We start from the raw sequence: 72089 nt of genomic DNA, 5'->3' as shown, positions 1-72089 counted from the left end.
AATGTCCATCTTCTAAGGGCATGCAATAGGTCATCCAAAAGAACATGTTTCACAAGTTTGCTCCTAAATGCAGCTGTTTTGTACAGGACAAACAATAGCAAATGACTGGATGTTTTGCCATTTTTGTCCAAAGCATTTGAAATTTTGTTCCATTTAAGGATTAATGTAGAAAATAAAGTATGAAATTGGATGCTCAAACCTGTATTAGAGCTATTTTGGAAGCTGAGGGAAACCACAAGAGGAAATTCTCGAGTTTCTTTCCCCACTGATACTAATTGGTTTTCATTTTCCATGGTTCCTGGAGGAAGCAATTTAACATGCTAAGGAGTAACTTTCATGTCCCATAAACTCCCGTGTTTGATTTGAAACCGGGAGCTAAGACTCTAGCTCTCCTGAACATTGTCCAGGTCACTGGGAAGATTTTTTTTTTTTTTTTACCTTTTTCAGATGTCTTTTATAATGAGAAACACTCCAGTTACAACCCTTCCATTCATAGACTGAGGACTTTACTAAGCCATAGCAGCCTGTAAAAGTCACTAATGTGAAGCATAAAAAATATTATATCTGCCCATTGATGTTTCTCTATATCAGCCTTGAGGCTGGCATTTGGCCTAGTGGTTAAGACATCACTTGGGATGCCCATATTGCATTATCAGAGAGCCTGGGTTTGAGTCCTGACTCAAACTTGGTGTGCACATTTCCCATAATTGAGTGCCTTGGTTCAAGTCCAGGCTCTGCTCTCTGTTCTATCTTCCTATATCCTGGAAAAGCAACAGTGATGGATCAAGTGGTTGGGTCCCTGCCAACCATGTTTTAGACCTGGATTGAGATTCAAGCCCCTGGAATGCAGCATGGCTCAGCCCTGGCTATTGTACTGTTGTTGTAGGCATTTAAAGAGAGAACTAGTGAATGTGACACTCCAACCAGACGACTGAATCACCTTCCTAAGGCTGCCATAACAAATTATCACAAACTTAAACCAACAGAAATCTATTCTGTAAGTATTCTGGAGGCTTGAAGCCCAAAGCCATGGTACAAGCAGGCCTATCCTCCCTCTGCAGGCTCTAGGAGCAAAGAATCCTTCCTGCCTCTTCCCAGCTTTAGTGGCTCCCAACAATCCTTCATGTTATTACAGCTGTGTCACCCTGGTTTCTGCCTCTGTCTTCACATGACCCTCTTCTTGTGTGTCTCTGTGTCTTTTATTCTCTTGACATCAGTCGCTGATTGGACCCAGGGTCCATCTTAATTCCAGTGTGATCTCATCTCCATCCTTAATTAATTATGTATTCAAAGACCCTATTTCCAAAGAAGGTCAAGGTCACATTCTGAGTTTCCAGGAAGGCACGACTTTGGTGGGGAGGGGCACACTATCCAGCACACTGCACTGGGCACAGATTGTATCTAGTAACCTTCACACACACATACCTTTTGTCTCCACAGAAACCTTGGAGTTGCTTAGCTATATCAAAGAGAAGATAGATTTATTGCGAGAGAGAGAGACCAGAGCAAGAAGGGAGGAGGAAGAAGAAGGAAAGGAAAGGAGGAAGGGAAGAGGAGGGGGAGGCAGAGAAGTATGTTCTAGAAGGAAAGAGGAGGCAGAGCTAAAGTTTATCTTTTACCAGTTTTCTGCTCTCAGTCAGGCACATCATGATGCTCCCTGATTCTGTGTGCTACGGGACATGTCCTGTACAACTGTCCTAGCATGCTGCTAAGACCCCCCACAGTGTGGAGTTAGCCTAAGAATGTAAATCAGCAAGACAGGAGCGTCAAGAGTGTGTGGTTGTTGGGTTGGAGCCCTAGTGCTCATACTCTCAAGTGACTTGTTCTGAGATTTGGCATCCAGCGTGTCCTTTTAAAGTTAGTCACTTTGTGGTTTGCTTTCCAACTGTTGAAGTTATTTATCTCTCATTGATCAAGCCAAAAGAAGTTATTTTCCAGTAGTATCCAAGTAATGTGAATATTTAACTGTTTTTATATCATCAAAGACAAACTTGTCTCTGAACTAGTACTTCGAAAAGAAAATCCCACTGCAAAAACGTAACTGAAGATTCAAACACAAGTAAAAATGTGGACTTTGAAGCTTGCTGTATTCTTTGGCTAAGTATAAGGAGTTGGGTTATAACACATACTAGAGGAAAAGAGAATGAAGGCACTGAACAGTTATATTTTAGTGGAGAGAGAAAATGGACAGATTTTTCTTTAAGTAAACTTAAACACTGAGAGAATCTTTGCCAGATTATTTGCCATTACTTAATAAAAATATGACATCAGATCAAATAGGTAGGACTAATCCTCAACAATTTTGGGGATCAAGCCACACTTTCCCTACAACCAATATTCAGTAATTAGGTTAAGGGCAGTGACGGATGTGAGCAAACATGAATTTCATGATTATTGCTCATGTCTGAGCTGAACTGCGATGGTGGCTTTGACTTGGTGGCACTTCTACAAACTTTTTCATGATGTTGAGTTGGAGGTGGAATATCCATCCAAATGGACTCCATTTGGCAGAGAATTGTCATCAATGCTGATCAATATTGTTACCTATCCTTGCCATCCCACCCTCTCCTTCAAAGAAAACCACATCAATGCTGTTTACTATAAACAGACTTGAAAAGCACATCATGCACTAAACATAAAGAAATGTAACTACTACATTCCCAGAGGAACTCATTGCATGATCATCTCAATGGCAACAATGCCACATGGTTTTGGCAAATTTAGATTTTACTGTTTGAACAAAATGATCATGCAGGGGTGGGCATTTGGTTAGCGGTGAAGACTCTGCTTAAGATGCCTGCATCCCACTTCCTTGTGCCTGGACTTTTTACTCCTAGCTCCAGCTCCCAATTCAAGCTTCCTCCTAATGTGGACCCTTGAAGGCACTGGTAATGACTCAAGTAATACAGAACAGAAACACCAGGCACTGGAGGTTACGAAAATTTCTACATGATGCTGATAAAATGGCAACACATGTCATGGAGTAGAAATCATTTGGTAAAAATATCATTTGCTATCATGAAGTTGAGTGAGAAGGTTTCAAGGCAGAATATTGCTGTTGTAAACTGCCTGCAGCTAGCTGCCTCTAATGAGATATTACAAAAGATTTGAAAATAATGGACTGATGCATAGAGTTATTGAGGATTTAGAGATCAAAAAATACTTAAAAGATTGGAACTGGGAACAATTGCCAAGCCAATGGTGCAGCCATCAGAACACAAACCCATAGAAAAGACCAAATCTGGAACACTATGAGTAAGGCACTCCCACCCAGCTAACGTAAGAGGAGAGATTTACAGGATCTTGGGGCCAGCACCATGGCACACTGGGTTAATCCTCTGCCTGCGGCGCCGGCATCCCATATGGGCACTGGTTCTAGTCCCAGTTGCTCCTCTTCCGGTCCAGCTCTCTGTTATGGCCTGGGATAGCAGTGGAGGACGGCCCAAGCCCTTCAGCCCCTGCACCCACATGGGAGACTAGGAAGAGCACCTGGCTCCTGGCTTCGAATCGGCGCAGCTTTGGCCATTGCAGCCATTTGGGGAGTGAACCAGCAGATGGAAGACCTTTCTCTCTATCTGTCTCTCTCACTGTCTGTAACTTTGTCAAATAAATAAATAAAATATTTTTTAAAAAAGAGGAGAGATATGCAGGATCTATTTTAGATTATGGTTAACTATTTGCATCAAATTAAGATATACAGATGACCATGGATGTTACCTTAGCCTTTAAAATTACTAATGGTTTCAAACCACCTCAACTCCACTTAATGAGGGATCGGTCTGATTTAACTTTGTAAAGGCAATTCCTTTGAGAGCAGCTCCCAGGAAACATCAAAGGCAGCTAGTCCTGTCCCTGAAGGGACAGATGGGGCACCTGAGGCTCGCAGGCTGGCCGGAACACTGGACCAGCATGGAGGGAAGTCACGGGTGTGCAGGCGGCACTTGCTGCTGCCCAGTCTTGCCAGAGGGAGGGCTGGGTGTGAGTTAGAAGGGGAGCTCTGAGTGGCGCTCCATGCTCTTCATTCAGAAAGGAAAGGGATGACTCCACGTTGCTTGTTAGAGTTCAGATTAACATCTTTCCGGATAAATATATTTCCGGATAAATGTATTTTTAACAGAATATTTTTATTATTTTTAAAAGTTATAGAAATCACTATTCCCATCAGTAGCAATACAAGGTTATACATGTTAACCAGATTTTCTAAGGCCTTTTTTGAATACGTTTAGTAATTCACTATTTTGTGCAAACCTCCTGTAAATAACTACCGCACAGAGCTCTGGGGAATGCGCTGGGGCCCCTCCCTCTGCGCTGAAGTCATGTCGTTTCAAGTATTTTCTCCCAATGCATGCTTTGAAATTTATCTTAATATTTGATGAGTTTTGTTGAACATTAGAACTTTAAGATTAATGTAGGAAAATTAATCTATAACTTGTATGTTTTGTGCTATTGGTTATTCTTTAAGAAAATTTTAAAATATTTCCCCAATTTTTATTTAATGTTTTAAATATTTTTATCTATTCACTTTTTTAACTGCCTAGAATTTATTTTTCTGCATAATAAGAAAAAGTGTTTTAGTCAAATATTGCCATAGTAATAATTTCTTTTAAAAAACCCACAAAACTAATGAACTTCAGCAAAATAATAATTTACAGTTTGTGCATCTAGTGTTTGTGTAGAGTTTGACCAATCTTAGCTGTGTTCTGCTGGGTTCAGACCCAGTCTGTGAGTTTGGGTCAAGTTTGTTTCATATATCTGTCATCCTTTTGGGACCAGCAGGAAGATGGCAAGAGTGAAAGAGAGCAAGCCCAGCCTCAATAGGATATTACAAGTTTCTCACCATGTGACATCTGCTAACATTCAAAGGGCCAAAGCAAGATACAGGGCCAAGTTCATTATCAGTAGAACAGGGAAATACACTGTGCCTCTACAGGGAAAAGCCACAAAGCCCCACAATGGAAGTGGATGCAGTGAGAGGTGAAAAATTGGAGCAGTCATGGAAGTTACCACAGGCTATCCTCTTGGTTTCAGGTACATTTCACATGAAGTTGACTCAGCTTCTTCCTGATACACCCCAAAAGACTCATCCATTCAAGGTACCAGTCTCTCAATCCAGAGCCTTATCATTTATGCCCATCTAGATACAACTCCAAATTAAAAAGACAAGAAATCTGCCTCCTGTACACCCAACACACTTCCATACACTGTCCCATTGTTGTGGTGTGGCTGGGTCCATGTTCTTATCTCCAATGCAAAAAAGCAATTCCAGGATGAGGTGTAGGTAAAGGCCAGCAGAGAAGCAAGATTTATTTCCATGCAAAATGAAGCTACAGACTCAGCAAGGATCTGGGACATGTTCAAGAGAGCTGTACTCCTGAGGTTTTGGTCCATCCCTTTATAAAAACTGGAAGCACAGGGGTGGTGTCTTGAGCAGGGTGTGATTGAATATTCATAAGCGGTAGGGTTTGCATTGAGGCTTGGGTACTACACATTTTCTTGCCCTCTTGAAATTTCAGAATTGTTGTGATGGAAGTAGGTGTGTCAGCAATTGTTATTTTATTATGATGACATTATAATAGCTAAAGGTCATTGCAGGGATACACCAAACAGCCATGTTGGCTGTTTACACCCAGCACTGGTTGTTAGCCAGATAACTACAGAAACTGAGGTTTTTCCCTCCAGAGAAGTTGGTTGGGGGAAGGAGGGGTGGCAGCAGGCAGTGTAGATGGGGCTGCCGCACTGCAGAGGCTGCTGGGAAGGGCTCGTGACCTCAGCTCCTCCTTGTAGCTATGTCCCTACCGACATGCAATTTACAAAGTGGAAAGGACAAACGCCACAGTGATAGCAGTTCTGAATCCCACTGAGCAGTGCTGCCAGGTTCCTTGTCATTGGGACCAAGGAATATCCTTGGTTAGATTACTGTGTGAATCCTTGGGGATGACTCTCCAGTCCATTTTTGTTTTCCTGTGGTCCTTGACTCTGCCATTTCCTGTGTCCTTTTCCCTGGTATTTTCTTTGATAATTTCTGAAAGGGGCATTGGGATTATTTCATTCTCACCAACTCAAGCAGCTTTGTCAGCCAACTTCCTAACTTTGGAATGTTGTGATCTTTGTGTGTTTTGTATATTTCACGTACACTCAGTCTCTTTATATCCAAGTTGATGACATTTTTGCAAAAGAAACTCTCATGAATTTTTGTTTTGGTCTAGTGAATCTTTGTGTTCAAAGCTATACCCACAATTCTTTTCGAGACTTGCTCCTCTTTCTAGACAGAATTATGAAGAATTTGTGCATCTAAAGCTTCTATGAAACATACCCTTAATCTTGCTAGGAAGTCTTTTGGCAGAAAAGAATTTTGTTCAGAAGTCTTAGTGGAGGGTCTAACAGTCAGAATCTAAACATGGCTTTTATCTTCAATGCTACATTTGAAAAATAGACAGTAATAAATCCTGTTAAAGATGTGGATAATTATGGTGGCTTGTAATTGGCACAACCACTTGGAGGATACTTAGCATTGTCCAGTGAGAATGAAATCCAACAGGCTTCCCTCTATGTTGGGTTAAAAACACCCATACCAAGCAAACTTTTCTGTCCTGTGTTAGACAAACCTAAAACCAGGCAGACTTTTTAAAATCTCTGTGAGTAATACTTGTCTACTAGCTTCTGGAAATATTTGCACCTGAAAGATTGATTGTGAAGCTACAAAGATAACAACATTTCAAGACTAACAGCTTGCACATCAAGGTTTGCTTCAAAAGTTTTGCCTGACTGTGGCCACCAATACAAAGCTGTTATGTCATAAACTCTGCTCAGTACAAACCAGTGCCCTGGGAGCTGGTGTTGTGGCATGGTGGGGTAAGTCAGGGTGTACAATGCTCGCATCCCATGTGGGAGTGCCAGTTGGAGTCCCGGCTGCTGCACCTGGGAGAGCAGAGGAAAATGACCCAGGTACTTTGGCTCCTGACACCCATGTGGGAGACCCAAATGGAGTTCCAGGGTCCTGACTTTGGCCTGGACTAGCCTGGCCATCCTGGCCATTTGGGGAGCAAACCAATGGGATGGAAAATTGTCTCTCCCCCTCTCTCTGTCACTCTGCCTTTAAAATAAATAAATATTTAAAAAAACACACACAGAGACACACACACACAAATCAGTGCCCTGCCATGCAGCATCTCCTTAAAATCATTTAGCCCAGCTCCTAAAGCTATATATAGTGCAATCTTCTAAATTCTCTGTTTAAGGTCCTGTTAAGACCTACCATGTAAATATTTTTCCTTACTGCAGTGCACATAATAAACTTAGCTGTATCTTTACTTTTCTGGGGGCTTGGGAGAAGAATTGATGCTATAAAGTTAAGGACTTACATCTTATATGATCTAAGAATTCTGTCTTGATATTTTGATTCATTAAAAATATGAGACAATTATGGAAAAGTGTTAAAACCTAACAAAACAAGGGGTAGGTAATAGCAATAAAACTGGTCACTAAGTTATGATTTCTATGAGTTATACACTGTTCCCAGAACTTTACATATTTTATTTGCAAAACTGTTTGTTAAATCTTTTCCCTTTACTTTTCCTCATAGTTAGAAACTTCACAATTTTAAAAATTAAAAGCAAGGGAATATGTTAATATATTAACTCTAAATGATGAAGTTATGAATGTTTATTATATTTATTTGTAATTATATGGCTAAAAGCTCTCATTTTTTTGTTCTACTTAATACTATTGGTTGAACTCTGTAATTAACACACAATTATTCTTAGGTGTTTAAATGTAACCGAAAAGTGAACTCTGTTAAATATCAGAGTAGGAATTAGAGAGGGAGGAGAAGTACAGTTTGGGACATGCTCAAGCTGACTTGCCCCAAATGGTAGAGTTGGAAATGTGCCAGAGGATTCCAATTCAATCCCACCAAGGTGGCATGTACCAATGCCATCTCACTAGTCAAAGTGATCAATTTCAGTTCTCAATTGATCATAATGATAGGTCTAACAGTCAAAGGGATCACATAAACAAGATTAGTGATGCTAATACTATCTGATAGAATTAAGAAGGAGAGAACGATCCAACATGGGAAGTGGGATACACAGCAGACTCATAGAATGGCAGATGTCCTAAACAGCAGTCTGGCCTCAGAATCAGCCCTTAAGGCATTAGGATCTGGCTGAAGAGCCCATGAGAGTATTTTAGGCATGGAAAGCCAAGACACTGTGGCAAAAAAAAAAAAAAAAAACAAAAAAAAAAAAAACAAAAAAAAACAAACCTAAATGAAAGATCTCTGCGAGTGAGATCCCAGTAGAAAGAATGGGGCCATCAAAGAAGGAGGTACCTTTCTCTGAAGGGAGGAGAGAACTTCCACTTTCACTATGACCTTGTCTAAATAAGATCAATGTCCGTGAACTCAAAAGGCTTCCATAGCCTTGGCAACTCATGACAAGAGCCTAGGGAGATCCCTGATGCCATAAACAAGAGTGTCAAATTGTTTAAGTCAACAACAGGAGTCACTGTGCACTGACTCCTCATGTAGGATCTCTGTCCTTAATGTGTTGTTCAATGTGAATTAATGCTATAACTAGTACTCAAACAGTATTTTACACTGTATGTTCTGTGTGGGTGCAAACTGATGAAATCTTTACTTAATATATACTAAACTGATCTTCTGTATATAAAGAGAATTGAAAGTGAATCGATGTGAATGGAATGGGAGAGGGAGCGGGATTTGGGAGGGTTGTGGGTGGAAGGGAAGTTACAGTGGGGAAAAAGCCATTGTAATCCATAAGCTGTACTTTGGAAATTTATATTTATTAAATAAAAGTTTAAAAAAGGTGAAAAAACTTTCATTAGAAACATGTTTTAAAAATTAATTGTTTTGATTAATAGTAATTATTAATATCTTAAATAAATAATTATAATAAATAACAAATATTAATAAATGGATAAATATTATTAATAATTCTAATAATTATTAATCTAAGGCTTTAAAATACAATCATTGCATTAAAAGTGGTTGTTGGCCGGCGCCGCAGCTCACTAGGCTAATCCTCCGCCTGGCGGTGCCGGCACACCGGGTTCTAGTCCCGGTCTGGGTGCCGGATTCTGTCCCGGTTGCCCCTCTTTCAGGGCAGCTCTCTGCTGTGGCCAGGGAGTACAGTGGAGGATGGCCCAAGTACTTGGGCCCTGCACCTCATGGGAGACCAGAATAAGTACCTGGCTCCTGCCTTTGGATCAGCACAATGCGCCGGCCATGGCGGCCATTGGAGGGTGAACCAATGGCAAAGGAAGACCTTTCTCTCTGTCTCTCTCTCTCACTGTCCACTCTGCCTGTCAAAAAAAATACATATAAAAAAAAGTGGTTGTTGATCTTCACACAAATATGTAAATATTGTTCTTTTTCTTACCAGCATTCCATTAAAATGTTCAGTGTCATTTTGTAAAGAAGCAGAACGGGAGGCAAGCATTTAGCACAGTGTTAAGTCACTGCTTGGGAGGCCCATACCCTATAACCAGAGTTCCTGGTTAAGACTCTGCTTCTGATTCAGCAGCAGGTGATGGCTCAAGTTCTTGAGCCACCCTGTGGAATACCTGGGTCGAGTTCTCCTGGCTTCAGACTTGCCCAGACCTGGTGGTTGCCAGATTTTGGGAAGTGAACTCAAATGAGAGCTCTGCCATCCTGTGTGTGTGTATGTGTGTGTGTATGTGTGTGTGTGTGTGTTTGCTTTTCAAATAAAATGAAAATAAAGGAGCTGGGATTGAGGTGCAGTGGGCTAAGCTGCTGCTTGTAATACTGTTCTTTTGTAACAGCACTGGTTAGAGTCCTGACTGCTCTCCTTCCCATCCAGCTCCCTGATAATGAACCTAAGAAAGCAGCTGGGTCCTTGGGTCCCTGGAATGCATGTGGGAGACCTAAATTAAGTTCCAGGCTCCTGGCTTCAGCTTGGCCCAGCACGAGCCTTTTTGGCCATTTGGGGCGTGAACCAGCAGATGGAAGATCTTTCTCTCTCTGTTTCTCCCTCTCTTTCTCTAACTCCCTTTCAAATAAATACAGTAGACCTTTAACAAAATAAAATGAAAAAAATAAATGTTCTAAAAAAGAATCAGACTGGTAGGGCTGGTATTGTGGCTTAATGCATGTGATGCCAACATCCCATGTGGGCACTGATTCACTCCCTGGCTGCTCCACTTTTGATTCAGCTCCCTGCTAATGCACCTGGGAAAGCAGAAGATGGCTCAGGTCCCTGGAATCCTACACTCACATGGGATGAAGCTGCTGGCTCTTGGATTCCATCTTTCCCAGCCCCAGCCATTGTGGCCATCTGAGGAGTGAATCAGCGGATGAAGACTTCTCTATCTCTCTGGGTCACTTTCTGTAACTCTGCCATTCAAATAAATGAGATAAATCTTTAAAGAGAGAGAGAGAGAGGGGAAGAGAGAGAGAGAGAGAGAGAGAGAGAGAGAGAATCAGATTGGTTATCCAAAGAAATTATGGAGTATAGTGCCCCTCAGAAGAAACACAAGAAATTGCATCAAAGCTACACCAGCCCCTGCCCTGGGCCATCCAGGATTATTTAAGCATCTCCATTTCTATCTTCCTCTTGTCCAGTTAACCTCTAGGTACGTTTACAAGTGGAAGTAGAGAGGGCCTAAACTTCCCGTGCCACCTTTGAGGGAAGGATGGATCCGAAGAGAACAGAAATCACTGGGGTCACGCTGGGTGGGCTGTGGCAAAGAAAGGAATGCGTCCGGGTGGACCTTCCTTTGAACAGAGCTTTCTGTGGCCTTTCCATCTGGAACGGCTTCACCAATCTCAGGCTCAGATCTCAACTGTGTTTATTATGAGATGGAAACGGCCAACATCAAATCGTTCGTAAACTTCAGATGAGTTATAACGCAACAACCAGGTCTCTGAGTAGAGCGTGAAGCACCTCAGAGCAATTGTTTGCGTTGGCTTTGGAGGTAGCTTGGATCCGCTAAAGGAGGATCCTCCAAGTGGACTGTTATGACACAAAATTGACCAGTTGTTCGATGGAGTGGCTGAACTAAGCCTTCTGTTTTGATATCATTTAAATAGATCTCAACCCACTTCCCAGCTTTGTACCATCCCTCCTGGAAGAACTTAGCTAAGAGGCCAAACGTACACATGGATTTAGGCATGGATGCAACGCCTGAAAACTTAAAGCAATACCATGATCCTAAATAAGTAAGGATCTTTCTCTCTCTCTCTCTCTCTCCCTCTCTCTCTCTCTCCATTTGAGAAGCAGAGAGACACACAGAGAGCTCCCATCTGCTGGCTTAGTCCTCAAGTGTTTGCAACTGACAAGGCTGGACCAGATCAAAGACAGTAGCCAGGAACTCAATCCAGGACTCGCACATGGGTGGCAAGGATCCAGCTACTTATAACCTGCTGCCTCCTAGGGTTTGTATTGGCAGGAAAGCTGTAGCCAGGAACTCCAATATGGGATGCAGGTGTCCTAACTAGTATCTTAATTGCTAGGCCAAACACCCACCTCAAGGATTTTCTTTTAAAAAATGAAAATGAAAAATAGGTGTTTGACAAGGGGTTTGAAGTCCATATTTGCAAAGACAATATCAGGTTTGATTAAACCTAAGTCTGAAGTATTTAATAGCAATGAAAATAAAAATGCTAGTGGTAATACAAGAGAGCATTTATTCAATGGTACTGTGCCCTATATTCTTCCAAACATTTTACAAACACAAACTCATCCTTACAATAGCAATCCTATGAAATAGGTAATCACTGCTGTCGCTTCATAGCTGGGGATACTGAATAGTTTAGAGAAATTAAGTAGCTTTCCCAGCATCACAGTTTCTGCAGGGGAGCTTCTTGGAGTCTGTAGTTCAACTCTCATCTTCACAGGAGGGGACCGGCGGTCCTAGCAGGTGGCATGGCTAACATGAGGAAGCCCACCTCGTATCAGGGGAATCATACCTTTCTTTCTGTTTGGTGAGAGACACTTATACAGATAGGCTTCCATGCCACTGAAGTCCACACTGGGTCCATACCTTTGCCTCCCAGTGAGATAATTTAGGATCAGAGAAGCCAAATAACTTGCTCATGGTCAGGCTTTCAGAAATAGCAGGGCTGAGATTCAAGAGCTCAAGTCTCGAGATTCTTAACCTGACCTTCGTGGCTATGAATTCGACTTTCTCCACGCATTTTTTCCCTCTGAATGATTTTAATTTGCTTTATTTTCCATATTTTAAAATTTCCAATAGAAATAGGTTCATCTTCTCATTCAGCCTCTAGAATGAGTCCTTTCTGGACAAATTGCCATTCCAATTCAATTTCATTGATTATTTTACCATGAGAAATTCATTAAAACAAACCTCAACTTTAATGAGGGTTGGAGATTTCTAATCCATTTGCGGGCTGTCTTGCTTTCCTGTGTGGCTCTTCAAAACATTCATTAGTTGCCTTTCCACAGTTCATGGCATGAATGGCATACAGAGCCCTGTGATGCAAATCCTTTGACCTTTCCTCTGGGTGTGTGAGAACATAGGCAGTGACTCCTTTTAGTCCTTCTTTCTTGCAGAACAGAACTTGGCTTGAAAAGGTAGCTGGAACAAGTGCGGTGGTTGTTTTTTTTAACTAAGGAATTTATACGGTCCTAATTAATATTAAACAGCAGGAAATAGACACCAGAACTACTTAAAACTCTCTTCATCTTATCCCCTCTCCTCTACAATTTATTCTAAAATTGCCACAGAAAAGAGCTAACTTTTCTGCAATCAATATTTGGGCACATAGTGGGCATGTCTTATCCAAATTGTGTATTTGGGAACACTGATCAACTAAACTAGACAGGAAATTAAATAGTGAGGATGTTTGATAAGGAGAATGGGCTTCCTCAAGGCCAATCAAATATCAAAAGAATCTACCCCTGCATTGCTTCAATTACACAGAAGCTGAGGAATTGTGTATAAGGTGGTCATACAAGTATCTCTGGAATATTCAAATCCAAATCTGTACTGTTTCCAATAGTGTCTTTATCATTCTACATTCCCATCAACAGTGTGCCAGGTTTCTAATTACTCCATATCTTCACCAGCACTTGTGTAATTTTTTTTGATAATCTCATTCAACAGTGTGAACTGGTATCTCACTGTGATTTTGTTTTGCATTTCCTGGATGACTAGACAATGAGCATATTGTTATATGTATTTGTCAGCTGTCCTTACTTCTTCCTCAGAGAAATGTGTGCCCTAGTCCTTAGCCCCTTTTATACTCAGGTTGTTATTATTATTATTATTATTATTACTATTATTATTATTGCTGTTATTATTACTGAGTTGAAGAAGTTGCTTATGTTTTTGGAGATTAACTCTTTAATAGATACATGATTTACAAATATTTTATCCCTTTATTTAGATTTTTTTTCACTCTATCAATGATTTCCTTTGCTTTGCAAAAGTTTTTATTTTGTAGTATCACTTGGTCATTTCGATTTTGTTACCTGTGTTTTTGCTGTTGTATCCAGGAGGTCATTGACAAGACCAATGATATGAAAATGTTCCCATTCTTTCTTCTCTATAGTTTACAATTTAAGGTCTTACATTTAAGTCCTGAGTTCATTTTATGTTGATTTTTTAAAAATATTTATTTATGTATCTGAAAGGCAGGGAGAGAGATAGAAGGAAAGAGACAGAGAGCTCTTTTGTCTTCTAGTTCACTCTCCAAATGGCTGCAGTGGCTGGGGCTGGGCCAGGCCAAAGCAGGAGCTGAGAGCTTCCTCCAGGTCTCCCATGTGGGTGCAGGGGCCCAAGCACTGGGGCCATCCTCTGCTGCCTTCCTAGGACCACCAGTAGCGGAAGAAGGATCAGAAGTGGAGCAGCTGGGACTTGAACCGGCACCCATAAGGGATGCGGGTGCTGCAGGCAGAGGTTTAACCTTCTATGCTACAGCACTGGCCCCATGTTGATTTTTATGTAGGGTGTAAGTTAGGGTATAGTTTCATGTTTTTTACATATCAGTGTCATGTTTCACCAACATGATTTATTGAAGAGGCTATTCTTTTCCCATTGTGCATTCTTTTTTGTTGTTATTGCTTTATTTTTATTGATTCATTTTTAATTGTAAACATTAGGATGTATGTAAGTATAAATGTATCAATAATACATGGGGTAATTAGAGGCTGGCGTTTTTATGTAGCAGGTTCAGCAGCCTCCTGCAATGCTGGCGTCCCATACAGGCACCAATTTGAGTCCTAGCTGCTCCACTTCTGATCCAGCTCCTTGCTATAGGTCCAAGAAACCAGCGGAAGATGGACCAAGTGCTTGGGCCCCTGCTACCCAGATGGGAGACCTGGAAGAAGCTCCTGGCTCCTGGCTTCAGCCTGGCCCAGCCTGTCATTGTGGCCATCTTGGGAGTGAACCAGTAGATGGGAGATTCTCTCCCTCCCTGCTTCCATCTCTGTAACTCTTACTTTCAAATCAATCAATCAGTCATTTTTAATTGGGGGTAATTAGAATTTCCATCTTAAGTATTTATCATTTCACCATGTTGAAGACCTCTGAATGCCTTTCTGCTACTTCTATATAAAATACATAATATTTTTTGTAAACTATAGTCACCCTACTGTGCTGTAGAGTATTAGCACTTCTGCCTGTAATTTAACTGTATTTTGCTACCAGTTATCTGACCTCCTTCTCTCATCCCCACCTGTCCTAACCTCTAGTGTTTGTTATTCTAATCTGTATGATTTTTGTGAGATTCTTTCCTAGCTCCCACATATGGATGAGAACATGTGATATTTTTCTTCCTGTGCCTAGTTTTTTGACTTTGCCTAATGCCCTACAGGTCCATCCTTGTTGCTGCAAATGACAGGATTTCTTTATTTCTTGTGACTGTGCATATGTAAGTATAGCACATTTTTTTCCATCCCTTCATTTACAATCTAAGTTGCTGGGGTATTTTGGCTATTGTGAATAGTGTTGTAATGAACATGAGAGTATGGGCACCTTTTTTAAAAAAATATTAATGTATTTTTTTGAAAGGCAAAGTGAGAGAGAGAGAGAGAGAGAAGAGCGAGATGGAGAGTTTTCTTTCATCTACTGGTTCATTCCCCAAATGGCTGCAACACCCAGGGTTGGGCCAGGCTAAAGCTAGGATCCAAGAACCCCATCCTCATCTCCAACAGAGGTGATAGGGGTCCAAATACTTGGGCCATCTTTTGCTGCTTTCCCAGGTGCATTAGCCAGGAGCTAGATTGGAAGTGGAGCAGCCAAGACAAGCCAGCACCCATATGGGATGCCAGCTTCACAGGTAGCAGCTTTACCTACTATGCCACAATGCCAGCCCTTGTATTGCTTTATATAATAGTTATTCTAATTTAAAATCTCACCAGCAGCATATTGAGTTCTTCTTTCTCCACATCCTCACAAGCATTTTTTTAAAAAATATATCCATTTTAACTGAGGCAAGATGATGCCACCTTGTGGTTTGATTTACATCCCCCTGCCTTCCAGGAGACCCCAGGAGCATAAAGAGTGGCATGTAAGTCAGCTTGTATCTTTATTATTTCTCTGTAAATTTGGATATTGGTGTGAAATTTGACTCAATAGATGGAAGAAGAATATAATTAATTCTCCTCTGAAACTAGAAAATTAAGCTTTTATCACAAAAATATGCCAGTGTCATGATTGATTCCTTCAAAAACGTGCTCCTCAGAAGTACAATCCTGATACAAAGATTAACAGACATATGTTGTACAAGCAGGGAAGTGGAGAAGAAAGCATCATTGGAAAACAAAACGGGAAATCTCTCTCTTCTCCAGTGCCCTGGAAAGTAAGGTGTAACACACAAAAATGTATGTGCCGTCTATTTGGGAGCATTTATAAATAGTTGAACAAATAGCATCAAAGAGGAACTCTAGAGGGTCTTCAGAAGAGCAGGCATTCTGGCTTCTCCCATGAAACAGCAATTGGTCAGGCTGGCCGAGCCATCACCTGGCACCCTACTTCTCTACCTGGGCTCCACATTGGAACTGACTGGAGCATTTCAAAAGAGATCCATGCTCAGATCCCACCCTCACCCAGAACTCAAAAATCTCCGAAGAAATAAAGACTGGAAGCTGGGTGTCGATGTCTTTTAACAGTTGTGTGGTTAACTCTAGCATTCAACTAGAGTTGAAAACCACTACTTGAGCTGAAGGCATGAGAATAAAAAAAGAAAACAATGACAAGAAGAACAAAATAAGGGGAATTTTCATAGGCTGGTTGCAAATGAAGCGCTTCCCTGCTTTGCCTTTTTTGTCTCTCTCTACTTGGACTTCTCTGCTGAGACACCAGAGCAAGCCTCCCCTTTATTTTCTCTACATCTTTCTTTCCGCCATCAGAATTGGTCTGCTCTCTTTCTGTTCGATCTGGTCATTCACTTTCCGGGCAGCAAACGGAAGCTGTAGGCCTGTGAAGGGGCATGGGCTTCTTCCTGACCACAGAAGTAGACACCGCAGGAAGTGAAAGCCACAGCCTCTGGTGAGGGGAGGGATGATGGTTTCCTTACCTGACACAGACCCCACTATTCCCCAAGGTGGCTCTGCTCTCAATCTAAAGGGATCTTAAGCTCCCTGGAAAGCAAGGTGTTTACTCTACTAGAACAACACTTCTGCAAACGAATTCTCTAGAGTTGACAAAGCAATCTAGGTAACAGAGACTCATTCAATTATGTCCAGGGTTTGATTAATTATAATCACAGGAAGGGAGAAGTAATTTGGGGAGAGGGCATTTTAGTGGTGAGTGCACCTGATAAAAAGTCCGAAGATCATAGCTTCTTCTAGGTCACCTTTTCAATGTACCCACTGGGGAAATTGTTTGGCCTTCCCAGCTCTTGTTTACTTCATCTGTCATCATATAAGGTACATGTTTTTGAGTTTTTCTTACATTTTCTCAAAATATCTTTGTCACAAAATCATGCACCTGATTCCAATGTTAATCAGATAAAAAGTAGAACTGTCCTAAGACAGGAGTGGGTGACCTCTTATTTTTGATCAGTCCCCTCTGTCCACCATGCCTTGCGATGGCTTCAAAGAGGCCTCAGTGGACTTCCCCACGGCAAGAATGAAAACTCTCTGGCTTAGGTAAGTCTTCCTCCTGTTCCATATTGCACAATTGTTATAAGACTTTTGTGGCTATGACACTGGTAATTTATTTCAGAATAGTTCAGCACAGAAAGCGTAAAGTGACTGCTTGTTTCAGCTATACCGCTGAATGGGCCAACGGTCCCCTGATAATTCTCCCTGAATAGGTGTTGAGTTAGTAGCATTCGTGAACATCCTTCCAAGGTGCCCATGGCAGTACTGGCAGCCTTTTCCTTTAAAAATCATCAGAATAAGTGTTAGACATGAGTAACACTGGTTGCTTATTCATTTAATATTAGACTAGGGTTCTTATTTGCTGCAACTGAGGCTATGTTGATTTCCTTAAACTTCTGAGATACCCTCCTTACAGTTCCTTGAAGAATGCATAAGAATCTTTGGAGGCCTGCCTTTGGTTGCACCCACTGACTTAGGGGGATGCCTAGTTGCTTGATCCTAAGTAACTTTGTGCTTCTACTCAAATAAACTCCTTATGCACAAGTGTTTGGGTTTGAATATGTCTGCCAGAATTTCTAATGTGACACTGTTGGGAGATGAAGCCCAATGAGAGGTGCTTAGGTCATGAGGACTTGGACTCATGGGAGTATTCTTCCTCTTGTATTCTTGCCTTCTGCTCTCTGCCATGTGATGCTGCAGTAAGAAAGCTCTTCATGCACTCTAGCACCTTGATCTTGAACTTCTCGGCCTCCAGGAATGCCTTCATAGATCACCTCATCGGTGAGGTTCTGTTACAGCAGCATAAATGAACTAAGATAGAAATTCGTAGCAGAGGAGTTGGTATTACTGCAACAAGTACCTGGGAATGTGGAAGCAGCTTTGATCTGGGTGAGGTGCAGAGGCTGCAACTATTTGGAGGTGAATGCTGGAGAAAGCCAATATTGCTGTGAACAGAGCATTCAGGGTGATTCTGGTGAGGGCTAAGATGAAGGCGGGGCTGTAGGGAAGGTCTGAAAGTCCTGGAGCTCACTGCAGGGTTCCTGACCAGAATGTCGGAACACCCATGGACTATGACGGCAATTCTGATGCAGGCTCGGGTAGAAATGAAGACTGGAAGCTGGAAAAGGCCATCTTTGTTACCAAGTGATAAAGAAATTGGCTGCATTGTGTGCATGCCAAAGGGCTTCATGGCAGGCAGAATTCAGGAGCAATAAACTGAGATATCTGGCTGAAGGATCTTTGTGCAAAACATTGAGGAAGATACGTGGTTTTTAACTGCATATAGTAAAATTAATAGACAAATGATTCAAACAGAAACTATAATCCAAAGGAAAGCAGAAGCAGGCATTTGGCCATTGGTTAAGGTGCCAGTTAGGACACCTGCTGCCCACGTGGCTGTACCCAGGTTCGATCGCTGGATCCAGATCCTGATTCCAGCTTCCTACTAATGCGAACCCTGGGCGGGGGTGATAGCTCAAGTGCTTGGATTCCTGACACCCGTGAGGGAACTGAGTTCCCCAGTTCTGGGCTTTTCTCACAGTCATTTCAAGCATTTGGGAAGTGAACCAGGGAACGAAAGCACTTGATTTCTAGTCCTCCCTTCCTCCCTCCCTCCCTCCCTCCCTCTCCCTCTCCTGTCCCTCTGCCTCCCTCCCTCCTTCTCTCCCTCCCTTTCTGCCTCCCTCTACCTCCCTCCCTCTTTCTCTCCTTCCCTTCCTCCTTCCCTCCTTCTCCCTCCCTCTCGCCCTCTCTTTCTGCCTGTCCCATGACTGTGTTTTGGAAGCACATAACTTGTTTTGTTTTCACAGGCTCAAAGCTGGAGGGAAATTTGCCTCAGGATAGATTATATCTTTATTCTCACTCATACGCTATTTAGATAAGATTTTGGAACTTAGTCCCAGATCTTGGGAACTTAGTCCCAGTTGGACAGCGTTGGGAGGTGGGGCATAATGGAAGGAGGTTAGGCTCTGCCTCCATGAGAGGATTAATGCCACGATAACAGGGACTTAAGGGAATGGTTCTGTCCCTTGCCTTCATGCCCTTCTGCCATGTGATAACTCAGAGAGGAAAGCCCTTGGAAGATGCTCGCAAAGAAGGTCTTGGACCTCCTTGCCAACAGAACTGTAAGAAAACATAAAATCTGTCTTCACCTTAATGTTTATTGCAGCTCAATTCACAATAGCTAAGACCTGGAATCAACCCAAATGCCCATCAACAGTAGACTGGATAAAGAGTTAGAAACATACCAGGGGATTCCAATTCAATCCCATCAAGGTGGCATGTACCAATGCCATCTCACTAGTCCCAGTGATCAATTTCTGTTCACAATTGATCATAATGATAGGACTAAGAACCAAAGGGATCACATAAACAAGAATAGTGTCTGCAAATACTAGCTGATAGAATCAAAAAGGGAGAGAACGATCCAACATGGGAAGTGAGATACACAGCAGACCCATAGAATGGCAGATGTCCTAAACAGCACTCTGGCCTCAGAATCAGCCCTTAAGGCATGCGGATCCCGCTGAAAAGCCCATGAGAGTATTTCAGGCATGGAAAGCCAAGACACTGTGGCAAAAAAAAAAAAAAACCTAAATGAAAGATCTCTGCGAGTGAGATCCCAGTGGAAAGAATGGGTCATCAAAGAAGGAGGTACCTTTCTCTGAAGGGAGGAGAGAACTTCCACTTTGACTATGACCTTGTCTAAATAAGATCAATGTCCATGAACTCAAAAGGCTTCCATAGCCTTGGCAACTCATGACAAGAGCCTAGGGTGATTACTGATGCCATAAACAAGAGTGTCAAATTGTTAAGTCAACAACAGGAGTCACTGTGCACTTACTCCTCATGTAGGATCTCTGTGCTTAATGTGTTGTTCAATGTGAATGAATGCTATAACTAGTACTCAAACAGTACTTTACACTTTGTGTTTCTGTGGGTGCAAACTGATGAAATCTTTACTTAATATATACTAAATTGATCTTCTGTATATAAGGAGAATCAAAAATAAATCTTGATGTGAATGGAATGGGAGAGGGAGCGGGATTTGGGAGGGTTGCGGGTGGGAGGGAAGTTATGGGGGGGAAAAAGCTATTGTAATCCAAAAGCTGTACTTTGGAAATTTATATTTACTAAATAAAAGTTAAAAAAGGCAAATAAAATATATTTCTCTTCTTACAAATTACCCAGGCTGTAGCAGTCTGTTACAACAGCATAAACAGACCAAGTCAATAAGAGTTGGAGTTTCTTTTTTTTAAAATTTTATTTAATAAATATAAATTTTGAAAGTACAACTTTTGTATTATTGCAGCTTTTCCCCCCATAACTTCCCTCCCACCCACAACCATCCTGTCTCCCACTCCCTCTCCCATTCCATTCTTCATTAAGGTTCATTTTTAATTATCTTTATATACAGAAGATCAACTCTATACTAAGTAAAGATTTCAGCAGTTTGTATCCACACACACAAAGTATAAAGTACTGTTTGAGTAGTAGTTTTACCATTAATTCTCATAGTATAACACATTAAGGACAGAGATCCTACCTGGGGAGCAAGTGCACAGTGACTCCCGTTGTTGATTTAACAATTGACACTCTTATTTATGATGTTAGTAATCATCTGAGGCTCTTGTCATGAGCTGCCAAGTCTGTGGAAGCCTCTTGAGTTCACAAACTCCAACCTTATTTAGACAAGGCCATAATAAAAGTGGAAGTTTTATCCTCCCTTCAGAGAAAGGCACCTCCTTCTTTGATGGCCCATGTTTCTGCTGGGATCTCACTCACAGGGATCTTTCATTTAGGTCAAAGGGATCACATAAACAAGACTAGTCTCTGCTAATAATAACTGATAAAATTAAAAAGGAGAGAATGATCCAATACGGGAAGCAGGATACACAGCAGACCCATAGAATGGCAGATGTCCTAAACTGCACTCTGGCCTCAGAATCAGCCCTTAAGGCATTCAGATCCAGCTAAAAAGCCCATGAGAGTTTCTCAGGCATAGAGTTTCCTTTTTAAATCCTCACTTAGGTCACACTTCTTGGGTGGCTACCATGAAGAGCATGAGTTACATATGATTAGATTGGCTAAGCAGTTCATAAGACCAGAGCTATTTCAGACCCACTGAGGTACATTTTGAAAATGTTTGTGGAACTATGTTGGATTTCTCTCAAGACTGGTTTACCTTTAAAGAATAAGAATCAATTTTACCTACACGTGGAAGAGGAAACATTTTTCCTTGTCATATTTTTTTTATGAGGAGAAGACATTACTGAAAAACTAAAGGGCACTTGCCTCTCTAATCTTTTCTCTCTGGCATGTTCATTTGCTACCTCAAAGAACTCTTGTAAATAGACAATTGAGATAGACAATTGGGATAGGATGTCTATCTTAGGGAATCTATAACTCATAATTAATTTCCAAATCCTGCTAACTCAGCCCTGTATTCATCTATTGAAGCTGCTCCTGTTCTCTTTGTTGGTTCATTGTCACACCCTACCCCAAGTCCAAATGTTTTGATTATTTATAAGAATCAAAGCATAAAAATCTATCTTTAGTGGTGGCCTTTGCCTCCCTCTCCCAGTTGTTTACCTGACAGAGCATCAGCCCCCCTTCAGTGTTAGTGATGTACTAATCCTATTCTAGGCTAATTTGAAAAAACCAAGCATAATATATCTGGATCTCTATCATCCAGGAAGTGCCCCAGACTTCAACCTGAAACTCCTAAAAGCGTGTTAACACAGTAGTTATTGCAATGGAACAGAATGAAAAGGAGTACAGCTTCCTTTTTCCTCCTAGTTCATAAAAATCAAAAGCAGAACAAATTAAACATGCCCTGTGACTCACCGTGAGTGCTGCTTGCCTGCTTCTGTTTCTGCTCATGGACTTTGCCTGGGAGGAGGTGGCCTCCACATTTTTATTGTGGTCTCTTCAGCTGCAAGCATACAGAGCAAGACATCTGAATATGAGCTTCCCTAGGTTGTATGGGGCATTGGAATCCTTTTGTCACTGTGGGTTCTGAGGAGAGAGTTTGGCCTGGCTCTCTGTCTTCTCTCCACTACAGTCTTAGGTGGGTGTAACACAATTTACCAATGCAGAATAAGGCACAAGCTGCCTGGTTCAGCACTAAGAGTCACGTCCTGACTATGAATGAATGAAGTCATAAATGCCTGTGCCATATACCTGCAGGAGCATTGAGGTCCCCATTTAAGTGACTATTTTTAAGTGACTATTAAAACCAGGCATCAGAGCCTACCAGGGCTGCTAAGGTTCTGATTATCATGCAAATAGCTCTATTACAGGAAGAAAAAGGAGGCGGTGGTGGTGGTCAGGATGGAAACTAACATGTGATTGCCTACTTTGTGCCAGAGCCTATTCTAAGACTCCTAGAATTTATATTTGCTACTTATTTAATTCTTACCACCCTGTTCAGGATGTCCTATCCCTCTTCCAGAATGCAAGTAATTGAGTCTTGTGGACATTCAATAAGTGGTAGTTCAAAGATTTTGGACCCAAACATCTCTAACTCTGCAGTCCATGATTGTTAGGAGAAATACTGATGAGACTGATTAGCAGTCATGCATATAGTTTTATATTTACTTGAGAGTATTAGCAGCTTTTGTGACATGAGCAGTATGAGAATTAGGTTGATAGTTGATACCAGAAATATCTAGAATGGCTAAAAGATATGCTCATCTTCCTTACAGTGTGGCTGCACAGCCCAGGTAGTGCTTTCTACCCTCCAGGCTTTGCAAATCCTTACTCCCTCAAGCCTGATCAAAATAATGACATCTGAGGGGGAAAACTCATAATGTAAAATAAAGGTGAAAACATTTTTCATGACGTCGAAATAGCAACATCACTACCCAAAAAACCACTCTTTCCTACTATGCCCCCCAAGTAACCTCAGAGACATAAGACTTTAGTAAATAAGGCACAAATTTGTGATAGAATAAGCAGCTTGTAGCCTGCTACCATACCTGGGATTCGGCAGCTCAACCAACTAAACACTTCTAGATTAGGAGACCAGAAGAGTGTCAGGAGAGACTCTGAAAGTGCCTCCAAATTTACATGTGTGTCACTCTTTAATTATGTTTTGAAGTTTGGAATAACAGGTGTGACCTCCTTTGTGGAGATAACCCTGGACTTGGGAAGGGGAAGACCAGTGTGGAAGTCACAGCCCTGTAGCCTGTTAGCAATGCTACTTTCAAGGAATGGCTAGAACAGACAGCAGATTGAAATCTGAGCACCAGCAGCTTCAAGAAGTGTTATCTCAAGGAAGTCTCACCTATTCTCTTAGTCCCCCTGTCTTTGATGATGTTAACTAGCTTGTAAGGAGAGAATGAATGCCAATGTGTGTCTATAGTTCCTGGACCCCAGTCTGAGCTTTAATTTCATTCCTGTGTGGTATTAGTCACAACAATTGAAATATGCAGTCAAAAAATGCCACTCTGTGTTAATATTTTTTCCATTCTGATATCCTATGTCTACAATGCTTAAGATCTCAACAGTACTCTTGAGAGATGCTTAAAGTCATCTAACAGAGCCTCCGACAAAGGCCTGCGTGATTCCAGACTAGCGTGGGGTGTCTGTTTTCTATGGATAAAAACAACATTCTGTGATTTTTCCCTAACCCCCTATCAAATAGTCAGGACTTGGAATTCATCACGAACCACAGAAGGCAGAAACTCAACATAATGAGCAAGTTTACAGTTATGTTTTCTACTCATGTAGCCTCTGTATGTACTTTGCAATTTAAGAAGAATGGCTTCTGGCAGCATATTCAAAGTCAGCTTAAGGAGTGCTAGAAGCAGTACTGAGACCATACTGAGCAGCCCAGCTGTAAGATGGGGCTAGTTCTGCACCTCTGAGCCTGACAGCTAAGCACACAGAAGCAGAAAATGCAAACAGCCTATGGTTGGAGGCATATCCTATAGCCACTGGGTCTGCATCAAAAGGTCATGCAAACCATTTAAAGGCACAAGTGCTAAGGAGAGCTTTAAATTTCTGAATAAAAGTTGCCACATTTTTTCGCTAGTGGGAGAAACTCGAATGTGAAGGAACCTATTGCTTCATTATTCACAACGGGTGCAGCTCAAAGAACTTGATGCTATGCAGGGATGTGGAACATCCAGTTTACATGCTGGTTATGCCTCCGAAGTCATTTGATCTGGCCCTGCCAAGGCAATCACAGGCAGGATCCAAAATTGAAGAAATCTGTAGCAGGCTAATTTTTAAGTTGATAATTTTGTATGGCCCACGAATGATGTTACAAATATTCAAATGGCACTTGGCAGAAAAAGGGTACCCCACCCCTGCAAGATCATCTAAGGAGGACCTATGAACAGAATAGCTAGAACGGGAAACAGGAAGCAGAGAGAAGTTTAATTAGCTCACATGTCTCCCCAGAGCAGAGGTGGGGAGACCCTCCCTTGCCCCCAGCCATGGTCATGTGAGGAAAATGGCAATCTGAAAGGCTTGTTGGCTAATCGAGTCTCACCTTTGCTCCATGTGTGGAGTGTATTATGTGTGGGTTGGATGGTTTTCCATACACTCTTTGAATCTCACTAGCATTTGAAGTAAGCACTAGGAGAGGCTAGAAGAACATTAGTTAGCTGGGAGCAATAAGTTCACCACCGTGGCTGAAATGAAGATGGGAAGATAATTGCTTCAAAATATAAATGGAGTGGTTTGGAGAAGGCTGGAAATGATGTCAGATTAAGAATTTGTACTTTCTCTTAGTGGGGAGCCCTGGAAAATTTGGGAAATGTGGAGTGTAATGAAGAAAGTAAATTCATCTGACTCAGGTATATGGAATGATTTCAAAAGGAAAGAGCAATGATGTTAGGGAATAGTTTTGATAATCTAGAAAAGGGGACTGAGGGTGCCTCCTTGGGTGGGAAAGAAATGTAGAGACATGGTGTCCTGGATGAGCAGTGGAAAGGTGTTCCTGGGTTCTTGTGTTTGGTGAGCAACACGGGCACTAGCAGAAGAGACCATCTTCCTACCGCCTTGGAGGAAAATGCAACAAAGACCAGGAATTCCCCAGCCACCTGCGGGAGGTGGAGAGCTGGCTGGGCTGAGCAAATTCCACCAGCAGCAGGGCACGATTTCATGCCATGGATACTAGACACAGGGCAGGAGAGGCCTCTGATTGTGCTAACACTGGATGCCCTAAAGGTAGCAACACTCTTAGCCAGCACCACCTAATTCTCCTGAGGATTCCTGGGGAAACCAAAGAATTAAAAATCTTCCCATTCGTAGTGCCATTACTCTCGCTTGTAGAAAGTGCCCAGCGGGACGCCTCCTTTACTTCCAGAGGTGCAGGGAGAACCTTCCCTTGGCATTTTTACCACTTGCAGAAGCTCCAGTCTGAGATGACAACTGTCACCAGGGCTCAGAGATTCATGCCCCAGACCACACACAAATGAGCCATTATTGATCTTAGATTTCTGTGATGGCAGTGTATAAATCATTTTTTAAGTCAAGTGTAGTTAGTGGTAAAAGGTAAATTAATTTAAAGTAAGCATTTTTTTTCATTTAACTTTCTCATATTTGAAAGTAAAATGTAAGGTATGCAGCCTAGTGGTAAAGATACTTTAGTTCTACATTGGATTTCTGGGTTCAGTACCCAGCTCCCGTTCTTAACTGCAGCTGCTGTCAATGTGGACCCTGGGAGGCAGCAGTGACGGCTCAAGTAATTGGGTTCTCAATACCCATGTGAGAGACCTGGATTGAGTTCCCTGCTTCCGGCTTCTACCAGTGCAGAATTGACCTTTATGAGAATTTGGAAATGAGAGTTCCCTGTTTGTCCCTCTCTTTCTCTCACTCTATAATAAATATCTAATTAAAAATAACAGGAAGATATGATTTTATATCCAAAACATTCATTGATGGAATAAAGTGTGGTAGCAGAGCATTCTGCTTGCCTTTCCCTGGCAGGATGGATCCCCCCAGCCAGGGAGCCAGGCGGGAGCTGCAGCGTGACGCGTGACATGCTTCGTTCTCTCTCTCTCTCTCTCTCTCTCTCTCTCTCCCCCTTCTTACTGAAGTTTTCCCTCAATCAGTCTCCTGGAAACACAGTTCTTCCTTTGTCATTTTGTTTCTTCTCTGTGGCGGAGGCCAGTGCAAGGCCTCTTCATCCAGATGTCTTGGATCCTTCCCGGTCCTGCATTCTCTTGGGCGCTTCTGTTAACAGCGGGCATGGCAAGCTATGGCCTGGCGTGCCCTGAGCTAGAGCGTCCAGAGCTCTCAGCCCACAAGACTTCTTCTCTCCCTTAATCTTATGTTTCCTGGGCCCCAGGTCTGAAACCGCAAGCTGTGCAGTATTTATTTAGCATTAGGCCAGGTTCTGAGGATGCTTTTTCTGGAGCTGTTTTGCAACCACAGCACTGAAAAAGGTTTTGAGATGAAATGTTAGCTCTGCACCCAGGTTGGCCGGTCATTCTTTCCATTAGAAGCCACTGGCAACATGGTTTCAAGATGCATCTTGCCCCCTCTTTAAAAAAGAGCTTTTTTCTACTTCCTACTTTCCAACTACCAAAATATGTTGGGAACGTCATGATTGTTTTTCTCTTTGGGACTTTACAAAACATTGTTTTCATGACCGAAATAGCCTTTCTTTAATTTTTTTTTTCCTTTTTTTTTCTTAATCGCCTTTGACTGCCATACCAAACCATGGACTTGGCTCATTGTAGTTCCAATCCTAGCTTTTGCTGTCTGGCAAATGGGTTTTGTTGGACTGCCCAAAATACTTCTGAAGAGGTCTATCTCAGAGACTAGTCAAACGTAAGACTTAAAAAAAGGACTAAAATGCTTTTATTCAGATAGAGCATTTGCAGTAGAGTCTAGTATATGGTAAGCATCCACAGCACTTGTAAGATTACATAGCATCAGAGGCTGAGATGGACCGAGACAGGCCATTTGTTCTTATGATAGGATAATTTTTCCCAAAGGATCCAAAACAAAGGATTATCAGAGTTTAAAAGACTTCCAAGAAGCTGTTAAAAAGATGACTGACCATGGGTGGTATGCTAAATGTGTAAAGAGATTGACTGGTTGGCACTTGAGTAAGTATTCCTACACAGATATCGTGGAATGAGAGTTGGAGTAGTTTAGGGTTATTAAAACCTGGCTGGAGAATTCACATACTTTCAAATTGGTCCAAGTGCAATTGAAATTTAAAGGCTCTTGGAATTAGCACAGAAAGAAAATATTAACAACCAAAGAGAAAATGATGTTCAGGCATTTGGAAGTTGTCAAAAATGTGGAAAAGGGAAAAATGTGGAAAGAGATCAATAAGTGAGTTTCTAAACAGAGTTCTATCGTTTCCCCTTACTTAACTGGTTTTAGGCTCACCAAATGCTCTTGTATTAGGGCCATATGGTTAGAACATTTATTAATAAATGATGTGGTCTCCATAGATCAGTCAATGAATATATGAATACCTATTTCTTCATGTATTTTCTTTGAGACATAGGAAAATCACCACAAGAGAAAATTCTTGGTGCCAATCATAAACTTTCTATCTCATTCAAATTATTGCCAAAGATAAAAAGATTATATTACAGAATATCAGATAAATAACAAAAGGGGGGGGGGTTCTGTGCCCAAATTTACATGCTAACAATGTCCAGCCTAAACAATGGCAGACTATGTCAAAGAGCCTTGGAAGAGAGTTGGGAGAATCAACCAAATGTTAGTAAAGATTGAGAAATACATAGGATGAAAGGAATAAAGTATAGCATGTTTAAGAGTTAGTAAAACTTGCCTTCAGATTCACTTTCTGACAGATTCACTTAGATCCTTTAAAAAAAAAAAATTGACGGTGAGCAAATAATTACAACCTCAACCTAATCTAACCCATTCTCTACCTGAACTCTGGCAGCTGCAAAGCTCCAGGCTACAATTCCATAAAAGAAACAGCCAGTTCAGATGAGGAATGAGTAGCTCAAAACTTTGAAAGAGCTCTTCACTCCACCATCCCTATCTTAAGAAAGGCTAGCAGGGCTTTGTATTTAAACAGAGGGGTATGGGCAAACTTTCAAACCTGGCAAATAGAGAGGTGGGAATACACAAAAGAGCCTTTGGCACAGGAGGAGGAAAGCAACATTTAATAAAGAAGGATATGTGTATATGCATGTCAGGATTTTGGAAGATGAAGTTGCAAAAGTAGGTCAGAATCTAATTATGGAGAACCTTGAAAGCTTAGATGTGAAAGTTCAAAGTCTCTCCCTTGGCATGGGAAGCCAGTGAAAGATCTGGGAGCTCCAGGGGGAGTGGAATATTAAGAGCTCTTTGTCATAAAGACAACTCTTTTGGTTGGTAGTGATTGGGTGTGTGGCTGTGGATCAGAAAACTCAAAACCGCAGTCTCCTCTCTCTTTTCAGAAAACAGGTTGATGTGATTCATGTGGCTCTTGCACAAAGATCTATACTTGATATTGCTAACAGTACCATGAGGCGGGAGACAGGAGGCCTCCGGGGCCGTCTCAGCTTACCTGGTGTGGGGGAAAGTCGCTAGCTAGTGGAAATAGAAATTTCCCAGCTCCACCCAGAAATGTAAATTACCCACCTGGAAAAATCCATTAGACTTCAAGGAAGCTCACCCTAACTCCGAGGAGACTGCTGTTAAAGGTATGCCCCTGGGATCACACACCATGCTGCAGCCTCTGGCTCTCCTGCCCACTGCTGCCTGGCCGCATGCTCAATAAATCTAACTCTACACACTGTATCTGCCTGCTCTGTTGAGTTGTTTTACCACCCGCGATGCCTGCCTCAACTGGTTGCTTCCTGTGACAACCTCTTTTATCTAAAATTGCACAGATGTTCTTTTCTGTTTTTCACTTTTTATCACGGACAGGACAAGATTCCATTGTGTGTAGAGCCCGTAGCAGCACGATTTCTCAGACATCCAACACCCAGTTTCAATAATCATCACCATTTGGCCGACTCTGCTTCATTTATTTTCCTCTTCTATTCTCATGTGTTTGACTTTTCATTTTGCAATAATTTCAGACTTACAGAAAAACTGAAAAAGTATAACAAAAATTTCCATACCTATTCAATCAGATTCCCCAAATATTGACACTTGACCACACTTGGATTAATATTCTCTCTCTCTTCTTTCTCCCTCTTTCCCCCTTCTCTTCTTTATTGATGATAATCTTTTCCCAGGTTTGGCTGTTAGGAACCCCCTGGATGCTGGCTCCCAGGTCCTTCTGACATCCCCCATTATTCTGTGAGTCCTTCCTTCTTTCTGACAGAATCCAGTGTTCCAGGACCGTGTTGTACTTCCCATGTCACAAGCCTGTAATTAAATGCCTCTCATGGACCCTTGGTTCCTTGTAGTGAAGAATGATATTTATATGCAAAGATATAAGCATTAGTGTTACTTCTTATTTTTGCTGCTTGTCTTTGTCATCAGACATCTTTAAAGAAAATTGCACATACTTCTATTTCTTTTTTTTCATGTTTCTTTTTTTTAACTTTTATTTAATGAATATAAATTTCCAAAGTACAGCTTATGGATTACAATGGCTTCCCCCCCATAACGTCCCTCACACCCGCAACCCTCCCCTTTCCCACTCCCTCTCCCCTTCCATTCACATCAAGATTCATTTTCGATTCTCTTTATATACAGAAGATCAGCTTAGCATACCTTAAGTAAAGATTTCAACAGTTTGCTCCCACACAGAAACATAAAGTGAAAAATACTGTTTGAGTACTAGTTATAGCATTAAATCTCAATGTACAGCACACTAAGGACAGAGATCCTACACAAGGAGTAAGTGCACAGTGACTCCTGTTGTTGGCTTAACAAATTGACACTCTTGTTTCTGGCATCAGTAATCACCCAAGGCTCTTGTCATGAGCTGCCAAGGCTATGGAAGCCCCCTGAGTTCACTGACTCTGATCATATTTAGACAAGGCCATGGTCAAAGTGGAAGTTCTCTCCTCCCTTCAGAGAAAGGTACCTCCTTCTTTGATGACCCATTCTTTCCACTGGGATCTCACTCGCAGAGATCTTTCATTTAGGTTGTTTTTTTTTTTTTTTTTTTTTTTTTTTTTTTTTTGCCAGAGTGTCTTGGCTTTCCATGCCTGAAATACTCTCATGGGCTTTTCAGCGGGATCTGCATGCCTTAAGGGCTGATTCTGAGGCCAGAGTGCTGTTGAGGACATCTGCCATTCTATGGGTCTGCTGTGTATCTCACTTCCCATGTTGGATCGTTCTCTCCCTTTTTGATTCTATCAGCTAGTATTTGCAGACACTATTCTTGTTTATGTGATCCCTTTGGTTCTTAGTCCTATCATTATGATCAATTGTGAACAGAAATTGATCACTGGGACTAGTGAGATGGCATTGGTATATGCCACCTTGATGGGATTAAATTGGAGTCCCCTGGTATGTTTCTAACTCTACCGACTTAATATGTTATCCCTCTTAGTATTTTTTTTTGTTTGTTCTACTTAATACTTTTGGTTGAATACTGTAATCAATACACAATTCTTCTTAAGTGCTGAAACTTAACTGAAAAGTGATCGCTGTTAAATATAAGAGTGGGAATAAGAGAGGGAAGAGATGTGCAATTCAGGACATGCTCAAGCTGACTTACCTCAAACATACTTCAATTTCTGTAACTATATATTTTCTTATTTACATATATCAAAACATGAGTTCATACTGAGATCATCAGTTCCAACCCAATCCCATAGGATTTATTCTAGACTTATCCCTTTTGCAATTGTAATTTCTTCTTGTGTCAGTGAGAAACCTGACTTTTATTAAGCACAACACATCTAAAAATCATATATTTTATGAATTATCTCTAGGTTTCATAGAAAAGTTCTGAATTCACTTGTAGCTTTCTCTCTTTGGATAGAAACATTCGTGGCAGAGAAGAGGAAGAAAATAAGGCCAAAACAATCATCAGTGTGATGTATACATTGCTCCACATTTCCAAACACGCAGACAAACACAGGGTAAAATGATGTTTCCAGGGCAGTTAAGGACTGGTAACCTCACATCTGTCCTTGGATGGAAGTTTATTTTCTCAGACTAAGTTTGGCCTGGACATTCCAACCACTCGCCCTTCCACAGCAAAAGGATATGGAGAAGTCTGCTACCAGCCGCTAATGGAAAAAGCAGCTGTCTCTGGAGTCAGGATAGGTCACCCTCAGCACTCTCCCAAGCTAGGTACACACCTCAGCACACACATGAGGGAAGGGGACCTCTGTTTGTTGCTAGCAAGTCCTGTTGGGAGCAAGAAAATTTGCCTATAGGAAAATCCTTTTATAGCCAAAATTTTCCTTTAAATGAGGATTTGCACAGACAACAATCCAAGCACAGTTATTTTGCATGTTTGTGGATTCGTTCCTGAGAAACTGAATGAGTAAACACATGGCCTTCATGAACTGACCGCCTCTTCACTCCAGGAAGCCTGCATGTAGGGGCTTACTTTGATCAAATGTGTAATTATTAAGTGTTTTCTATGGGTTGGACAAACATTGTGTTGGGCATTCAAAATATAGAAATTGGCCATAGACTAAAGAGCCTACAGCCTAGGAACAGAAGTAGAACCTCTTTCCCCTCGGGAACGAATCATTTCTGGTAGCTTTAGACTGTGTGATATGAATGACGTGGGTGATGCTTAGCATCCCTAATCCTTGATTCTCTCAAGATGTCTGAAGTTCCACTATTACCAATTCTTTTTTTTTTAAAGATTTATTTATTTATTTCAAAGTCAAAGTTACACAGAGAGAGAAGGAGAGGGAAAGGGGGGGGGGAGAGAGATCTTCCATCCGCTGGTTCACTCCCCAGTTGGCTGCAATGGCTGGAGCTGCGCCAATCCAAAGCCAGGAGCCAGGAGCTTCTTCCAGGTCTCCCACGCAGGTGCAGGGGCCCAAGAACTTAGGTCATCTTCTACTGCTTTCCCAGGCCATAGCAGAGAGCTGGATTGAAAGTGGGGCAACTGGAACTCCAACCAGCACCCATATGGGATGCAGGCACTATAGGCTGCAGCTTTACCCGCTACGCCATAGCGCCAGCCCCCCACCATTCCTAATGAGTTGGTGAACTTGTAGAACTTACTGTTAGAACATAAACATTGTCCTTTAGTAGATATTAATTTGAAGTCCTTATGACAGACAAGGACTTCACAGGATAATTTCATAGCTAACATGGAGTAGAAGTTCCTCAGAGAGAAGGAATTTCATCTGGAAGGCGAGGGCAGGGCAGCCTAGCTAACAGCATCATCAATGTAATTGTTTTCTGTCTGAGACCTGAAGTCATCTGAGAAGAACAGTTTATACTTCTTAAAATATTATTCTGTAACCAAAAATATGTGTTCTATGCTGTAACTCTGCCAGCAAAGGAATACGAGGAGCCGAGTCAGCTGCTGTGAAATAAGAACAGGCCCCAAGCTTCCATGCAGGAAATCTCACACACATAATTTAATTTAAAAACAATTGCCTGCCATATACTTTGTATTTCCAAAACATTCAAAAATAAACCTCTATCACTTGGCTTTCATGATGGAGTTGGAGGGACCACTCAAAAGGAGTCCTATTGCCACACTGTGTTGGATAGGATTCTTCACTGAGGTGACCTAAACACAGCAGAGCCAGTTTACAAAAGATGTTGACTTGCAGAACTTCAAAGGATATAGGAGTACCTTTGAATGGGAGACAATTTTCATGGTTCTCTCAGTTACAAATGTTTCCTGAGCAGAGGCAGTGACTTTTTTCTCGAATGTTTATATAATGGATGGTTAGTGTCAGATTCTGCTGCAAAGAGGAAGCCTATTGGATCTGAGTTCCCCAAGCTTAGGTCAGTTTTCTGTAATGCAACTCACTGTGAATGCAGGTGTCAGCAGGTCTTCACATTGCCATGTAGGAACTGGGCCTGTGAGTACTGGCAAAGTGGCTACTGCTATTAAAGTGGATAATCAACTCCTTTGCCTCTGAGCTACAAGTCTCAAATCTTCTACTAGCATCCATGAGATTACGGCAGCTTAACTTCCCATCTTGAAAGCAGGGTACAAACAAAACTCACAGCCCCTTCTCAGCTGCTGTCACCTCAAAAGATCAAAGTCCCAGCTACTAGAACCAGGCTCTCAAAGTCATCCTATCCAAGGTTTTCTTTCTCGCTCTAACTCACCCATTGCTGTCTATTCCTATTCAGCTTTAATCTGTAGACACAAAGGAAAACTAGCTGTTAGCCAACCCCAGGTCTGTGTTCGTTCAGCTTAGCAGCACTTTGTTATCACCAGAGAACTCTGATTGACTTAATTTGGGTCATGATCCCCTTGGATCTATCTATGACAGATATGAGTGCACCATGGTATATGTACTGAGAATATATTCTAGAAATCCTCTTTTGGGACATGGAAATTCTTATGAAAATATTCTTCTTGAAATATGAACAAATTAGTAAAGAAAATATGAATACAAATTATTCACATTCAAAACTTTATACTCACTAATTAAGTCTTCATGTGTTCTTTAGTTTTACCCTTCTCTCTACACCCTCAATATTCAGCTACAATTGGAGAAAAAAAGAAATAAAACGTTGATAAAACATCAATTTGCAAAAGTAAAGTAAAAGTAACTACAAGAGTTATAAAAAGTAAATTGTGTAGAGCAGTCATCTGGAAAGTTGATAGCTCAAGTTCATTTTGGACAAAATCCCCTAAAACCCGCCTTCCCACTCCTGCTCTGATCCCTATTAATATTGATACCTCTTTCTTCATTCTCTTACATCTGTGCTCTTGAGAGAATAGACACTTCTTATTTCTACAACTGGTGAGAACTTGCTACACATGACAATTTTAAACAGTCACCAAAGAGAAACTAGCCAGGCTCCTCCTCTGTATTTAGCCAGATATGCAGACAAAAACCCAAAGATTCCCCAAATCCTGATACATATTATTCTAAATAGTTCTTTGGCTGTAGCTATAAAAAGAATTGAGTAAGTTCCAAAAACTTGAGTAAATTTTATTTTCTTGTTCATTAATTCTCTGTTTCAAAAAATTCAAAATATAACTCACTAAAATCAATCATAATAGAGCTTCCTACTGAATTTCCTGAGGATTACTAAGGTCTCATTAAAATAAGTGCTATGGCCTTGGTGTGGAAACATTTTCTTTACCTGTTGGTCTCTTCCTGCCAATTTCCCCCCTCAAATTACTTAGCTGAAGTATTGCTTTAAAAAAAAGGTCTTTGTTTAATTTTGATAATAATGTTAAGAGGGTGCTTATAGCTTGGTGTTTTTATCTGATTTGTCATATCATCACTGTTGTTGCATCTTTTCTAAAAGAGAAGAGAAACCACATGCCTGAGTTGACAGCATAGCGTAGTGGTGAAGTGGCCACGATAGTCTTTGCAGGGTCAGTGAGTCATGGTACAGTCATAGATTCCCAGGAGCTCAAAGCCATTGGCTTGCCAGCTCAGAGAAAGAATCTCAGCTTCTGTAGCAGGTGGGGCAGCCCACAGAATGGTGGTGGGTTCATGTTACTGCTCCTGGTATGTTACTCTTTTCTAAATTAATTAATTAATTAATTAAGAGGCAGAGTGACAGAGAGGTAGAAACAGAGAGAAAGAGATGTGCCACCCAGTGGTTCACTCCCCAGATGACAACAGCCAAGCCTGGGCCAGGCAGAAGTCAGGAGCTGGGAGCTTCATCTGGCTTTCCCACGTGGATGGCAGGGGCCCAGCACCTGGGCTAGCTTCTGCTGCTTTCCCAGGTACATTAGCAGGAAAGTGGGTCAGAAGTGGAGCAGGTGGGACTAGGATATGGGATACCTGTGTCACAAGTGGTGGCTTAACCAGCTGTGCCACAACTTGGGTTCCTCCTGTTGTATTTTTTTCTTTAGTGGAGACTTTAAATATATATTCCTTAAATCTGCTTCAGATGATGAAGCAGCTAATGATGATTACGCAAACCAGGAGAATACTAGTTAGTGGCCTCAGGCACTGGCCGTCATTTCAAGCATCTCTTGACTGCTGTGAACTCCAGACTTGCCTGAAAATTAAATAATTAAGTGACTCTTATAACATGAGCTCTTTGTAGTAGTGCCTTTATCTGCAAATTTGAGGAAAATGGGACAATTGTCAATTGCATGGTTAGCCCTTAGTTGGAAGTTTCCAGGGCACTTGGAATTGGTGTCAAGGCTAACTCCTACCTCTGATCTAAACCATGAAGGTGTTCTGACCATTTGCTCTTACTGAGAGGGAAAATAAAATTTTACTTGAGTGTCAAAGCTTTTCATTGCACCCCAATAAAAATGGCCAAGATGTGAATGTAAATGTCCATCTTCAAACATTTAAATTTGCGAGCCCTATGGACTGTGTGAGATGCTAAAATTCAGGAAGCCTTGCAAAGGGATGTGTCACTGTTTCACCAGTATAACTAACTGGTCACAGTATTTTGTTGATAGTACAAAACAAATGATTTGTTCTGGAAAAACAAAGTCAGAGCTCTGACTTTGGGGAAAATTTTTGATTAAAGGAAGTCCAAATTTTAATAGAACCGTGGGAGTAGAAATTTGTTAGCAGGTATCAAATGTCATCTATTATAACTTACTCGTAGGAGAGATGGTCACACTTTTTTACAAAGTCTTAGAAAAACAAGCCTTTGAGAAGTCAAACAGCAACCACAAGAATAGCTAGTCCAGGAAAAAACATTCAGAAAGCAGAAGAAACTTGAAAATAAAGAGAAGAAAGAATCCAGTATTTCAGATCAATAATGACTTTTTAAGTGCTCATTCAGTTAGATCAATCAAAATAAGATTATCTTCACAAACTGAGAAACCTTACCAACTAAAGGTAGGTAGTGAAGGATGAGACTACTGATAATTGTCAGGTTCTAGGAATAGATACAAGCAAGAAACCTAACAAGGCATCGCTCCGACTTCTAAGACTGCGCCTACAGTTCATGCCTCACCTTCCTTGCACTCAAAATCGATCTGTACATCTGAGGAATGTTTTCTGGCAGAGTTGTTTAATAACGCACTGGAGGAAAAGGCTGCCAGCCAGACCATTTAAAACTCCATGTTTCTCTGCTACTTAATAGGCCATTGAGAGAACCTGGATGGACCGCCATGGTTCTTTGGTTTTCTTTACAAACTTGAACTGAACTTTGATAGGATCTTAATATTTTTATAGGCTCAATATCTGGGACTTTTAGAAAATAGAGGTTGCTTCTTCCTCAATATGGATTCTCACATAGATACATAAAAGGAAATTAGTAAAGGAGAATTTTTATCTGAGTGTGTAGCCTTGTTCCAAAAGATACATAACCCTGGTTCAGCAGAATTGATAGACATCAATTAAATTTTAGTTTTTCCTTATTATGCTTCTCATTTTCTTTCTCTTCTGCTTTACTATGAAACCTGATTTGCTAGGCATATACCCTAACTCCTGTTCCCCAGAGGCATGCAATTGTCCAGCTATCATGCCTTTAAACTGTTGGCCTTCTTGGGGTACAGAGAGAGGTGGAATTGGAGGCAAGTGCCCTGGAAGGCTGAGAAGTCCATGATGTTTTCCACTGAAGGTGAGAGCGCTTTCCTGCCTGATTAAATTCAGATGCTGTGGCACTGAGCGTGCTTCATGGAGAGTTTCTGAAGAACAGCTCCGGGAATGACTCAACGGTTACAGAGCAGAGCTGCTGAACCCAGGTGGTGGCAGACAGAGAAAACAGGGTTCAATCCAGCAGGCAGCTGGGTAACTCTCTCCTTAGTGGCCTGCGCGGAAAGGCTGCTTTCGGTTTTATTCCTGATGACATGTCATTCGGACACGTTCCCTGATCTGCTTTAGTGAGAGGGAACAGCTTACCAGGCGACGATCCCCTGCTAGGCCAATCATCCTTCCCCAGTGGAAATTCTACAGGTGGTGGCCTTATTTTCTTATGTAAAGGGGAGACCTAAAGCTCTGAGTCAAATCCAGTGCCTGGCTGTGTCTTTCTGGGGCAGCCTCTTCCAGGCACGTGTGTGTGCACCCCTCACACCTGCACAGCGTCGCTTTGCTTTGCCCAGTTCTAAGAATAGGAAGCCAAACTCCACATGAACGCTGGGCAGAGACACAAGGCAGGGAAAACAGACAAGCCCTGGTGAGGTGTGTCTAACGCCAGGGCACACACGGTGCCCTGGGCCGTCCAAGGGAGGTGTGACACTGTTTACCAGGGAGAGCGGCTGCTGCAGCCTGGCTCCCTACGCCCTGTCTGGCTGATGAAATTTGATCTAAATCACAGGAGGCAAAAACATATTACTCTGACCACAATTCACATTCCGTAGGAGGAGACAGGATTAGAACACTTCTATTCTTGCCCAATGCTGCTAAATTTAAAGTCAATTTAACTGTTCAGGGCAGTCTTCCTTCAAAAGACCAAAAGCAAGCATCATCCTATTTGCTGGTGACAAAACGCTCTGAAATACCATCTTGGGCTCCATGGTTGGGCAAAGGAAGATGAAGGCGATAAACAACAATCTTAAACATCACAGCCAGTGCTACCATTTGTGGTAACACGAGGGTTTGTATGTCATTCGTACTCGCACATGTGGATGGACGGATTGAGATCATCTTTTATGAAGCTTGTGTTATATGGAGAACATGCACACAGTCCCGTCCCTTGATACAAAAGAGACAGACAAACACATAAACAAGCAACAATTATTCATCAAAGTGAGGTCGGTGTGCTAATGACTTCCCTCTCCATTTTACTCTGCTGCCTTCCTCAACTACTGTCAAGGCTAGAGTCTTACATTCGCTGTATTTGTTTACTTAAGGATGCTCCTTGTCCTTTGAAAGGCAGCTTGAAAGTACTTGACTAGACTTCTTCCTTCAGGAAGCCCATCTAAGTTGATTAGGTGGGAAACAGGAAGCATTTCACTGCAAATTTCACAACTGCCTTCTCTTGTTTCATCCTTCTCTGGACGTCAGTCCACACCCTGCTCCTTTTAACTATTTTTTTAAACCAAGTCAAATAACTCTTAGTTGTATTCACTTTCATCAGAATATGTGCATCCTGACCAGTTCTCCAACCTGCTCCTACCATTTGGGGTTTTAATGACTTAGAGCTATGCATCTTCTCATAACTGAGTTCCACCGATGGGACCATATCTCTGTGACAGGCATCTAAAGAGAAATCATCTCCTTCTCCACGTAGAGTGACACCACCAAAGATCACTGGGGAGAAACATGGGTAGGCGTTGTGCCACTGAAGGTCTGTGTTTGAAGTACTTTTGATTTCTGCTAGTGCACCATTTTGAAGGAACTAATTTCTAAGGGATGTTTCCTACCTCATCCTGGAATATTGTTATTGTGTATCACTACCTCACAACAGACTTGGGATCTCAGGAATGGCACCCAGGTTCCTGGGCCACCTGCACCTGAGTAACAGTGCTGTTGAAGAACCTTAAAAATCAAACCAAGATGGAGTGACCTAAGCCAATACCATTAAAAACAAGAAGTCACCTTTGCCCCAAATAAAAATTAAAGTTTAAAATTACAGCCCTAAACTTTTTCCCCCAAAGCTAAAATTAGGTGCAGCTATAAAATAAGGGACCCTATGCTTAGCTAGCTGCTACACTTGTGCCTGGCTGTGCTAAGACCTAACCCAGTTTGTGTACCTCCTAATACTCAAATAACCGTGTGGGAAGCGGGACGCCGCTCTCCCACAGGGGAACAAAGGGAGCGAGACGTCGTCCCCCCTCAGGGTGAAGAAGATGGCGCTGGCAGGGAAAGGAACTACTAAAGAAGTAAACAACAAAATGGCGACGAGGTGCATGCCTCCCATGTGATCTCGTAGCTGATTGGATAGAAGACGCATGCCCTTCACATGATCAGCTCGCGGATTGGACTGCTGTGTGCATGGACTCTATAGTGCTTTTGATGGGTCGCTGCGGGTATATAAACCGTGTGGATTGTACTGGGGGCGCTCTCCGGACTCCTGAGTTCAGGAGGCCAGACTGCGCAGACGCCGAATAAATCCTCTTGCTTTTGCATCAGCTGGTCTGGAGTCTGACCTCTGGGGTGTGCCTCTCGAAGCGTTAGCATCCTCACTCTGAGGGTCTAACACTGTGAGATGGGAGGATCCCAGGAGTCCTATTGCTCACCTCTTTGTTCGACCCAGCCTTGCCATAGCTGCCTGGTTGAAGCCCAGTGAAAGCTGCTTACTGCAACATCTTGTTACCCCCTCCCACCATGGCAAACACCAACGGCTGGTATACAGAACCAATATTGGGAGTAAAGCATCCCTGGGGAATGTAGACTCTAAAGAATTTTTGCTCATTTATGTATGTTTTCCATAAAAAAATGAAAGCAATCGTCAGGGAACAGGAATGAGAGATTGAAGTATTGGTGTTAAGGTCAGGGTTTGGAGAGGGTTACAGCCGGGAGAAATTTAAGAAAGGGCCACTTAGAATAGAATCCTAGGAGAGACTAAATGTTATTTGTACAGAAAAAAAAAAAAAAAAAGCTAAAGGAAAGAATTTGAGTAACTTGGAGTTTCAGCAAGGAATTCAGCGATTCTCCACTGTGGCGACCTGCACCAGGGAGGAACAGATCCCTGGCCTGGCCTCCTGCTTCCCCCGGGCACCTGAAACAGGAGCCCAAACTCCCAGCATCTTGAAATTACATCAACTGCAATGTTATTCTCTTTCCATGGAAAAAATTATAGTACAGAGATTAGGGTATGATTGAGTGCATTTCAAAGGAAAATAAACATTTATTGCAATAAATAACCATAAAATAGATCTAATAATACTCTACTCTAAAAATACTCTCATGCATTGGAAAAAGGGTAGAACTTCTTCACCATGCCTGAGTTTTCACAGAGCATTAGCTGAATGATTAGAAATTTTCACCGCTAATTCAGCATGTGGGTTGACTCATTGCATTGTCCTCAGCTGAACACCTAACCTCTCTGTAACCCCACGTATTTCTCTGAAAAATGAGGTACTTTTTTTTCTTGTATTCAGAAAAAAGTAAGATAATAAGAGGCTTTGTCCCTATAAAACAAGATGCTGAAAGATAAAAAGTTTTATTTTCATACACAATCCTTTGATTCAATAATTCTGAATAATGGTACTTCCACTGTAACTCCTCAACACACACACACACACACACACACACACACAGACAGAATAAAGAGGTTGCAACGGATCTAAGAAAAGTCCCAGAGACAGATATTGGAATTGGAGAACAGACCCTACCTGTTCAATAAAGTAAATTATTTAAATAGTAGAACACGTCCCATCAAGTCAAGATAAACACATAAACACATGCAACTTTCAAAAGACAGAACACATAGCCACTAATGTATTTCTTCTTCTTTATGTAGACACATCACACTCTCCATGAACCATCTCTAAATCCATCAGCCTCTTGGGCAGATCTCCACATCCTAACTCTGCTCTCTCCCTTGCAGTTCCCTCTCCGTGGTTGTAAGATACTGCATCATGATCTCCGTGTGCTGTAATCATTACTTCTGAATGCACAAAAGCTCTGTCCGAAGCTCTGTCTGCTCTGCTAATGGAAAATGCCACTTCGCAACTTGTACCCAAAAGAATAAGGTTCAGATGGCCCTGGATGGAACTGAGGCAACCTGAGTTTTGAAGATTCAAAAAGTGATTCCAATGTGCTGTGCATGGAACCCTGTGATGTAGCTAGAGAGCAACTTCCTCTGTGAAGGGAGAGAGAGTGAAAAAACTTATTGATGTCTGAAAAATCTGTCTCATTTAAGAAATAACTTTTATGTAAGATAGGCACAACTGAGTCCCTGATAACCCCATGTGTAACTTACCATGTTAAAAAATTTTGCTAGGGGTTTGTGAAATTATGCATGTAATTCTGCACTTTTGGATAGATTGGCTGTATGATCTGTCCTCCAACTAAGATGCTTTCAAGAGACAGTCACACCGGTACACAGGAAAACTAGGTCATATAAGCCACCTAAATTGTGGTAGATTTTCATAATTGAGAAATATTATAGCCTTTTGGGCATACAACTTACTGCCCTTGAAGAAATTAGTTTTTTTCATTTGTAAAATGGTGATTATAATACTGAGCTTGAAAATTGGATAAATATTTAAATGGAGTATTTATCTGAAATATCATTATAAACTTTGAAGTCTTAAATATGAATTTTCTACATTGTTACTTGAACCAAGCATTTGCCATGAGGTTGAGATATCAGAAAACGTTAGAAGGTGAGAATTGGCAAATTATGACTCATCATCCCCCTTTCTCTTAAGGCCCACTGTGTATTTGGAAGTCAGGTGAGCTAAAAGAAGAAATCCATATATCTTTATCCAAGATATCCTAAATGTCCTGCTGTGTGAAGTACTATACACCTTACCTGTAAGGTGCCTTTGCTAAATACCTTGTTGGATATTTCTTAAGAGAATAATATACTTCACAATTGCAGGAATAAAGTTGCAGCAGCCTTTAGTAAGGGTGACCAATACCAAGATGTAATATATGTCATACAGATTAAAATATAATGTCACTCAGTGAAAGCATGGCCTTCAGAGATGTCCCCCACTGCTACTTTTATTTTCTTGGTAGTTCTTTAATGCCTCTCATTCTCAATTACCTTATTGGGAAATGGAGATAATGATGCTCTCAAAAGGTTATTTGAGGATTAAGGTGGATTATTAGTTTTTAACATATGGAATGCATACAATAAATATCAGCTTTGCTGCCATCATCATCATCATCAACGTCACTTTCATTCATGATCCTTTTAGTAAACTATGAAACAAATAGAGCAGGTAAGGAGAGGAATACCTATAATAGAAGAGAAGCAGATTAAGAGGAGAAAGAAAAGGATAATCATTCCCATTTTACATGTAAATGGGTACTGAGACTCAGGTTTATTCACAAAAATGGCATATCCCACTACATCTAGGGAATATTATTTGCATGAGGCTGGAAGAAGGATCTCCTATATCCTGGAGCCCTACACTGATGGCCTAGCAAAGAAGGTATGATAAACAGCCATAGCCCCAAGAACATAGTCACTGCCACCATGCTTGTTATTATGGCCCTGTCCTTTGAGAATATTTTCCTAACCTACCTGGATGCGCACATTTCACATCCATGGGAACCACCCTTAGCATTTAACTAGAAAGTGGAGTATCTCCTAACACACTGAGCTAATTTATTTATAGGGCTAAAATGTTTTTATAGACTAAACCCAGATTAGATTGAGCTTTTTTATCTTCCATTACAAGAGAAATAATTAAGAGAAGTGGCTGAGTGTTATTGCAGGCACAGTGTTTGCAAGCAAAAATGCAGTGATAGACACAGATGAAAGAGGAAGAATGCCAGGAAAAGATATCAGAGAATTCCATAGTGGAGGTCAGAAGGGAAAGTTGAAAGGGCCCCTTCTCTGCCCTATCCCAAGGAATGAATCAAGTAAGAGGGAAGCTATTGAGGTTTGTAGTCCTTGCAAAGAGGAGATTCCCTGTCTCCACTTCTCAGGAGTAACTGAGTGCACGGACATTCTCGTTGATCCTCCCACCTCCCGGCTCAGGAGCTTCTAATTCCAAGTCTTAGAATGGGTTTTCTGGTCTTGTTACCAAGAGCTTGGAGGAAACAAATAACTAATTCCTTGTAAAGAACTCTTCATCTTGAACTAAATTCAAAATACTAAATCTCAAAATAAACATGAAACTAACTGGCCTTTGTGACAGCTTGCCCTATCATTTTCAGCTCACTGGTTTCTATAAATTTCAGCTTTTGAATTCACAGACTGCACCTAGACAGTTGAATGAGTTCGCATTGCCCTGAGACCTGGCTGCAAATTAGGTATCTAACATAAAGCAAAACTGAGAACACTGGGAGAAACTTGGGCACTGTGTTTTTCACGATGCCAATACATTCCCTCTTCAAGGATCAGTTCAGTGTAACTAAATTGGTTGGCCTCTTGCTCTAGCTGGCCATGTGCTCTCTGGAGTGCTTTTTGAATGCAAAGATGCTGATTTCAAAACACGAATATGGGGGGCAGGGGACTTGTGTGAACCAAATTCACAGAATGGGAATTTCTATCCCTCCCTCATACCTTCTCTCTTCCAGATGTAGAACTCCATTTCTCCTTTTGCCTATTATTTTTTAATTGTCTTCAGTGATTTTAAAGCTGAAAATTGTGAAAGAAAGTCAACCAAGTGAGTGGGCAGCAGCAAAAAAAGAGAGCAAAATCTTGAGATCCATGTGAAGAAAAAGATCATGGAGTTAAAGTATTGAGTCCTTCACATTTGTAAGCAAAACACAGGGTTGGCAGAGTCCAGGGTTAGTTTAATGCTCAGTTCTCTCTTCCTCTCTTGTCCTCATTGCCTTCCCCTCCTCCAACACCACACACACGCATACACGCTGAAACTCGCATGTGCACATGTGCACACACACACGACCTGGATGACAGCTTAATGGCAATTCCATACCAACTTTTAATCCACCCAAATTACCAGGTTCCTATTGCTACATACCAGGGTACCAGTGAGCCTTCTGGTGCCACCCAATGATTCAGTGGAGTCATGCTGTTAAAATGAGAGCTGCGCCTTTGCTGCAATTTGCCTCATAAGCTCCCCTTGCTTATGGCTTCTTAACTCTGCAATAATGAGCCCCTTGGTGTCAAAAACCAGGCCAAGGAATGGAGAAAGAATTCCAGGCTAAATGTGAATAGGAGAAAAAAAATAAAACACCCATTTTCAAACCATAAGGCAGGAAAAAACAGGGACAGGAACCAGTTGTTAAAGATCCTGTTTTTACAAGACTCATGGTAACTAAAAATTCACTTGCTGTATAAAAGACAACCATATCCATTGACTGGAAACCAAATAGAAATTATAGCATGCATTTCTGTTTTCTTGTTTTAATTTTTAATTACAAATTCATTCTTCATAAATGTTATGTAACTTTGTCATTTTCTATTTTGACTACTTAAAGTTTCTTATACAGACTCAAAGTATAACTTGGCTAAATTGTACAAATAGGATAGTGAAAACACTCTCCTTCACTCACCCTTTAATGTTTAGCCCCTCCTTTTGCATGGCCTGTGAATCTTCTCATCATCCAATAGAAAAAAAGTCTTACTAATTTCAGGAGTACTGAGTCCTACCACACTTTCACATTTTATCTCAGCTTCTTCCTTGCCATCTCTTTCACTGAATTTTCTTTGTTTTCTTCTCTCATTGTTTCATTCTATATATGTTTATGTACTGGCAATATTGTTAAGAAGAAAAAGAACAAAAATCCAAGCCCCAGTTGAATGGAGGAGGAGCTGCACAATAAAGACAATTAATATTTGCCATACATTTTATATATCATGGTGATATGTGTGGGGAACAACCCGGACTGGACTGAGTTACTGGAATTAAGGCTTATTCTATGCATCTGCTCTCCCACAATATGGCGCTGAGAAGGGAGAAACAGCTTCTACGCAGCCGCCTCCAGTTCAACCAAGAAACTGTAGGACCTACTCCTGATTGGAGGAGAGCAGTGTACTCGGCGTGTGGGTAGCAGAGTTGGGATTGGTGGAAGAGGACTATAAAAGAGGAGAGAGACAACATGCACCAGGAACATCTAAGGGGAACATCTGAAGGAACACCTGTGCAGCCTCCGAGAGAGCCGGCCGGCGGTGTGCCGCTCCCCCGCGGAAGTGGGGAATGTGGCAGGGGGAACCGCCCTTCCACGGAGGTGGAAGGGACGGCAGCCAACCCGGGAAGAACCAGCAGCAAACCCGGGGAGGGCCGAGCAGACCAAAGAACAGCGCAGGGTCCTGTGTCGTTCCTCCAGGAAGATGGGGAGCGACAATATGGACAAAAATGAAACTAGGAAACAAGCGTTCTTCCGGGTTTGCCCTTGTCAACACTCAAAGACGGCTTCCCTGACAATGAGATTCCATCAGCACCAGCAGGCAGGGTGCCAGTGATGTCATGATGCTTTTCCTCCTAGTAGATCTCAGCTGACCTCTTTCAGACAACTTCCAAACAGAAGTTGAACACCAGATCAAGGAACAATGTTCTTCTCTAACACGCTCTGTGTTCACTGTGGTAGGTGTTGCAAGAGAAGCAAAGAAGTAAAAGAATTAAGAGATAATTTTGTTTTTGTTCTGCAACTTAAAATAGGCCCTATACTCTTGGTGATAGACATCAACAAAATAAATTATTACATGCTTTGAAAACTTGACAGAAATCATGCTATAAGAAGTCGCCATAGGCTAGATGGTCAAAAGAGGATTCATGTAGTAACTTGCTTATAATCTCAGCTTTGAAAAAAAAAGTCACAGGAGTGATAGGAGAAGAATATTTGAGAACAGGAGACAAAGATTCTTTAATGTCCAGTTCTTCAGCAGAGTTTTAAAATATTCTGTAGATTAGTGTATTTGGAACTCTAGGATAATTTCCAACTCTTTCTCCAACTCTTTCCCTATCCAACAAGTATTGTCTTCTAGTGCTTAATTTTCTCTTTGATGGTTTGGATAATTACTCAGTTCAATGTTCAGGGACGTGTTCTTTTCAATGTTATTTTTCCCAAGAATTCATGAATACAGGCTCTTTGTAGGCTACTCAGTTGAAGAAGTTCCTGACCCTCTACTCAAGGAGTTGCTAGGCTAATAAGGGAGCTAACAACTATACAATAATGCAGACAATGTTCTTTTTCAAAACCCATCCCCCTCTGATGGTTTTTACTGAATATGTGGCCATCTAGAACATTTCCACTCTCCTTTGTAAGTAAGGGTAGCTTCTGTTCTGGCCAGTGAGTTGTAAAAAGGAGATATATTTTAGACCTATTCCTTAAAAATCTATCTTTGGTTGATCTCTGCTTTTTTTTTTTTCAGGCAGAGTGGATAGTGACAGAGAGAGAGACAGAGAGAAAGGTCTTCCTTTTTGCCGTTGGTTCACCCTCCAATGGCTGCTGCGGCCAGTGTGCTGCGGCCGGCGCACCGCACTGATCTGAAGCCAGGAGCCAGGTGCTTATCCTGGTCTCCCATGCGGGTGCAGGGCCCAAAGACTTGGGCCATTCTCCACTGCACTCCCAGGCCACAGCAGAGAGCTGGACAGGAAGAGGGGCAACTGGGACAGAATCCAGTGTGCGGGCGCCACAGGCGGAGGATTAGCCTATTGAGCCACGGCGCCATCCTCTCTGCTTTTGATTGCTACAAAACCATTTTACTTAGCCAGCAACAACTAGAAAACAACATATAATGTATGAAATAACTTTCAGACATTGAGACAATAGGCAGAGTAGAACTGTGCTCAATGAGAAAAGGGTAACCAACATGATACCGACTATTGCCCATGATCTCAAAAGCTCCTGTTGTTTATTTGAAGGGACTCCAATCATTAATGGGCCTCATAGATTTGCCAAGGTCCCCACTAGGCAGTTTCAGAAATGGCAGAGAAGCAGATCCCACGAAGAACAGAAAAGACTTAGCAGACAAATCTCGAATTTGGGGGAGACGAAGACACCTAAAATGTGTAGGGCAGAGTACTGGAGAGAATGATCTGTTCAGAGAAATGTGTATAAAGGTCTCTTTAGTTGTGCATGTTACAGTGCAGCTCCACAAAGCTTCGCAGAAAAAAACTGATAGGGAAAAATATCAATGGGAAACTATAGCTTGAACAGCTCCTAGAGCTTGAACAAGGTTGGGAGATATCCACATTCCTTCCAGCAGAGCAGAGAAACCCCCATGGAACCCTTTAAGGTTGTGCCATTACACCAACCCTAACAAAGCTAAATATAACTTTGGGCATCGAAGTAAACACTGTCAGCAATATATTATTATGCTATAGTAAATAAGAAAATGAATTCATGAGTTGACACAATATTAATTAGAAAGATGTGTGAAGGAATGTAAGGAATGAGAATTGAGATTCTTATTTATAAAAGGAACTCAATTAACAAGGTAGAAGACAGATATGAACAACTTCATTTATCTTTGCCATTGTCATCATAACTGATTCTGCAAATAAACAGCAATGTGTGCTCAAAACATTGGTTACAAGTATGCTGGGAACCAAGATATTCCTGGAGTTTCAGGCTACCACTTACTAATAGCCTTGTAAACAGGAAATCTGGAGCCTACCAACTTAACCAAATGACTCAATTTTATGTTACTAGTAAAGGAACAAATTGATTTCATGTGCTTTGTTTCAGAAATCACTGGGAGGACACCATCTCTGTAGCATTTCCTCCAAATATGTTCAATCTAAATCAAAAATGAGGAACCTTATGGAAAACAACTTGCCTGGGTCTTCAAAACAAGAGACTTTAGTGAATCTATGTGAGTGTTTATTGAAATGTCTCAAAAATTTTCTATAAGTGAAGGAACATAATACAAATTAAAAAAAAAAAAAAAAGAGGAGGAAAAGGCCCTGAGTAGAACGACTAAGGCACACCTACATAAATCAAATGCATCACATTTCATGCTTCACCCTGACCCACTGCTGTTTTTCGATTTGCTTGTTTTCTGGTTTTTACTTGGGTTCCAGGTAGAAAACATATTGAATTGCTAAATGTTAATTGCTAATATTATTAATAAGAAAAGTAGTCATGGCGAAAAGTAACCATTTACTTATATGAATATATCACTAATTACGTGACAAAAACAATATTGTCAAATATAACTTATGGCTAGGGAGTTCAGTTTTACAAGACATACATTGTAAAGAATATTCATCATGCTGTGCGCATCCTGCATTTTAAGTACACCCTTACTATGAAAGGAGACAATCCCCCCTAGTGTGTTCCTCTTCTCCGAGGTAGAGTCCAGAACTCTCCCTGCCAGATTTCCTTTTCTGTGAGGCCCAGGCATATAACTGCCAATCAGATGTCTCCATGAAAGTCTTTGATTTGTAACTTGTATGTGATGAAAAAATACGCAGACTCCATTTCTCAGTGAGTGAGGCAGGAGAGGTGCCTGCTTTTTTTTGCAAAGAATGAAAAACCTTGTGTCATCTAGTCCCTGGCTACTTCGAGGTCATCAGAAAGGGCTGCCCTGAGCTACCGCAGCAGATTTCCAAGGGCATCCCTTGGAGTGTGATCCAGGCACCGTTCCTTCCTGGATAGCTTCTAGTCTGACGCTTTGTGTGTCTAAGCAAACTGGTGAGCTCCCTAATTTCCTTAAACAAAATCCCTTTATGCTTAAGCATACATTCTGGTTTGGCTACTGAGAACTCTGTCAGGTACGGTGCTTTGACTTCCAGTTTCCATCCCACATGGAATCTTACGGTTTTCTAGGAAAGCAAAGTATTGCCCTGATTAGCATCCTTTCCACCATCTTTATATCTGCATGCTTAATCTTAAACTGAAATATACTATGAAAGGTGATGACAGGACTTGTTATGTTAAATATAAGAATATGAGGAATATCATGGTGTTCAGAGGTTCATGACTTCATTCTTAGATATGGGCCAACCTAGCGGTTCTTGGATTATGAAAATATTTCACACACTTTCAGTAGTCCTTTAGGCTGTCAAAACCTCAGTCACATGTGGTGCTTTTGAGACATTTCTTCTGCATGTCTCTAATCTATATCTAGGCAACTTGTTCAATTGAGTCTCCTAGATAATAAGATATTGCCCAAGAAGGCAGATTCTGTTAATGACTTTTTTGCTGGTAGTATATTCTTGAATGGAGTACCTTCAATATTAGAGAGTAGGAAGTAAGTTATTTTATTTTACCTCAATATAAATTTCATCTGGAACTGAGTTGTGGCAATACATTCTGTGCTACTTGATTCCTTTGCAGTCTACTCTTTGGTTTGTGTGTTGCTGAAATACAACCTGTGTTGAAGATGCCCTGGTAGTGATGATAATGAACTGGACTCATCTATCCTAGTTCCAAGGTTACATGGCAGGAAAGTGTGATTTAGGCCTACCTTAGTACTGGCAGAGTACAAAATAATGCTTTCCAACCCATTACTCCCATTTGCATTGGGTTGAAGCTGAGGAACATGGTTAGGGATAAGTCTGTGGCGGAAAGACTGTTAATAACTTTGCTCTCCTTTACGAGCCCTCCAAGTTTCCCTACTTACTCTGACCAATGAATCTGCCCCCAGTTGATCCCCATTGAATAAATTTGTTAACCCTGTGGGGAGCAACTGGGAGCAACTCGGACTAGACTGTTACTGGAATTAAGACTTATTCTATGCATCTGCTCTCCCACAATATGGCGCTGAGAAGGGAGAAACAGCTTCTACACAGCTGCCTCCAGTTCAACCAATAAACTGTAGGACCTACTCCTGATTGGAGGAGAGCAGTGTACTCGGCGTGTGGGTAGCAGAGTTGGGATTGGTGGAAGAGGACTATAAAGGAGCAGAGAGACAACATGCACCAGGAACATCTAAGGGGAACATCTATCTGAAGGAACACCTGTGCAGCCCCCGAGAGAGCCGGCCGGCGGTGTGCCGCTCCCCCGCGGAAGTGGGGAAAAGTGGCAGGGGGAACCGCCCCTCCACGGAGGTGGAAGGGATGGTAGCCAACCCGGGAAGAACCAGCAGCAAACCCGGGGAGGGCCGAGCAGACGAAAGAACAACGCAGGGTCCTGTGTTGCTCCTCCACGAAGACGGGGAGCGACAAACCCAATTCACTATTCACTCAAAGGATTTTATTTCTATCACATGAAATTCACAATCTCCATAATGACTTATCTCCATCCCAAGAAACTATATGCTCCCCACCAGTAGCTTCTATTCTTTTTAAATTTTTATTTATTTATGTATTTTAATTTATCTGAAGGGCAGATTGGTAGAGGTAGCGAAATCTTTCACCTCTGATTCATGTCCCCCAAATGCTGGCATCAGCTGAGGCTGGGCCAGAACTCAGTCTGGGTCTTCCATGTGGGTGGCAGGAACCCAAGTACTTGAGCCATCACCTGCTGCCTTCCATGGTGCACATGGACAGGAGGCTTTAATGGAAGTAGAGGCAGAACTCCATCCCAGACACTCCAAAATGGGATGTGTGGGTACCAAATAGTGGCTTAACCTGCCGCACTTCAATGCCCACCTCAAGAGTGAAATTCTGATACCAGAGATACAGTGTTTGAGGAGGAACGGTAGGTTCAGGCATTCTGGTATAGGATGCAAAAGTCTCAAGTGGTATTTGAACTACTGTGCCCACTCCCCAGCCTCCCAAGTTTCTATTCTTGTCAGGTATATTAGAATGGCTGTTTGCGGATGAAATCACAATTTAGGGCACTTGTTTACTTCCTGAAAATTTCTTTTCTGTAGAAATTGTATTTGTTTTCAACAAAAATGGATTAAGCCCTGGTATACCCATGGGACTAGACTAGGCTAGACTAGACACTCCCATGAGTAGCACACGCCTGTCGCTCCCCCATTCGCGGAGGAATGACACTGGACCCTGCGCTGTTCTTTTGTCTGCTCAGCTCTTCCCGGGTTAGCTGCTCGCCCCTCCACCTCCGTGGAGGGGCGGCACCCCCCGCCGCTTTCCCGGATTCTGCGGAGGAGCGGCACACCGCCGGCCAGCTCTCTCGGGGGCTGCTCAGATGCTGCTCAGATGTTGCTCAGATGTTCCTCAGGTGTTCCTTCAGATGTTCCTGGTGCATGTTGTCTCTCTCCTCCTTTATAGTCCTCTTCCACCAATCCCAACTCTGCTGCCCACACACTGAGCACGCTGCTCTCCTCCAATTAGGAGCAGGATCAGCTCCTGCAGCTTATCAAACTGATGAGGCAGCTGCATAGTTGTTTGCTCCTCCCCAGCGCCATATTGTGGAAGAGCAGATGCATAGAATTAGTGCTAGTTCCAGTAATTTAGTCTAGTCTCAGTTGCTCCCCACAACGCCTTTCTCATCTTCTTCACTATGCTCCTACCAGATTGATTTTCTTTCAGTTCTTTATCTCTGTGAAGTCTTTCCTGCTTGAGACCTAAGGGCATGCTGTTGACTCCACCTAAACACACCACCCCTGTTGTCCACCCCCCTCAAATGGACTCATATATTACCAGCTGACTCTTTTTTATCCATAAGGCTTCAAATTAAATGTGTCTTCTTCTGAGAGGCCTTTTCTCATCACCCCAAATTAAAATTTCCCTCCTGGCACCCTCTACCTTCATTGCAAACCATAACATGTGATTATATAGCCATTCAGTTGTCTTACTGTTTACTTTCTATCCCATGCAATACTATAAGCTACACAAGGGCAAGGATAAAATCTGATATGTTACAGCTATGCTCCCAATGTTTTTAGCACAGGGTCTGGTATATGGTCAGTACTCCACATAATCCACTAAGAGTTGACCATTCACATTTTAAATTGATGGACAGCATGCTTAATTAAACATGTTAATAGATTAATAGATAGTATGTGTATGCCCAAGAGGTGAATCAAATAAAATACACAGCTCTCTTTCCCTATAAGTACTTATTCCCTTACATATTAGTCTACATACAAATTTCCTGGCAATCTTTTCAGACATTACCATGAACTTGGGCCAAATAATAAAGGTCATAAAACTTTCTTTCACTGAGCTCATTTGTGCTTGTATTATGTCCATCCCAGAGCAAGAGGAATAGAATTGGTTGTTCATCACTGAGAAATAAAAATGCAATGAATAACCCATTGTTTTTATACCATTTTTATATTAATCATCTCTCTGTTTCATTTCTGTTTTCTTGCTGTTAACCACACTTACCAGAAATGAACAGCCTTCCAGCATTTCTATGCATGAGCTAGGAGGAAAAAAAATACTAGGCATGATTTCAAATTGCTCCAGCCATCTGTCTTGTTTGGGTGACCTCCATCCTTTTGGTCTACCAGTAAAATGTTAAGCATGTCTGACTGAGTGAAAATGGAAGGCTTGCTTTAAATTGCAGGTTACTGGGAAGGGTTAAGAGAGATTTTAATGAAGCAGGAGGAAATAACAGCCAACAAGGGGTGCTTTACCAAATTAGGATCTCTCCTTCTTCCTTGTTGATCCTTTGAAGTCATCACCAATAACCTGCAATTAGTAGTATTTCTGCCTCAGCTGTTCACTCTGCCACAACCTTGTGTGAGATGGGAATTAAGACAGCTGACCAGCCACTGGGTGTAGTAAGAAAGACCTAGCATCTTGGTGGCCCTTCACAGATCCAAAACACTGTGGACTCTGGAGACACAATGAGGAAAGAGCACACGGGATGTCCCAAAACCCATTCATTAAAATGGTGTGGAAAAGCAACACATTTGGAATAGGGATATGTTTGTCTCTACTATCCAAAGCTTCAAAACTGGCCTTCTCCCTAAATAACCTCTTATTTTTACCCTGAATTCAACCCCTTTCTGGAACCCAAATTTTCCCTACCCTATGCAATATAGTCTATTTAGAGAACCTGATGCCTTACTAAATGTCAGATATTATATTTCCCCTATAAAAGTGAATAGAGTAATGATGACTTCTTCCCTTGAGAAGTTCATTGGCCAGCAGTGGCAGTGAGGGTAGGAGTTGCTAAGAGGACTGCAAGTTATTCTGTAATGTATTAAATGAAATAATAAAGAATATGCAATATACTGTGAGAGCATAAAGCAAATATTCCAGCTGGACATTTTTGAATGTTGTTGGAAGAAATGATTTCAGTTACATTTAGCATTAATTTTTTATGTATCTACTGTGTTGGGGATTTCAAGACCACCTCCAGGTTCTATTGCTAGGAGGATTAATAGGACCTAGTATAGTATTGTATGCGATTTATTAAAGCAAAAGAATACAAAGCAAAATCTGCAAAGGGAAAAGTCACATGAGTCAGAGCCGATAGGAAACCAGGCACAAGACTCCAAGGGTCTTTTCCCTGTGGAGTCACACAGGACACACTTAATTCCCCCAGCAACGAACTGTGAGAATGCATGTAGAATGTTGTCTGCCAGGAAGCTCTGGAGATTTAGTGCCCAGGAATCTTCCTGGGGGGTAGTCATGTAGACACCTTTGTCTAGCAAGTACCAAAATTTCAGATTCCAAGAAGGAAAACAGGGATTAAGCACAAAATGCAGTGTTTGTATAAATAGTTTAGGGACAATGAATCACTCCTATGAGTTCTGGGAATGATGGGAAGCCTCTCAATGCCAGCCAAAGGCCAATGTTTCCAACAGGTCTTTCTGGGGATGTGGAGTCTCAGGCCAGTTTTGTTAACCTGTTTCTGCATACCTATCCCTTTATTTGCTTATATATGAATTTATATATCTGCCAAGAGGAGTAGCTATTAGTTTCAGTTCATGATAAAGAAAACTGGATCTCCTGGGTTTTTAAAATGTTTTCTTTTATTCGAAAGGCAGGGAGACCCCAAATGGTAGCTCACTCCCCCAAATGCTGGCAACATCCGGGGCTGTGCCAGGGCTGAAACCGGAAGCCAGTGACACAATCATGGCCTCCCATCTGAGTGGCAGGAATGCAACTGCTTGAGCCATCCCTGCTGCCTCCCAGGATCTCCATTGACTGGAAACTTGAGTCAGGAGTCGGAGTTGGGAATCTACCCCAGGCACTCAGATGTGGGATGTGGACATCTTAACCACTAGGCTAAACATGCACTCCTGGATCTCCCTTTGTGAATGATATAACATCATCTAACACCTGTTTCCAGTGGTATGCTGGATCCCAGTGATACCTGCTTGCAAGAGTTAATTGTCAAGTCATCAGGAATTTTGTGAGCTACACTAGCTTGAAATCACCGATGGGAGGAATATTTATATCACAGAGTTGGCTAGTGCTACAAACTGGGGCTTCCCCTACCTCTCTGGAGAGCAGGTTGTTAAGCACTTACCAGCATATCATTGCTTATTTATGTGTTCCAAGGGAAAGAGCAAGAGAGTAAAAAAATAAATTTTCACAGTGAAGATATTAAATCCCTACTCTCTTTTATTTATTAATCCATTTAATGAACGGGAAATGCAGAAAAGGTAGCCCAAGTTGCTTATGGAGCTTACAATCTAATGTGAATGACAGATAGTAAATACCAATATGGTGAGCCAGGTTTTTCTCACCTTAATTTATAGTTTTCTTGCTAGCATAGGAGACATAAAAGAAAGAATTGTTTATTCTTCTCTAGGAAGCTTTTTATGTGTGTCTGGGCTCTCCAATTGATAATAAATTTGGTGATGCAAGGTTTCCCAAGGACTCTCCCTGCCCCCAACATAGAAATGTACAGGCTCTAGTCTGGGGAGTAAAGGATGCACTAGACAGGCCAGTGATGATTAGAGAGGCAGAACTGGCCTTTTTGTTACGCTAAGTACCAGCCTATCTGTTTTGAATCTGGAGGAGAGCTGTGGAATTTGGAAGCAGAAGAGGGTAAAAGGATGGCACCCACATTCCTAGGAAGTACTGAATATATACCAAGTCCTTTGAGGGGTGATAAAAGCCCCAAGGAAAAACAACAGTAGTAGGAAGAGCCCTAGGAACCACACTGAAGATCTGTATTTTGTTTTATTTGTAAAACGATTTATTTATTCATTTGAAAGGCACAGTTACAGAATGGCAGAGGGGGAGAGAGAGAGAGAGAGAGAGAGGTCTTAGATCCACTGGTTCACTACTCAAGTGACCTCAATGACAGGAGTCAGGAGATTCCTCCAGTTATCCCATGCCTGTGCAGGGGCCCAAGGACTTGGGCCATCTTCTACTGCTTTCTCAGGCCATAGCAGAGAGCTGGATTGGAAGTGGAGCAGCCGGGACTCAAACTGGGGCCATAAGGGATGCCGGCACTGCAGGCAGTGGTTTTACCTGCTATGCCACAGCACAGTCCCCCACATTGAAGCTCTTGATGCTCATAGGCAGCAAGGAGTGAACAGTAATATTTGCAGAACTCTTGAGTGTCTCTGGACAGTGTTCTTGTTGTTTTATATGCTTTATCACTTTTAATCCATATGACAGCCCAATGAATTGGGCATCATTTCGGACAAGAAGAAACTGAGGGCACAGAGAGGCTAAGAAGCCCTCCCACACAGTTTTGGAGTGCCAATTTTTTTGACAGGCAGAGTTAGACAGAGAGAGGCCAGTGTGCTGCAGCCGGCACGCTGCTCCAATCTGAAGCCAGGAGCCAGGTGCTTCCTCCTGGTTTCCCTTGTGGGTGCAGGACCGAAGCACTTGGGCCATCCTCCACTGCACTCCCGGGCCACAGCAGAGAGCTGGACTGGAAGAAGAGCAAACAGGATCCGGCGTCCCAACCAGGACTATAACCCCGGGTGCCAGCACCACAGGTGGAGGATTAGCCAAGTGAGCCACGCCGGCCCCTTCCTTTATTTTCAAAGTACTTCATAAGGCAGTAACTATCAGGGCAGTGTTGGTAATGGAATGGTTGAGTTATAAACTATGCCTGAGATTGAATTGTTTGCTTTCCGGCAAATGAAAGCCTAAGGCCAAATAGAACAAGTTCCTGGCTTTTCTGCCATAAAGGGCTACCTACTCCAAAAGGGTAAGTAAATGGCTGATTTTTTTTTTTTTTTTTGACAGGCAGAGTGGACAGTGAGAGAGACAGAGAGAAAGGTCTTCCTTTGCTGTTGGGTCACCCTCCAGTGGCTGCCGCCGCTGGCGTGCTGCAGCCGGCACACGGCGCTGATCCGAAAGCAGGAGCCAGGTGCTTCTCCCGGTCTCCCATGGGGTGCAGGGCCCAAGCACTTGGGCCATCCTCCACCGCACTCCCGGGCCACAGCAGAGAGCTGGCCTGGAAGAGGGGCAACCGGGACAGAATCCAGCATCCCGACCGGGACTAGAACCCGGTGTGCCGGCACCACAGGTGGAGGATTAGCCTATTGAGCCGTGGCACCGGCCATAATGGCTGATTCTAATCCTACTGAAAAGGAGATATCAAAGGCTTTCTCCATGATCCTTATAACCTTTCACTTTTTTAACAGTAGCTCTGAGAGAGATTTCTATGTGTAAAAAAGTACTCAGTTAACTCTTTACATAATATAGTTAATCATGTGTATAAAGTCAATTGAAAATAGATATTAGTAAAAAATAAGGGTGGGAATAAGAGAGGGAGGAGGAAGGGGGTAGGAGTGTGGGTGGGAGGGAAGGCACAGTGGGAAGAATCACCATGTTCCTAAAGTTGTAATTATGAAATGTATGAAGTTTGTAACTATAAAGCTGTATAGTTCTGCATACATTCCTAAAGACTTACTTTAAGGGTACAGTTAAGAAATTGCCATGGGATCCCAAATACCCTTCAACTGGGTGGTAAAAATAGCATTTTAAGTTAAAAGATCATATGGATAGGGTTAAATGTTAAAGTGATCATATACATAGGATTAAATGTTTGGTAACAAGGATAGATAGCATTAGAAAGGAGTGAGTTCTCTGAAATTGGAAGTAGACTCATAGAATGAAAATCACTTTTGTGGGGCGCAACTGGGAGCAACTCGGACTAGACTAAGTTACTGGAATTAAGGCTTATTCTATGCATCTGCTCTCCCACAATATGGCGCTGAGAAGGGAGAAACAGCTTCTACACAGCTGCCTCCAGTTCAACCAATAAACAGCAGGACCTGCTCCTGATTGGAGGAGAGCAGTGTACTCAGCGTGTGGGTAGCAGAGTTGGGATTGGTAGAAGAGGACTATAAAGGAGGAGAGAGACGGCATGCACCAGGAACATCCAAGGGGAACACCTGTGCAGCCCCCGAAGAGCCGGCCGGCGGTGTGCCACTCCCCCGCGGAAGTGGGGAAGGTGGCAGGGGGAACCGCCCTTCCACGGAGGTGGAAGGGACGGTAGCCAACCCGGGAAGAACCAGCAGCAAACCCGGGAAGGGCCGAGCAGATGAAAGAACAGCGCAGGGTCCTGTGTCGTTCCTCCACGAAGACGGGGAGTGACATAATGGTGCCGTGACTCGGATAGGAAACTTAGGAGGGAAGAAACGGGAAGAAGTAGGAAAATATCGGAGAGAGAGACTAGCAAACAGCCTAGGGAAAAGCCGGACGAAAAAGGTGCCGGAAGAAGCTATCAAAAGCCTAGGTATAGACTCAGATACGGACTACGGGGGGAAGCTGGGAGAAATCTCTAAGGTCGAAAGTGAAAGCTAGAACAAACAGACTCGGATACGGACTGTGGGGAGAAGCCAGGAGAAATGAGGGAGGAATATTGTTGGAAGAAAACTTAGGGAAACATACCGGGTAGAGAAAAATGTTAGGGAGGATGAAGCTGCGAGTGCAGGCCGAGGCGGAGACGTAAGCCATCTTGGAATTCTTCAAGTCAGCCCGGGGAGCAAGAGGCGAAGATCTGGAACCAGAGGCAGAGACGTGGGCCGCCAGGTTGGAATTCGCCAGGTTAGTCCAGGGAACTTGGATTGAATGCTAGTGGCGGAGACGTAAGCTACGCTGCGTGACTCGCGGAAGCCGCCGCGTGCAGAGAGAGCACGGGGCGTGAATAGATAGGGAACGCGGGGCTGGCGCGAGGCCGTGGTGCGGACGCGAAGGGGCGTGGAGACCGCAGAGTGTGCGCGCGAAGCCAGGCCGCGCAGAGCCGGGAGCCCGCCGGCGGGGCGAGGTGCCGGGAAGCCGTGCAGAGCCGTGAAGCTGCCGCGGGGCGAGGTGCCGAGAAGCAGCCTCGGGGCGGGCGCCGAGCGACAACTTTAAGTTGCACTCTGTCCTCACAATCAGCCCTTGAGGCATTTTGGTCTGGCAGAAAAGCCCATGAGAGCATTTCAGGCATGGAAAGCCAAGACATTGTGGCAAAAACTGTCTACATGAAGGACTTCTGTGAGTGAGACCCCAGGGGAAAGAAGTGGTCATCAAAGAAGGATGTACTTTTCTCTGAAGAGAGAAGAGAACTTCTACTTTGCTTATGGCCTTGTTTAAATATTGATGGAGTTTGTGGATTCAAAAGGCTTCCATAGCCTAGGCAACTCATGTCAAGAGCCTCGGGTGATAACTGACATCATACATAAATGTGTTAATTGTTAAATTAACAACAGGAATCACTGTGCACGAACTTCCCATGCAGGACCTCTGTCCTCAAAGAGTTGTATTATGAGAGTTAATGGTAAAAATTGTTCTCAAAGATTTACTTCATTATCAGCCCTTAAGGCATGCGGATCCAGCTGAAAAGCCCATGAGAGTATTTCAGGCATGGAAAGCCAAGACACTCTGGCAAAAAAAAAAAAAAAAAAAAACCTAAATGAAAGATCTCTGCGAGTGAGATCCCAGTGGAAAGAACAGATCATCAAAGAAGGAGGTACCTTTCTCTGAAGGGAGGAGAGAATTTCCACTTTCACTATGACCTTGTCTAAATATGATCAGAATTGGTGAACTCAAAAGGCTTCTATAGCCTTGGCAACTCATGACAAGAGCCTAGGGTGATTACTGATGCCATAAACAAGAGTGTCAATTTGTTAAGTCAACAACAGGAGTCACTGTGCACTCCTCATGTAGGATCTCTGTCCTTACATTGTGATCTAATGCTATAACTAGTACTCAAACAGTATTTTTCACTTTGTGTTGCTATGTGGGTGCAAACTGTTGAAATCTTTACTTAATCTTCTGTATATAAAGAGAATTGAAAATTTTTTTTTCTGATCTTCTGTATATAAAGAGAATTGAAAATTAATCTTGATGTGAATGGAAGGGGAGAGGAAGCGGGAAAGGGGAGGTTTGTGGGTGGGAGGGAAGTAATGAGGGGGGAGCCATTGTAATCCTTAAGCTGTACCTTGGAAATTTATATTTATTAAATAAAAGTTTAAAAAAAGATTTACTTCATTTTAATGTATTGTGAAGGATATTCTTATGTCCCATAAGTTATAGTTATGTCTAAGTACTTCCAAATATGTATCATTCTTGGGCTCTTCTTTAAAGTTAATTTTCTCAAAAAAGAAAAAAAAAGAGTGCTTAAAGTTAAAAAAAATTAAAAAGCATTCAGTTAGAAACAAAGGGTTACAGCTACTGACAGGAAGTGTTCAGCCTGTCCAGCATGAGAACTGAGAGAATGTTCGGCTCATCAACCCCATCTGCCCTGAGCCTCAGTTCATGTGTTCTAGAGGGCTGCGGGTGCTGTTTCTCCTCTGATGAGCAGGTCTATGGCACTGGCAGAACAAAAGGCATAAACCAAACAAGAGCACGATGTAGGGTAGTAATTCAAATAACATGGAAACAGGTCCCAGGAAGGCAGAAAAACAAGGAAAGTGAAGGAGCATCCCCACTGATAAATCTAGCAGCAATGGCCAAGGATCTCATCCTTTCTTCTGTCACTATCTGGTAGTTAGTATTTCTCCTTTGCGAGTGACACCCAAGGCTCAGGCTAGTCCAGAACCTTTTTAGAGCTCAGTAGTGTGTTAGGGAAGATGATTGCATTCTTAGTACCTTCCAGATTCATCACTTTCTGGACTTTTGCTCTCCTTGTTAGTACTTGATTGCTCAAGTTGTACCTATGTTTGAAGGCCAGGGGAAAAAAGGCACTAACTCAGTCCTCTCCCTTTCTCATTTTTCACAAGGCATTAAAAGAACCACCATGATGTTTTGGTTACATAGATTAGATTTTCTTTAAAAATGAGCATGAATTTTTATGGTCAGTGTACTGCAAATGCATTTATAGATTGGAAACATATTTAAGGCACGGAAACTTAAGCCTTTCCATGTTCTCTAAGAAGGTAAAATGTGAACTGCTTCAGCTGTCATCTTAGTGCAATAGAAATGTGTTTTGAGTGGTTGTGAACCTGGCCTCTCTCAGGAGGATGCTTAGGACTCATGCTGTTAGGAATCTTACTGGCTCTCTGAGTTTCCTTTTGGTTCTGCTCACTTCCCTGTTGCAAGTAAGCCTGTTGCAAGCTCTGCATAGGAAACGGTCCCTTTTAGTCAACATGCTCATGTCATATGCCATTGTGAAGAAAGCTGGCTTTAGTTATGACAACTGCCTTTGCAAGATTGGTACAGTCTCTGGGTGTGCTCTGTTCCTTTCCATGCAAGTCTTTCAGAGGCTGTCTTGTCTGAGATTCTGGAGAGAAGTCTGAATTTCTGAAATCTGCTGTAAGAACAGTTCCATTCAAGAAACTGGTCTCTGATAGTTGAGTCTTCTGTCAAATCCAAACTCAATGTCTCTTGCCCAAATATTAGTTCAATGCAAATGAATTATTCAACTGAGTAAAGTAATGAGACTGCAAGTAGAGAAAATTTGCCTGCAAATGTTAAAAAATGGTTCAGAGAAGTTTATTCCCATCATGCTTCCCTTATTGCTCTCTTCTCATCCTTTGGCTAAATAAAGCACCTAGAGAGTCATTCTTTCAAGTCTCATTTGCCAGAATATTTCCCTGGAACCATTTTCCTTTCCATTCCACAATCCTAACAAAAATCTCATACCAGTGAGCAAATAACTCCATCCTAAACCGAAATTCTGCTGCTTTAGTTCCCACTTGCCAAAACCAGCATGATCTGAACATTCCTCCTCATTTAATATCAGTCCCCATCAGATAACCATTAAATGAGCAGAGGCTGCAGGTTAGAAGGAATGCTAACAATGCAGATAAAGTCCTGATAACTGGCAGCTGTGGGTTAATTCAGCTCAGGAGGGTGGCTGTCAAAGGAAGGAAAGGGTGCTGGGAAGACTTGGCCACAGTGCCCATAACTTGCAGCACCTTGCCCTGGGCCAAGCAGGCTGGCGTTGCATATCTAAAGTCATCCCAGGAATGAGACACGTTCCATTGTCCTAACTGGTGACTGCTCACCATGGCAAATCAACCCCCTGTGACTCTCAGAAAGAAGAATAGTCACGTATTTCACTTGTACAATTGAATTAAAATGACTCTGAGGGAGCTGCTGACCCAAATAAGGGGCACTGAGAACAGGGTCAGTTGACCACTTGAGCTATTCCATTTACTCATTTAAAAATCATTTACTTATTTGAAAGTCAGAGTTAGAGAGAGGGAGAGACAGAGAGGGAGCACAAGAGAGAGAGAAGGAGGGAGAATCTTTCATCTGCTGGTTTACTCCCTAATGGCTTCAATGGCCAGCGCTGGGCCAGGCTGAAGGGAAACCAGGAGCCAAGAGTTTCATCCAGGTCTCTGTTGGTGGTGCGGCTCCAAACACTTTGGCCATCTTCTGCTGCTTTTCTCAGAGCATTAGCAGGGAGCTAGATTGGAAGTGGAGCATCTGGGACATGAACCAGGGCACATACAGGATACAAGGGTAGTAGGCTTTGCCCACTACATCACAATACTGGCCTCTTCCATTACTGATTTTAGACATGAAATTCTATAGCTTACTAAGTTTGGTAATGCAAGAAACAGATTGTTTCTTGCCTGAATATTTCAAAGTAGTCACAACCTATGGCCTATTTTTAGGTTGGCAAGGGCTCAGAGTGAATATATAAACAGCCGTGGGGAATTTGAGTTCTGAATGTACCCCTCTACTCCACCTTTGATCTCTCTGAATAGCCTGCCTATCAGTGGGAATTTACCTGCATCAAGCAGCAAAAATCACTTTAGAACTACTGAGCTTTATGACCAATCTCTGCTCATTTAGGGTTATTTTGCATTCTCCACTCTTCATTTTAGGCATGGGAACAGTAATAACTGCTATTCTGGAGTTGGACCAGTGGATGAAAGCATTTTGGCCATGTGATGCTGTTAGCATCCCAATATTGGAAAAAAACCAATGTTTTTGGTGCCCAGGAAAAGCTGAGAGGCTGAATCAACTGCATCTTAACCTGGCATAGTATTTTATTGGGTATGGAGTGTCTTTGCAAAAATGGTTGGGGAGGGGAGAGAGCTCCCATATCCACAACTGCCAGGACTGGGATGGGCCAAAGTCAGGAGCTGAGGAACCAGTCCAGGGCCTCTTGAGTGTGGCAGGGACCAACTACTTGAACCATCACCTGCTGTGTGCATTAGCAGGAAGCTGGAATTGGGAATGGAGCTGGCATTGAAACCCAGAATAAGAGTGTACATATTTAGGGAAAATCAGAACAGAAAAATGAGGACATAAACAGTTTCCTTTGATAGCAACAATCACCTGATTCTCTTAATTCTCTCATACTCTATTAAGAAATGTAAAATAAAGATCATGGTTTATAAGACCTTTTAGTATAGAAACAGTATGATTCTCCTAAATCCCAAAGAGATTTATAAACATTCCATATCTGACCAAAAACTGCTGGGAGAGAGGATTTAGTACAAGTACTCTGCCCACTTGATTGAGTAGCTGGATTTAAAGCAAGTTGTCTTTCCACTGAGACATTAATTTAATATCCCTTTTACCTATACTTCTTAAGGCTGGCTTTAATTTAGAAACCATAGGATATATTTGACAGAAATGTCAAGGTGATTGTACGTTATTACTAGTTGTTGGCAGTAATTCAAATATGGGGCAATCATGTGTCTTGACATAGTTGATAATTGGACTAATGTTGAAAATGAAGTACAATTGCTCTCTGACTCTGTACCTCCTTTAGCCAAAACTCAAGGCATGTTCAGACAAAGCCTTGAGTGACTTCTCTGCCACCGTAAGACATAGTCTACTATCCATACTTTGAGTCATACCAGAGGAAAATTGGTAGTCCTTGGTGGTATTATGTCTTCTATGAGGGTCTTCCCTGTCAAAGGCACCAGTATTCTATGATAGGTAAGGGCAACCCAGGAGCACCTTGGAGCATATGCACAAGGGTCGTCTTTTTTTTTTTTTTTGAAACTTCGATGATTTACTCTCCTAAATATTTTCTCTTCACTCCAGACAAGATATATATATATAATATATATTATAATACATAGTATATATTAATATATTATACATAATATATTATACATAATATATGTATATATGTATATAATATATGTATATATAATACACTTATATATAATCTACATGCATATTCATAAATAATTTACACATGTATAAAATCATACAAAGAAACCAAGAATGAAAGAACACACAATTACATTACATAAGAGAGCAGGGATAGGTCAAATATATATTATTACTTTATTATTGTACTATTAGAACTAGCCCCAGGAGACTGTCCTGACATTGAAGAAGGGACTCTGTTATGACAAGAGAAAAGACAATGCTAATTCTAACTGATTACTAATTTCTTTTTTTTTAAGATTCATTTTATTAATTTGAAAGGCTGAGCCAGAGAGAGAGAGAGAGAGAGATTTTCTATCTGCTGGCCCACTCCCCAAATGGATGCAATGACAGGGGTGGACCACACCAAAGCCAGGAGGCTGGAACTCAGTCCAGTTCTCCCATGTGGGTGGCAGGGGCCCAAGAACTTATGCCATTTTCTTCTGCTTTCCCAGGCACATTAACATGGAGCTGGATCAGAACTAGAGTAGCCCAGACTGAAACTGCACTCTGATATAGGATGCCGGCATTGCAAGTGGTAGCTTAACCAGCTGTGCCATAATATCCACCCCACATCCCTAAATCTAAGGGTAACTTTTCAGTTGTTACTCTGGCCTCTTAATAGTACTGAACATGATTCCTTCTTTGTCAAAACTACCTCTTCTGCCGGCACTGCAGCTCAATAGGCTAATCCTCCGCCTGCGGCGCCAGCACACCAGGTTCTAGTCCTGGTCGGGGTGCTGAATTCTGTCCCGGTTGCTCCTCTTCCTGACCAGCTCTTTGCTCTGGCCCAGGAGTGCAGTGGAAGATGGCCCAAGTGCTTGGGCCCTGCACCCACATGGGAGACCAGGAGAAGCACCTGGCTCCTGGCTTGGGATCAGTGCAGTGCACCAGCTGCAGTGGCCATTGTGGGGTGAACCAACAGAAAAAGGAAGACCTTTCTGTCTCTCTCTCTCACTGTCCACTCTGCCTGTCAAAACAAAAACAAAAACAAACAAACAAACAAACAAAAAAACTACCTCTTCTGCTGGCTTCTGCAGCACACACTGTCCTGGTATTCTTCTGTGACTTTCTCCAATTGAGAGAGGGTGAAGAAGAAACCTTCCATGAGCCAGAGATTAAGCCCTCTCCAGATAGCTGACAATGCCATTACATCCTTGGCTTTCTCACCTAACATCCTCTCCTGAAGCCATTTCATTCACTTCTGTAGATCAAATCAATACCTCAAACTCGGGTATGTCTCTGATACAAAGACATGTATATTAAAAAATGTATTATAATGTTTTTCAAGCTATAGGTTACAACCCATTAGCTGGATTGAAATCTGTTGAGTATGTGGATACAAGCATTAGTAAATGAAATAGCAATAGAACAGAACAAATTAGAGTGCCTCACACTTAAGTAGAATTATTATGTCATAAAAAAATTCTAGTCATTTATGTAGGATTGTAGGATGATGTTAAACATATTTCTTACTCTGAGTCATCATCAAAAACATTGGAAAGACACTGGTCCATGGGTCCATAGTCTATCCACACATGGATGTTCCAAAGATAATCTACATAATGCATGTTCAAAAATGGACCCCTCATCTTTAACCCCAAATCTGGTCCTATTTCGGAAAGTTCTATGTCTAGCTAATCAACCCAGTTACCCAAGTCAGAAACCTGAAAGTTGCCTTGAAGTCAATCTTTCCTTCACACCCACAGCCTGCCGGTTGGACCACTTCATGTGCTTACAACCCAGTGCATCTGTCCATCTCCACACTATCGGGCGAGCTCAGGCCACCAGCGCCTTTCCCCTGCACTATTGCAACTGCCTCTAACTGGATGAATGAATGAGCAGCGAATGGTGAACACATCAGACAGCAGGGCATAGTCAGACAAAATTGTCAACCTTTCTAATCAAAACACTCTAGAGAATACAATAAGGATGTCTGTCCATTGTGGCTACTATTAAAACAAACAAACAAAAAAAAAACCACTGTAAACTGGATGGCCTAAAATTTATGAACAGCAGAAACTTGCCTCTCATAGTTCTGAAGGGTAGGATCATCACTGTCAGCCCTCCGGAGGGGGCTTGACCTTGACCTCTGGTTCACAGAAGGTCCCTCCTCCTCCATCTCTTGATGGGAAGGGAAAAACAGCTCCTACTAGCCTTTTTAAACACATGAGTCCCACTCACAGGGGCTTCAGCTTCATGGTCTAATCAACTTGTAAATGTCCATCTCTTCTTAATGCTATCACACTTGAGGGGGCTAGAGTGTTAACATGTGATATTTCAAAGGACTCAGACATTCAGGCTATGGCACAAGTTCAATAAAAGGCTGAGATAAGTCTATTGGTAATACACTTTTGACACACAGCTGAGGGATTTGGACAACATACTTCATGTTTTAAGACTGGTATCAACCAAAACACTTCCCTGAATCTCAGTCAGAGATAGAACAGATAAATTATGGATAATTTGGACTATTCAGCTGGCCTAGATTTTTCTTAAATTCATAGGAAAAGAAGAAACCAGTTACTCAAGTCAGTAAATAATGATAAAAACTGCTACATAGGCTAGCACTGTAGCTTAGTGGATAAAGCCACCACCTGCAGTGCCAGCATCCCATATGGGTGCCAGTTCAATTCCCAGCTGCTCCACTTCCGATCAAGCTCTCTTCTATGGATGCAAAAGCAGTGGAAGATGGCCCAAGTCCTTGGGCTCCTGCAGCCATGTGGGAGACCAGGAAGAAGCTCCTGGCTCCTGGCTTTGGATCAGCCAAGCTCTGGCTGTTGCAGCCATTTGGGGAGTGAACCAGCAGATGGAAGACTTCTATCTTTCTCTTTCTTTCTCTCTCTCTGCCTCTTCCTCTGCCTCTCTGTAACTCTGCCTTTCAAATAAATAAATAAATATATTTTAAAAACAACTGCTACATAGATTTCCAGGGATTTGAAGAAACACTAATGATGCTATTAACTATTGTTTCAGTAGCACTCTGAAGTTCATGTTTACCTCTTCTCAAGGGCTACTTTCCCTGGCTAAGGTTTATAATTTATAAACAAAACCAAACATTACTTGAGTATATGACATTATCACAGAGGCTTCAAAAAGCTCATAGAAAACATGTACTATAAAAATAATGCATGAGACCAGCACCGTGGCTCAATAGGCTAATCCTCCGCCTTGCGGCACCGGCACACCGGGTTCTAGCCCTGGTCGGGAAGCCAGATTCTGTTCCGGTTGCCCCTCTTCCAGGCCAGCTCTCTGCTGTGGCCAGGGAGTGCAGTGGAGGATGGCCCAAGTGCTTGGGCCCTGCACCCCATGGGAGACCAGGAAAAGTACCTGGCTCCTGCCTTCAGATCAGCACAGTGCGCCGGCCACAGCGCGCCGGCCGCAGCGGCCATTGGAGGGTGAACCAACGGCAAAGGAAGACCTTTCTCTCTGTCTCTCTCTCTCACTGTCCACTCTGCCTGTCAAAAATGAAAAAAAAAATGCATGGATTTGGAAACTTTGGCACCAAAATAAAAATATCCTTTGGTTCCATTTTCCATGGAGTTTGTGAAGCCCTCTCATTAGCCATCCTACTTTTCCCTCTCTGCACAGGCTGTTAGTGGATGAAGAACTGATTTTACACCTATTAAGCTTATGAGAGAAAACTTAGACTCCGATTCTCAAAGGAAACTGAATTTTCAGTTTTTGCTGCCTCCTTCCCCATAAGACCACCTTATTATAATTCAAATAAGTTAACATCCTTTCTTGGGAGGAAACTGGAAAATGGTTTTCTTTTTTTTTTCTTTTTTTTTTTTTTTTTCTGACAAGCAGAGTGGACAGTGAGAGAGAAAGACAGAGAGAAAGGTCTTCCTTTTTCCGTTGGTTCACCCCCACAATGGCTGCTGCGGCTGGTGCACTGCACTGATCCGAAGGCAGGAGCCAGGTGCTTCTCCTGGTCTCCCATGGGGTGCAGGGCCCAAGGACTTGGGCCATCCTCCACTGCACTCCTGGGCCACAGCAGAGAGCTGGACAGGCAGAGGAGCAACCGGGACAGAATTCGGCACCCTGACCGGGACTAGAACCTGGTGTGCCGGCGCCACAGGCGGAGGATTAGCCTAGTGAGCCGTGGCGCCAGCCGGAAAATGGTTTTCTAACACTCAGCAGTAATATCTGATTAAATCTATCTTTGTGTCCATTTTGTGAGTGACCCAGAGCATCTGTCAGTTTGCCCACAAAGGCAGTGAAGCATTTCACTTACTCGGAAAGTGCGAGGGTCTCCCAGGCTCACCCCGGGGAAGGCAAGCTAAGCTTTCCTGGTAGCATGATAGGCAAGGGATCGGGTAATTTCAGCAGTTAACCTCACTCACTTAAACCAGAAAATAAATAAAACGGTGAGCAATAAATACATAGTTTTCGAGGAATTGCTTCAATAAATATTGCAGATTCTTATCAGTTTAAACTGATAATCATTTCTATGCTTTATGGAATGGACAAAATCTATGGCTCCTTTCCAGAAGTTATTCAAGACAACTGACTCATAAAAAGCATGCAACTTCTTTGCCACCTCTTCTTGAGACATTTTCAGTAGAAGGGACGGGGCCTTGGCCTGGCAGAGTTGAAGACGCTGATCTCTTTCTGCGCCTGGTATTTCTCCCAGGGCCTTTGTGTCTGAAGAACAGAAAGAAAAGCTCTGTGTGCAGGAAGCAAAGCCAGAGCTACAAAAGCATGGAGCCTGTGGAGTAGGCGTCAAGGGCTCTGGACGTCTGCAGAAAATGCTGAAAAGGAGCCAAAGTGTGAAAAATTGGGAGACGTTCTAAAGCCCTCTGAAGACATCAAAAGCCAAGCATCATAAAAAAAAGGAATAAAGAAATCAAAACTGCCATTTTCATAGCCTTCTTGGAATCACTACCAAGTCCACTTAACCTGGAAATATTTACTTGGGTTAAACTTATTCATAATATAAAAATAAAGAAGACATATTTTAAAGACAAAATAAATATAAAAATAAAATAAAACTTTGAGGGACTAAACCTTTGATAATGAATATTTTAGAATAAATTCAAGTCACCCTATGATATCTTTGGCCTGAATAGACCCAATGGTAAGTCTAGGACTATTGAATGTGACACTCATCTCTGAGTGACACCCTGAAGGCTTAGAACAGGGCAGTAATGTACACAGAATGACGGAGCTACAGTTATTCATAAGAGTTGTACAAGTGCTCATATACAATCTGTGGAAATTACAAAATAGGATGGAGAAAAAAGCACTGTTGAACTCTTAGTGTAGCATTAATCCTATGAGTATCAAGTTAACTGAAAAAAATAGATATTTGTAAAACTTAAGAACGGGATTAGGACAGGGAAGAGGAGGCAGGGTGAGAGTGTGGGCAGAAGGCAGGGCAGAAAGGGCAGGATCGGCCGGCGCCGCGGCTCACTGGGCTAATCCTCCGCCTTGTGGCGCCAGCACACGGGGTTCTAGTCCCGGTCGGGGCGCCGGATTCTGTCCCAGTTGCCCCTATTCCAGGCCAGCTCTCTGCTGCGGCCTGGGAAGGCAGTGGAGGATGGCCCAAGTCCCTGGGCCCTGCACCCCATGGGAGACCAGGAGAAGTACCTGGCTCCTGCCATCAGATCAGTGTGGTGCGCCGGCCGCAGCGGCCATTGGAGGGTGAACCAACGGCAAAAGAAGACCTTTCTCTCTGTCTCTCTCTCTCACTGTCCACTCTTCCTGTCAAAAAATAAAAATAAAAAAATAAAAAAAAGAATGGGCAGGATCACTATGTTCCTGATTCTGTATATAGAAAATATATGAAATTTGTATACCTTGCAAAAAAAGTCCTGCTTAAACTATCATCATAGTATTACAGTTTGGAAAAATTCCAAGGAGAATTTGATGCTTTGCAAACGTTGTTTTTAGTGATCTATCTCACCAGAAGTTTCCGGAGGCCTGGAAGGCACGAGAACATCCCAGGGAAATCACAGGTCTTCTTTCAGAACAGTCTTCAATGCATACTTCGTTTTCTTTTAACTGAGCCCTCCTTAATATTTCAGTGCCTTGGTTGTCCTAATGAAACAAGATAAATGCTCTGAGACCCTAGTGTGATGAAGAGAGATGAAAGTGACCGGGACCTCCACAGAGACCAGGCTCTGAGCAAGCCCTCCTGCGCGTCCTGCTTTGCACGTGTGATCTCTCTTCCCCCTAGACATCTTCCACTCGTTTTTTTTTTTTTTGAGTTTTATTTCAGGTACACAAATTTCATGTATTTCATATATACAGATTTAGGAACATAGTGATACTTCCCACCCTACCCTCCCTGCCTGCACTCCCACCCTTCTTCCTCCTCCCTCTGCTAGTCCCACTGTTAATCTTTACTTTCAGTTTACTTTATACTCATAAGATTAACCCTACACTAAGAGTTCAACTTCCACTCTTAATACAAAAACCCATCTCCTCCTGGAGACCTCCCCTCATCTGAACACCTGTAAAGTTCAGCACTGGACCTGTTGTGTGGCTTGGCCCTTGATTTTTCTTCTCTTCGTGGGTATTTTTATACCAGATTCTGTCTCCCGGATGAACCAGGTGATCTTTAGAACAAACCAAGATTGAATGACCCCTTTGCTTCTTGGTGTTTTTTTTTTCAAGATTTTTATTTGTTTGTTTGACAGGTAGAGTTATAGACAGTGAGAGAGAGAAACAAAGAGAAAGGTCTTCCTTCTGTTGGTTCACTTCCCAAATGGCCGCAACGGCTGGAGCTGCACCAATCCAAAGCCAGGAGCCAGGCACTTCTTTCGGGTTTGCTATGTGGGTGCAGGGGCCCAAGCACTTGGGCCATCTTCTATTGCTTTTGCAGGCCACAGCAGAGAGCTAGATCGGAAGTGGAGCAGCCAGGACTCGAACTGGCGCACATATGGGATGCTGGCACTGCAGGTGGTGGTTTTACTTGCTATGCCACCTGGGCCTTTAGCACTACCCAGTCAAACAAGCATTGTGAAAATGTGGAAGCTAGATAAACTAGAATTTGCCTGTTTTTGATAATATTTCTTACTGGGATGCATAAAATTCATCTTAAAATTGTTTATTTGTTGGAGAGGCTAAAAGAGAAAAAGAGAAAGAGAGAGAGAGAGAGAGAGAGAGAGAGAGAGAGAGAGGTGTTCAGCCTATTCAACCAGGTGGTTCACTCCCCAAATGCCTGCAATGGGCAGGCTGAGGCTGAAGCTAGGAGCTGGGAATGCAATCCAGGTCCCCCGTGGGGATGTCAGGGACCCAGTTACTTGAAGGATCCCTGCTGCCTCCCAGAATCAGCATCGGAAGGAAGCTGGAGTCAGGAGCCAGAGGCAGGTACTAAATCCGTGGGCCACAGGTCTCCTTACTGGCTCCATAACAGCAAAGTCAAACTCCCACCCCAAAAGTCAGCATGCTGAAGTGCACATCCATCGGGTTTCAGCAGGAGTACCTTTGCTGTATTTGACAATCACTACCTCCAACTAATTCCAGGACGTTCCCATCATCCCTCCCAAAACCCCATGCTACTCTGAGCAGTTAGCCCAGATTCCCCTTCCATTGTCACTAATATATTTTCTGTCTCTATGGATTTTCTTATCCTGGAAATTTATTGTAAATGCAATCATAGAATACATGGTCTTTTGTGTCTGACTTCTTTTTCGTAACTTAAGGTGTTCGAGGTTCATCCGTCTTGCAGCAGGTCACAGGGCTTCGTTTTCACAGCTGGGTAGTGCTCTGCTGTAGGCGTGCACCACGTTTTGTGTTTTTGTTCAGCAGCGGACAGGCGTGGGGCTGTTTTATACTCTGGGCGTAGGAATAAAGCTGCTTTGCGCATTTGTATGCAACTGTTTGTGGAGACGTCTTCGGTTATCTTGAGTGTCTACCCAAGTGGAATTGTTGTGTTGCTGTTCTTCTGTTCCTCATGGAGATTCTTGTAGGCACGCTTCTCCGTCATTCTTATATAATCACTAACGGAGGTTCTTGAGCGACTCCTCTGTTCGCATGTTACTGATCAAGGGATAGCCCTGAGAAAGCATTTATTTTAAAATGATCAAATTCAGATGAGTTTTGTCATACTGAACTCCCTTAGTTTTCTGGATTCTGCTATCGCGTGTCTTAGAAAGATATACCCCCGCTTCCTCAACACAACAGGCTTCCCAGATAAACTCGGAATCTGATCAAAGAAGGATGAGGAGAGCCGGCAGCCAGCTCTCCCCCAGAGGACTGCCCCTACGTCTTCCTGCGGCGAGTCTGTGGCCATCACCTTTCCTCTCCAGTTCTTCTGCCCCTTGGGTCAGCTGCATGATTTGACTAAGAAGCTGGCAACATGAACATCAGCCGGCTATTTGGCAGAGTCTTCTTGGAAACATTATTCTTGTGTGGGACAGGAGTTGAGGGTCACTCCTGCGTTTGCAGGGGTCGTGAGGGGGACTGAGGACAGGAAGGTGGTAATTACTGTCAGGGGCCTGGCAGCAGTTCCTTTCTAGAAGATGAGAATGGGAATAAAACTGCCCATGTTCAAGTACCTGCTTCTGAGTAAAGCTAAAGGCTGATTCGGGACAAGGAGACATAAAGAATCTATAAAGTGGGGCTGGCGCAGGTAGAGCTGCCGCCTGGAATGCCGGCATCCCATATGGGCGCCGGTTCTAATCCCAGCTGCTCCTCTTCTGATCCAGCTGTCTGCTATCACCTGGGAAAGCAATACAAGGTTGCCCAAGTGCTTGGGCCCCTGCACCCATGTAGGAAACTGGAGGAAGCTCCTGGCTCCTGGCTTTAGATCGGTATAGTTCCTGCCATTGCAGCCATTTGGGGAGTGAACCAGTGGATGGAAGACCTTTCTATTTCTCTCTCTGCATCTGTCTCTGACTCTCTGTAACTCTTCCTTCAGATAAGTAAATAAATATTTTTTGAAAAAAAAAAAGAATCTATAGAGTGGCCATAGGATGAAAAGGTATAGCCTATTTCCAACTTAGAAGTTTCTACTATGGGCATATAAACAATTCAGCAATGTCTTTCAGCCTACAGATAGAAAATAACATTAATAAGTCAAAACCAAAATTATTTTTACAGGATGGAATAGAAGGAAAGGAAGAGAGGAGAGGAGACAAAGGGAAAATAGAGGAGGAGAGAAAAGAAAGAGGACAACAGTGGAATGGGGGGGGGGAGAGCAAGAGACGGAGGGGAGGGTGGAGGAGAAGCCAGGGGAGGGGAGAAAAAGGGAATGCAGAGAAAGGGAGGGGAGGGGAAACGAGAGAAATTGAACAGGGGAAGGAAAGGGAAAAAATACATTTCTTAGGTAGCAAGGATAGATACTGCTCCATCCA

This window comes from Oryctolagus cuniculus, chromosome 12 (assembly GCF_964237555.1).
Source record: "Oryctolagus cuniculus chromosome 12, mOryCun1.1, whole genome shotgun sequence".
Taxonomy (NCBI): Eukaryota; Metazoa; Chordata; class Mammalia; order Lagomorpha; family Leporidae; genus Oryctolagus; species Oryctolagus cuniculus.
The sequence above is the reverse complement of the archived record's forward strand: the minus strand, read 5'-3'. Positions refer to the sequence as shown.